The sequence below is a fragment of the Triticum urartu genome, chromosome 2A (genome assembly GCF_056163025.1).
Source record: "Triticum urartu cultivar PI428250 chromosome 2A, HENAU_Tu73, whole genome shotgun sequence".
Classification (NCBI taxonomy): domain Eukaryota; kingdom Viridiplantae; phylum Streptophyta; class Magnoliopsida; order Poales; family Poaceae; genus Triticum; species Triticum urartu.
This window is the reverse complement of record NC_141874.1, coordinates 82,026,782-82,098,870: the sequence shown is the minus strand read 5'-3', so window position 1 is coordinate 82,098,870 and position 72,089 is coordinate 82,026,782. Positions and strand designations below refer to the sequence as shown.

The 72,089-nt window shown below is 46.0% G+C and overlaps 2 protein-coding genes, 2 long non-coding RNA genes and 2 pseudogenes across 7 annotated transcripts; 3 read left to right on the top strand and 3 right to left on the bottom strand.

Annotated features, from left to right (window-relative positions):
* Positions 1-36,255: 36,255 nt before the first annotated feature.
* Positions 36,256-46,093, bottom strand: LOC125535816 (uncharacterized). Of its 4 annotated transcripts, XR_007294811.2 has the most exons (7): positions 45,735-46,082; positions 45,486-45,635; positions 44,931-45,185; positions 44,424-44,509; positions 44,254-44,319; positions 37,111-37,245; positions 36,267-36,793 (listed from the first exon to the last, which is right to left on the bottom strand). It is a non-coding gene; the product is annotated as an uncharacterized LOC125535816 (long non-coding RNA). The 4 variants fall into 4 exon arrangements; XR_015615767.1 differs by having other exon boundaries at positions 36,256-36,793; positions 44,424-45,185; positions 45,486-45,624; positions 45,735-46,093; XR_015615765.1 differs by having other exon boundaries at positions 36,258-36,793; positions 44,424-45,185; positions 45,735-46,092.
* LOC147983944 (disease resistance protein PIK6-NP-like) lies at positions 38,785-42,173 on the top strand (annotated as a pseudogene).
* Positions 42,197-43,937, top strand: LOC125535815 (uncharacterized). Its single transcript, XR_015615768.1, has 3 exons — positions 42,197-43,222; positions 43,591-43,714; positions 43,805-43,937. It is a non-coding gene; the product is annotated as an uncharacterized LOC125535815 (long non-coding RNA).
* A 1,662-nt stretch (positions 46,094-47,755) lies between the features above and the next one.
* On the top strand, positions 47,756-49,661 carry LOC125535814 (berberine bridge enzyme-like Cyn d 4). The gene has a single exon (XM_048698882.2). It carries the CDS (start codon positions 47,826-47,828, stop codon positions 49,569-49,571), a length of 1,746 nt encoding a protein of 581 aa, XP_048554839.2. The 5' UTR covers positions 47,756-47,825; the 3' UTR covers positions 49,572-49,661.
* Positions 49,662-65,789: 16,128 nt separating this feature from the next.
* Positions 65,790-68,077, bottom strand: LOC147983943 (uncharacterized; annotated as a pseudogene).
* Positions 68,078-69,900: 1,823 nt separating this feature from the next.
* On the bottom strand, positions 69,901-71,246 carry LOC125541066 (uncharacterized). The gene has a single exon (XM_048704555.2). It carries the CDS (start codon positions 71,170-71,172, stop codon positions 70,093-70,095), a length of 1,080 nt encoding a protein of 359 aa, XP_048560512.2. The 5' UTR covers positions 71,173-71,246; the 3' UTR covers positions 69,901-70,092.
* Between the last annotated feature and the right edge of the window lie 843 nt (positions 71,247-72,089).

The following is a 72,089-nucleotide window of genomic DNA, read 5'->3' as shown; positions in this document are numbered from 1 at the left end:
TCGTATATATATGGAGATCCGTAACTCCGATTGGCCTGAAACCTTCACCGTGATTTTTTTCCGAATATTATCTTTCTTGCGGCAAAAGAAGAGCGTCAACCACCTTACGGTGGGCTCACGAGGGTAGGGGCGCGCCCCCTGCCTCGTGACCACCTCGGGCACTGGTTCGCGTTGATTTTCCTTCCGAAATTTCCATATTTTCCAAAAATAAGCTTCGTCCGTTTTTATCCCATTTGGACTCCGTTTGATATGGATATTCTGTGAAACCAAAAACATGCAACAGACAGGAACTGGCACTGGGCACTGGATCAATATGTTAGTCCCAAAAATAATATAAAAAGTTGCCAAAAAGTATATGAAAGTTGAATAATATTGGCATGGAATAATCAAAAATTATAGATACGACGGAGACGTCTCAGCATTCGCAAGCTTGATTCCTGCTCGTCCTCGAGTAGGTAAATGATAAAAAAGATAATTTTTGATGTTGAATGCTACGTAGCATAATCTTGATCATATGTCTAATCATGGCATGAATATTAAGACACGAGTGATTCAAAGCAATAGTATATCCTTTGACATTAAGACAATAATACTTCAAGCATACTAATAAAGCAATCATGTATTTTCAAAATAACATGGCCAAAGAAAGTTATCCCTACAAAATCATATAGTCTGGCTATGCTCCATCTTCACCACACAAAATATTCAAATCATGCACAACCCTGATGACAAGCCAAGCAATTGTTTCATACTTTTGACGTTCTCAAACATTTTCAACTTTCACGCAATACATGAGCGTGAGCCATGGACATAGCACTATAGGTGGAATAGAATATGATGGTGGAGGAGACAAAAAGGAGAAGATAGTCTCACATCAACTAGGCGTATCAACGGGCTATGGAGATGCCCATCAATAGATATCAATGTGAGTGAGTAGGGATTGCCATGCAACAGATGCACTAGAGCTATAGGTGTATGAAAGCTCTAACTGAAACTAAGTGGGTGTGCATCCAACTTGCTTTCTCATGAAGACCTCGGGCATTTGAGGAAGCCCATCATCGGAATATACAAGCCAAGTTCTATAATAAAAATTCCCACTAGTATATGAAAGTGATAACTCAAGAGACTCTCTACATGAAGAACATGGTGCTACTCTGAAGCACAAGTGTGGTAAAAGGATAGTAACATTGCCCCTTCTCTCTTTTTCTCTCATTTTTTTTATTTTTTTATTTTTTTATTTTTATTTTTTTTATTTTTTTGGTGGGCTTCTTTGGCCTCTTTTTTTTGGGCTTCTTTGGCCTCTTTTATTTTTTTTGTAAAGTCCAGAGTCTCATCCCAACTTATGGGGGAATCATGGTCTCCATCATCCTTTCCTCACTGGGGCAATGCTCTAATAATGATGATCATCACACTTTTATTTACTTACAACTTGATATCTAGAACAAAGATATGACTCTATATGAATGCCTCCAGCGGTGTACCAGGATGTGCAATGATCTAGCGTAGCAATGACATCAAAAAAGGGACAAGCCATGAAAACATCATGCTAGCTATCTTACAATCATGCAAAGCAATATGACAATGAATGCTCAAGTCATGTATATGCTGATGATGGAAGTTGCATGGCAATATATCTCAGAATGGCTATGGAAATGCCATGATAGGTAGGTATGGCGGCTGTTTTGAGGAAGGTATATGGTGGGTTTATGGTACCGGCGAAAGTTGCGCGGTACTAGAGAGGCTAGCAATGGTGTAAGGGTGAGAGTGTGTATAATCCATGGACTCAACATTAGTCATAAAGAACTCACATACTTATTGCAAAAATCTATTAGTCATCAAAACAAAGTACTACGCGCATGCTCCTAGGGGGATAGATTGGTAGGAAAAGACCATCGCTCGTCCCCAACCGCCACTCATAAGGAAGACAATCAATAAATAAATCATGCTCCGACTTCATCACATAACGGTTCACCATACGTGGATGCTACGGGAATCACAAACTTCAACACAAGTATTTCTACAATCCACAACTACCCACTAGCATGACTCTAATATCACCATCTTTATATCGCAAAACTATTGCAAGGAATCAAACATATCATATTCAGTGATCTACAAGTTTTATGTAGGATTTTATGACTAACCATGTGAATGACCAATTCCTGTCATCTCTCTAAACAGATATAAGTGAAGCAAGAGAGTTTAATTCTTTCTACAAAAGATATGCCCACACTCTAACAAATATAAGTGAAGCAAAAGAGCATTCTACAAATGGCGGTTGTCTATGTAAAGAGAAACAGGCAATCCAAACTTCAAATGATATAAGTGAAGCACATGAAGCATTCTATAAAGCCATACTCAAAAGATATAAGTGAAGTGCAAAGAGCATTCTATAAATCAACCAAGGACTATCTCATACCAGCATGGTTCATAAAAGAAAAATGAAAACTAAATGCAAAAGACGCTCCAAGATTGCACATATCGCATGAACGAAACGAATCCGAAAACATACCTATATTTGTTGAAGAAAGAGGGGATGCCTTCCCAGCATCCCCAAGCTTAGACGCTTGAGTCTCCTTGAATATTTACTTGGGGTGCCTCGGGCATCCCCAATCTTGAGCTCTTGCCTCTCTTCCTTCTTCTCACATCGAAACCTTCTCAATGAACACTTCATCCACACAAAACTTCAACAGAAAACTCGGTAAGATCCGTTAGTATAATGAAGCAAATCACTACTCTAAGTACTGTTGAAAACCAATTCATATTTTGTTTTTTCATTGTGTCTACTATAATATAACTTTTTCATGGCTTAATCCACTAATATGAATCGATAGTTTCATCAAAACAAGCAAACTATGCATCAAAAACAGAATCTGTCTAAAACAGAACAGTCTGTAATAATCTGAACATTCACCATACTTCTGGTACTTGAAAAATTCTGCCAAAATTAGGAAAAATAAACAATTTGTATAGGAAGACAATGCAAAAATAATCAGAACCATTTGACGTTCCAGCAAAAAATGTAAAATCGCGCACTATAGACAAAGTTTCTGTCCTGCACCATACAAACCATCAAGCAAATGTAAACATCCTAAAGGCAAACCTTGGCACATTATTTTTATAATACAATGGAATTGTACAAGGGGATAATTATTTTTATTGAAAAGTTTCTGTAATCAAGATTCACAAAGTTTCCGTGAGCATGAACAAAGTTCAAGGCTAGCTCCCACTTCAACAATGCTTGTCTCTATCACTTTCACTTTCCTTTTTGAAAAAGTTTTGGGTTCCCCTCTTTATTTTTGTTGTTTTTAAACTACATAAAAGCACTCAACAGAAATAAATGACTCTCTAAAACTTCCGGGTTGTCTCCCTGGCAGCGCTTTCTTTAAAGCCATTAAGCTAGGCATATAGTGCTCAAGTAGTGAATCCACCCGGATCCCAAGGTATATCAAAGCCAATTTGAATCAACAATGATTTGTAATTTAGTAGTGAGCACAAAGCAACATATATCATGCAACAAAGAAGTCTAACTCTCTTCCTATGCATCGGCATGTCATAAAAGAACAATTCATGCACACATAGTAAAGGCCAATGCATAGTATAAACAGTTTCTTGCAATTTTACCATGTTGGAAACATAGAGAGGTGGAGATATAGTTCCTCTCTCATAATAATTGCAAGTAGGAGCAGCAAGCACATGCATATTATACTCATTAAAATCATCATGTGCAACAGTAAAAGGCAACCCATGAATGTAATCCTTAATAAAAGCAAACTTCTCTGATATAGTGTAATCGGGAGAATTCAAGAAAATAATAGGACTATCATGCATGGGTGCAATAGCAACAATTTCATGTTTAACATAAGGAACTATAGCAAGTTCATCTCCATAAGCATCATTCATATTGGCATCTTGGCCACAAGCATAGCAAGCATCATCAAAAAGGGATATTTCAAGATAATCAATGGGATCATAACAATCATCATAGCAATCATCCTTCGGTAAGCACGAAGGGGAATTAAACAATGTATGAGTTGAAGAGTTACTCTCATTAGAAGGTGGGCATGGGTGATCAATCCGCTCTTCCTCCTTTTGTTCTTCGCTCTCTTCCTCATCTTTTTCATCCAATGAGCTCATAGTTTCATCAATTTCTTCTTCCATAGACTCCTGCAAAATATTAGTCTCTTCTTGGACAGCGGAGACTTTCTCAATAAGCGCATTAATTTCATAATTGTATTCATAATTCTCATAACAATATTTCAGGATAGCTAAATTTTTAGGTCTATAAACAGCATCATCAAAATCTTCAAACTCTTTAAACATAGATTCAATTTCATAAGCACCCATAAAAGCAACAAATTCTTCTATTTGTTCCACATCATAGTAATCATATATACCATTAGCATAAGAAGCTAAGGTCTTATTATCATTAAGTTTGCATGAAAAGGGAAGGTGTGGAGCCTTCATCCTAGAGCAACAAGTATAATCATAACTCACGCATAATTGCCAAGCATACCACTTCAATATATGAATTTGATCCCATAATAGTTTCCCTTTTTGTGTCAAGCGATAATCCCTAAAGTATTCACGTTGATCCAACGTTACTCCCATTACATAATTAAATGGGGTTTTCTCAGGATTATTAAAGTAGTACATAATATCTTTCACATAACCAGCATCGAGGGTTTTAGGAGGTTCCCCATCTCCATGAGCAGAAAGTACACCTAATTTTTTTGGTATTTCGTGTTCCATATCCATAACTAAAGATAGAGAACAACTAAGAACAGCAAATGAAAATTACTTAGTGATAAAGCAAACAAGCACACACGAGAATATTCACCCCACGCTATTGCTCCCCGGCAACGGGGCCAGAAAAAGGTCTTGATAACCCACAAGTATAGGGTATCAATTGTAGCCTCTTTCGATAAGTAAGAGTGTCGAACCCAACGAGGAGCTAAAGGTAGAACAAATATTCCCTCAAGTTCTATCGACCACCGATACAACTCTACACACGCTTGACGTTCGCTTTACCTAGAACAAGTATGAAACAAGAAGTACTTTGTAGATGTTTTTGGGTAAGCTTGCAAGAAAGTAAAGAACACGAAAATAAAATCTAGGGGCTGTTTAGATAAAGACACAACTAAATTAGTTTTAGTAGAGAACTTTTGTCAACAAGAAAGTTATTTGTCCCTAGGCAATCGATAACTGGACCGGTAATCATTATTGCAATTTTATTTGAGGGAGAGGCATAAGCTAACATACTTTCTCTACTTGGATCATATGCACTTATGATTGGAACTCTAGCAAGCATCCGCAACTACTAAAGATTCATTAAGGTAAAACCCAACCATAGCATTAAAGTATCAAGTCCCCTTTATCCCATACGCAAACAACCTACTTACTCGGGTCTGTGCTTCTGTCACTCACGCCACCCACCATAAGCAAATCATGAACATATTGCAAACCCTACAGCAGGAATCCCTCACGCTTGTGCGACACGGAGAGCACCATAGGACAGCACCAATAATAAAACATACAACTCAAACCAATCATGATCATCAAATAGCCATTAGGACAAAACAGATCTACTCAAACATCATAGGATAGCCATACATCATTGGGAAATAATATATAGCATTGAGCACCATGTTTAAGTAGAGATTACAGCGGGTAAGAGAGAGGTTACACCGCTGCATAGAGGGGGAAAGAGTTGGTGATGATGGCGGTGAAGTTGTTGGTGAATATGGCGGTGATGATGATGGCCCCCGGTGGCACTCCGGCGCCACCGGAAGCGAGGGGGAGAGAGCCCCCCTTCTTCTTCTTCTTCCTTGACCTCCTCCCTAGATGGGAGAAGGGTTTCCCCTCTGGTCCTTGGCTCCCATGGCGTGGGAGGGGCGAGAGCCCCTCCGAGATTGGATCTATCTCTCTGTCTCTCTCTGTTTCTGCGTTCTGTTCTGGCTCTCTTTCACCATTTCGTATATATATGGAGATCCATAACTCCGGTTGGCCTGAAACCTTCGCCGTGATTTTTTACAAATATTAGCTTTCTTGCAGCAAAAGAAGAGCGTCAACCGCCTTACGGTGGGCTCACGAGGGTAGGGGCGCGCCCCCCTGCCTCGTGACCACCTTGGGCACTGGTTCGCGTTGATTTTCCTTCCGAATTTTCCATATTTTCCAAAAATAAGCTCCGTCCGTTTTTATCCCGTTTGGACTCCGTTTGATATGGATATTCTACGAAACCAAAAACATGCAACAGACAGGAACTGGCACTGGGCACTGGATCAATATGTTAGTCCCAAAAATAATATAAAAAGTTGCCAAAAAGTATATGAAAGTTGAATAATATTGGCATGGAACAATCAAAAATTATATATACGACGGAGACATATCAGTGGGCCCCTCGTGGCTCCACTGACCTACTTTTTCCTCCTATATATACCTACGTACCCCGAAAACATCCAGGAGCACAATGAAACCCTATTTCCACCTCTGCAACCTTCTGTACCCAAGATATCCCATCTTGGGGCTTTTTACGGAGCTCCGTCGGAGGGGGCATTGATCACGGAGGGCCTCTACATCAACTCCATGGCCCCTCCGATGATGTGTGAGTAGTTTACCTCAGACCTTCGGGTCCATAGCTAGTAGCTAGATGGCTTCTTCTCTCTCTTTGGATCTCAATACAAAGTTCTCCTCGATCTTCTTGGAGATCTATTGATGTAATCTTTTTTTGCGGTGTGTTTGTCGAGATCCGATGAATTGTGGGTTTGTGATCAAGTCTATCTATGAACAATATTTGAATCTTCTCTGAATTCTTTTATGTATGATTGGTTATCTTTGCAAGTCTCTTCGAATTATCAGTTTGGTTTGGCCTACTAGATTGATATTTCTTGCAATGGGAGAAGTGCTTAGCTTTGGGTTCAATCTTGCGGTGCTCAATCCCAGTGACAGAAAGGGAAACGACACGTATTGTATTGTTGCCATCGAGGATAAAAAGATGGGTTTTATATCATATTGCATGAGTTTATCCCTCTACATCATGTCATCTTGCTTAAAGTGTTACTCTGTTCTTATGAACTTAATACTCTAGATGCGTGCTGGATAGAGGTTGATGTGTGGAGTAATAGTAGTAGATGCAGGCAGGAGTCTGTCTACTTGTCACGGACATGATGCCTATATACATGATCATACCTAGATATTCTCATAATTATTCGCTTTTCTATCAATTGCTCGACAGTAATTTGTTCACCCACCGTAATACTTATGCTATCTTGAGAGAAACCACTAGTGAAACCTATGGCCCCCAGGTCTATTCTCCATCATACAAGTTTCCAATCTATTTTATTTTGCAATCTTTACTTTCAGTTTATATCATAAAAATACCAAAAATATTTATCTTATTATTATCATCTCTATCAGATCTCACTCTTGCAAGTGGCCGTGAAGGGATTGACAACCCCTTTATCGCGTTGGTTGCGAGGTTCTTATTTGTTTGTGTAGGTACGAGGTGACTCACGCGTGGTCTCCTACTGGATTGATACCTTGGTTCTTAAAAACTGAGGGAAATACTTACGCTGCTTTGTTGCATCACCCTTTCCTCTTCAAGGGAAAACCAACGCATGCTCAAGAGGTAGCACGCTCCCACTTAAGATACTCATTAGGTTCTAGAGTCCTATAGAAAGGAATCTCATGGTTGGTGTCGAGGTCGTAGTAGCTCGTGGAAGTCGCAGACTTGAGCTTGGGGAGCTTCTTTTGAAGTGTTTGTGGGCGGAGATGTCGTATGACTATAGGCGAAGATGCCTTGAAGTCGCTTGGCGAATATGCCAAGGGAGATGGTGAAGTCGTTGAGCGGTTGTTGGTGTTGAGCTCTTGACCTTCACGTCCTTGTTGGTGATGGTGTTGATGCCGATGTGATTTTGCCGGAGATGGTAGCTCGGAGGCATGTGCTCGTGAGTGTCTTCTCGAAGATGAGGAAGACCGCTTGTAGGACTTGATGAGGGCTTTGATCTCCATTTGAGCTTGCATCTTGGCGTCGTTGGAGTTGTTCGTGGCAATGAACTCGTCGTTGTTGTTGTAGACCGAAGATGAAATGCCTTGCCTATCCATCACAAGACTCTAGCAAATATGAGTGGGAGAAAGAGAAGAACTATATCAAATGTACCTTGACCGATGTTGAAGATGGATCAATGATCACTCAATAGTGTAACAAGGAAATAGCACAATTGGTACCGATCTTGTCGATTTCTCACACCTACACAAATAAGGCTTATGGTGGAGCTCGGTGAGGATAGTGGCACAAAAAATTTAATGCAAAGTGTTAGCAAGAGTCAATAAAGTTGAAATAGATTCACAAATTCGCAAGTGAAACAAGTAGACCAATAGCAATATGTGGCACACGGAAACACACACACGGATAGATAAATGGGGTCGTGCAACCAAGGAATGAGCTCAAAATGTGGAATCCACGGAAAATGCTCTTGATGCACAACTCTAGAGGGACGCTAGCACGATTGCTCAATAGGCGGATACGACACTTGTGCACAACCTATAGGAGACAAAAATGCAATGACTTCTATCCCAAGTATGCTATATATGTATGATGTTCCGGTGCTATGATCCAAGATGATCGGATATGACAATCTTATATGCAATGTGGTATGATGCTATGGCACTTAATTACAAGCTTCTTTGCTCTTTCTATTTTGCTTAAAAGCTTATTCTCTTCTTTTGTATATGGCCACAATACGAAATGCACAAACCAAGATAGCAATTGGGTATATACGGGAACAAACTTGTGGCACAAGGGATGATATGATACCAATATGATATGGTATGGTATGTATGCAATGGAAGGTGTAGACCACTAATGTGCACAAGTAACGTTGCCGGCAATACTCAAAGGCTAGTCTCGATAGGCAAGTGACGCAAAAATGGGCTAGGGGTTACCAATGCAATGGCAAGGGAATATACAATGGAGGGATACCACGATACCGAGATGATATGGAGGTTACCGTCCTTGGCGATGATGAGTGGCGGTGTTCTTGATGTAGATACCAAGATGATGGAGACTCGTCCCTAAGTAGCCAAAACACCTTAGGAAACGGAAACACCACGAACTCAAAATCTCAAATGTCAAATAGTGGTAACGGGAATGCGGTGGTGGTTGCGGAAGCTCAATGGGATTGCGAAAATGCAATGATGGGTTTTGAGATGCAATGCGGAAATGGAGTGTAAGGTGGTGGACTATACACGGTCCCTAAGTAGCCGAAACACCTTAGGAGACACAACTCACAACACAAACAAAATTGGGTTAAGTCGGGGTGGCGGAAGTGTAAGGTGGGTAAGCCTATGCGGTAGTGGTGGTGGTGGTTGGTTAAGAAGCAACCGTCCCTAAGTAGCCGAAACACCTTAGGAGACTCGAATCACTACTTAAGCAACCACATATGCAATGGGGAACAAAATTGGTTAGGTTGCGGAAGTCGGTCGTGGTGTAGCGGACAATGTGGTGGAAGCCCTAGGCAAAGCTGCCAAAGTTCCAAAATTTTGATGGAGTCAAATGATGTTGGTGGTATTTTTTTGGGAAGGGGGATGTCAAGAGCTTCAAAACGAGCTAAAGAACGTCAAAATCAGAGTTTGGATGAATTAGTTATGGCCGAAACAAGAATCAGTCGAAGTCAATATCTACAGGTTACGGACGTCCGTAAAAGGGCGGATGTTCGGGGGGCGGACGTCCGGGCGGGCTCGGAAATCCGTAAATTTGGCTCGGGTTAGGGGTTCCGGATGTCCAGAAAAGGTCGGACGTCCGGTGTTTCCTGGGGCTCCGCATGTCCGTAAAACGTCGGTCGTCTGGTGGGTCGGGGTCAACGCGAGATGCGAGTTTCGGGACGCAATTTTGGGGATTTTGGGGTCAAAATTGAGGAGATTTCGTGGATGAAAGATAGGGAAACTTGGGGAGATGCTAGATCCACTTGAAACCAAGAAAATCCATGGATCAAAATCAACAAAACTTCTTCAAACCAACAAATCACAAAAAAAATTGAGGCTATTTTTGTGGGGAATTTTCGAAATTGGGGAAGAACACAACAAAATTAGGCTAGAAAACAAAGAGGGGAGGCTCCGAAATCATGATCAACGTGGCTCATGATACCAAGATGATGTAGGGTGGAACCCTATGTGGCCGATCTTTCATGAAAGGAGCGGATCCCGCAAAGAACACGAAGAACATGAGGGGGAAAATGGGGAATCAGGAGGGGAAACACGAGAGAAACACTAAAACCAACAAGATACGGTCGCACATATGCTAGATCCTCGAAACACAAAGAGATGCACGATCCAAATCCAACAAGGGACGATACAAAGGGTAGCCGGTTCTTCTCCGTGACGAGGTCTTGAATCCGCGAGGGGATCTTCCCGTAAAAGGGTCTTGAATCCAAGGTGGATCTTCTCCGAAGAGGGGCCGCGGTCTCTCTCAAGGAGTAGATCTGATATGAATGACTGAAGCTCTCTATCTCACAAATGAGCTAACACAACGCTAACCCTAACTAGGAGGAGGTGGAGGAGTATATATAGTCTAGGTCCATGAAGGGGTAAGTGGGAGAGGGATACATGGGCCTCGGGCCCGATCTCTGTATGCAAACAGGTACCAGACGTCCGGTGGCTCATGGTCTTTCGGACGTCCGGTGGTCGCCAGACTTCCGCTCACTTTGGCTCGGTTGAGGTGGCACCCGACGTCCGGTAGCTGGCGGTCGTCCGGTCGCCGGTCGTCTGGTGTCGTCGATCTTCCGCTGAATTGGCTCGGGTGTAGATGTGTCGGTCGTCTGGTGGGGGCCGGACGTCCGCTCGCTGGGAGGGGCCGGTCGTCCGGTGTCGTCCGGACGTCCGCTCGCTGGAGCTTCTTCGGCAGATCTTCTTCTTGCATCTTCGTTTCCACACTTCCCTCGCGGATGGTGTAGTTGTACACTTGCGCTCGCACTCCTCCTCGTCGTCCGTAGCGTTCCGACAATACCTATGCATGCACACGAGTGGAGTGTCAAGTAGTATACCATCCTCGAAGGAGTCAAGTGAACAACGTAAAGGAGATGATTCATCTTTGTGTATGTGAAGTGGATATCGAACATGTCACTTGCCAAATGGACTCTTGACATGGTGATGTCCATAGGATGCTCCGCATCACTTTACATCTTAGTATGTGTCAACAAACACCAACCAAACTGCATATATAGATGTGAATAAGCATAGTTTAAATAGTTATGTTCTTTATAGTGGAATCAACTTATTTGAATTTAAGTTCTAGACTTGGCACACGACATTATTCTTTTAGTGGTATGAAGTGTTTATCTCTGAGTCTCGACTTCGACAATCTCAAGATCCACCTTTCAAATTTTCGGAAGTGTTTGTATGAATAGGGTGCGAGTATGTATTATGAGTGTATGCATCTGTTAGAGCAACTTTAGCAGACCCCGCATCCGGCGCGAACCCGCATAATTCCGGCGATTATACGGGCCCGGCTCATTATTCTGGCCAGACCAGAACCCGCATCAATGTCCGGCCCGTAAATATTTTTGCCGCAACCCGCAAACGCTACCCCCGAGCCAGTATAACTGCGGGTTTGGGGGCAGATGCAGGTCAAAATCCTATCCTCCCCCCCTCCGCAGCCGCGTTTGCCCCCAATTCCCCACCGCGCTGCTCGATTTGTCGCTGCCGTCGAGCCTTCGACCGCCATGGACGACTCGGGGGATGAGGCGGAGCGCCGCCGCGACACCAGATCTGACGGCGCGCGCAAGCGGGAGGCGCGTCGGTGGCTCAACCGCGGTACCCGATCGCCGCCGGCCTTCAACCGCCGCGAGCTCGAGGACTTCGATCTCGAGCTCGCCCGTCGTCGCCACGCCTCCTCCGACAACTGGTCCGCGGGGTGCTCATCCGGCCACTGGTCCGCGGGGTGCTCATTCGCGGGCGCATCGAGCTCGCGGCTCGTTCCGGTGAAGAGGGAGCCGGAGGAGGCGGTGAAGAGGGAGAGGAGGCCGTGCCCGATGCGCCGCCGCGCCGAGGCGTCATCGGGCCCGAGGACTACCTCCCCCGGGGCAGGAGGAGCTCCTAGAGCGCGTCGGCCTCGAGCGGGCGGCGAGGGAGCAGGAGGAGATGGAAGAGCGCATCCGGCGCGAGCTCGAATACGAGCGGTTCTTCTTCAAGACGGGCGTCACGGCATCGCAAGCGCGCGCCTCGAAGGAGGCTGACATGCGCGTGATGAAGGCGGAGCACGCGAAGCTCTACATCAACCTCGACTCCGACTCCTCCTACTCCGACTGATCACCGCCGGTGCGCAGCTACCGCAGGAGCTCCGGTGAGCTCAATTTTGTTATAGTGGTGCGGTAGCGTAGGCCTTGTCTAGCATCTCTGACCTTTAATATGTATGTATATGGAGTGTACGAACTTATGCGAAGAAGAATCATCTATGTGAGCGAGCTCCGGCGAGCTGCTGCTTAAATTTCTCGCGCGAAACAACTTTTTTAAAATATTACGGGTTTTTTTGCGGTTTCAGTTCTGCCGCCGCATTTTTCAGCCTGCATGAGCGCCCCCGTACGATCTGCAAACACAGTTTACAGTTCGGCAAAATACGAGGTCTACTAGAGTTGCTCTTACGTGTGTGTGTGTTTAAAAAAAATATGTGTATAAATCTCCTGGCACTCGACCAGTTTCCTGACGCTATAAGTATTTTTTTTCACGCATGTTGCCGCAACAAACGTGGATCGTTTGGTTAAAAATTATACAAATGGAAGACCCTTATACTTGGACCAAGGGGAAACGTGTATTCGCTTTTGTTACCGCCAGAAAAACGTGGATCGGTTTGGACGGCACATGCATATTCTAGAACATCTTTATAGCTTACCTACCATATTCGACCTACGGTTTGCTAGCAAGTAGTACTCCTACTACTAGTAGCTAGCGTGACTAGTCTGACCACTGACAAAAACCTCAGCCAGGTCAATCACCCCTAAACAAGAACATTTTACCCTCGGCAAGAAAAACAACGTGGCAATGGATCGATGGGCTCTAAGAAAAGATGAATCAGTGGCTAGGAGGAACTAGCAATGAGAGTGAAGGTTCCATCCCAGATCGGCTAGACCAAACTAATCCGTGGTGCGCCTACCTCACAGGCTTTTAATAAACGCTAACACACATAAAAGAAAATAACATAATGGACGTGCGGCCACTGAAGGAACCAAGTCACTTCGGGCAAAATAAATAAATAGAGAATAGAACAAAGTCACGTCATCGTTTAGGAGAGAAAAGTACTCAACGCGAGTAGAATCACAGACCTTGTATAAAATTGTAGATGCCACATTCCTAACTTTGTCGTGGGGCAGACACTACAAGCTTATAAATGTAGTACACCCTCCGGCGCGAATTAACTGACGCAAATTTTCCCACAACGATGACAGTTTTATGTTGGGAACAACTTGGACAAGGACTTGTTGAAGTGCTGAAACCAGATTTCATAGTTTTGTTCCAGAAAATATCAGTAAGAAACACCATGGTATGCTCATCACCTTTCGTACAATACATCACATTGTCATGTACTTCCTCCGTTTAGAAATACTTGTTATCAAAATAAATAAAAGGGGATGTATCTAGATGTACATTAGTTCTAGATACATTCATTTTTATCCATTTTGATGACAAGTATTTTCGGACGGAAAGAGTAATAAACTATGTGTCATCATCTGCTAATAGAACTGGTCATTGTATTGCCCCACTTGTAGGTCTAACTTACTAGGAGAAAAGTATGACTGACTAGGTTGATACATTATGTTGACCTAAGACAGATTGTCTACGTTCTATCCTTTGGAATGTGATAGTCTCGCCTGTGTCATTGCCATTCCCCTGACTGGAGAATATGCAAGTAAAAGAAACTGTTACAGTCTATTCTCATGATCTCATTGGACTTAGTATAGTGCCTCCCTGTTAGAGAGTGGCGATGGTATGGATGGGCTCGCGCGCTCCTGATAGCTGGACGAACGATTGAACGACGCGTTGCAGGCTCTATTCAATGTGAGGATATGGAAACAGGCCGAGTACGCCCGTGAAAATGGTGGAGTTATCGGCGGAGGCGTGTAAAATAACGTGCAACTAACGACTGACGATTATGCTGTTCCATTGGCACTGGTTTATTCGCACGGTACAGAGCAGTGTCTGTCAGCTGCGCCACTGTTGATTAGATTATGCCACAGCTCTCTAGTTGTTCACCTGGATGACTGGTCAACCTTGTGTTTGCTTCTATTATTGGTACAGGGAGATTTTTTTTCAAACAACCAAATAATTCAAAAGGTATATTTATATGTTCTCCGTCTCATGCAAATGCTATCTACCAATTTGTAGGGGAAAAGACAAAACATTTTTTGTGGAAAAAAACAAAAAAACAAAAAGAACACCAACGGTCACCACAAAATGTCACACTAAATTTGTTCGAGATAAGTATAGTTTTCGTCCCTCAACTTTTGGTGAAGTCTAGATTTAGTCCCTCAACTTCAAAACCGGGCAACTTGCACCCTCAACTACCGAAACCGGACAAGATTCGTCCCTGGACTCGGTTTTGACCGGTTTTGGTGTTGACTCATCCCGGTTTTGGCCCGTGCTCACTCATATTCTTGTAAAGTTTCTTATATCCGTGAACTTTTTGAAATTCACATACACTTTTCAACTCCGCATAATTTTTTAAAGGTCGCGTATTTTTTTACAAAAATAATCATACTTTTTTCAAATCAGCAAACTATTCTGAAATTCACGTACTTTTTCAAATCCATCATTTTTTAACATTTACGTACTTTTTTCTAAATCCCTGTATTTTCCCAAGTTTATGTAATTTTATCAAATCCAAGTTTTTTTCAAAGCCGTGAACTGTTTTTGAAATCCGCATACTTATTTCAAATCCACATGTTTCCAAAGTCCGCATTTTTTTCAAATCCGTGTTCCTTTTATAATCCATGAACTTTGTTTGAAATTCACGTACTTGTTTCAAGTTGAAATAATTTTTGAAATCCACATATTTTTGCATAAAAGAAGTCCATATCCACGTACTTTTTTCAAGTCCGCATAAAATTTTCAAATTCATGAACTCTTTCAAAAAAGTGTAATCGAATATGAAAAGCTACATCAATTTTTTAAAATTAAATGAACTTGAAAAAACTAAATGAACTTGGAAAAAATACGCATATTTGAAAAAGTACGTGAACTTGGAAAAAGTACGCAGATTTAAAAAAATTACACAAAATTTTAAAAGGTTCACGTATTTGCAAAAAGTAACCGAATTTGAAAATATTACGTGGACTTGGAAAAGGTAGGCAAATTTGAATCGGAACGGTCAAAACTAGGGTGGGACAGCACGAAAACCGGTCAACACCGTGAGCAGGGATGAATCTTGTACGGTTTCAGAAGTTAATGGTGCAAGTTGTCCGATTTTGGAGTTAAGGGACCAAGTCTAGACTCCGCCAAAAATTGAGGGACAAAAAGTATGCTTTTTTTAATTTGTTTTCTTCACCACGAAACACTGCTGCTCCATTTTGCATGAAAAAATTTGTGGATGCTTGCACCACTAATGCGGAATTTATTGAAACCATTCAGACCATTTTTTAAACCCTTAACACGTGAGCCAAAACGCCATAAGGAAGGGATTTGCTGGGTCAGTGCCGCTGCGTTGTCACGTTCTTATAGAAACACTTACGGCCGCCTTGTAATCTCTTTTTACCCGTGTTTTTTTTTGCAAAGTAAAGGAGCTTTATTACTCAGAAGAAGTGTTACAATCCAGAGGCCATAGGTCCTCGATACATGGTGGAGCCGAGGTCAACCACACCGCAGTTGTGCTCTCGGTGCGGCTATAATTGGCCAAACGATCTACAACACTGTTTTGGCTACGGTGAATTCTCTGAGGATAAAACTCCCTACTGACTAACAACTCTTTGATCTCTCTAACTATATGACCATAAGCAGAGCGCTCAAGACCCTAATTCCGTAAAGACGAGAGCGCCTCCGATGAGTCCGACTGTACAATAACCGGGAGCGAGGAATGTTGGATAGCCAATGCCATCCCTTGCATGATCGCATGTAGTTCAACTTCCAAAGGGTCATTGCAATAGAAGATCACGCGGTACGCCGAGAAGATAATATGACCATTGTGATCACGTAATACCATACCTGCTGCCGCTGATCCGTCGGTACCACTAAAAGAACCATCAACCTAGAGTGCTACCCGGCCTTGTGGTGGTTTGGGCCGCGGTGCTGCTGCTGGCGCCGTCTTCACTGCCTTGCTTGGGAGAGCCGAAGATGGCATCTTCCCCTTGAGAATTTCCTCTGTAGTATACCGGCCTGCCAGGCACACCGATCTGTAGTAGCTATCCAAAAATTCGACCGTCACATGAACTGGAAGGGTTTCCATGCCATGAGTGAGGTCGTTCCTTAGCTGCCAGATACGCCAGCATAACATAATAATCGTGTCACGAACAGCATCAGAACAGCTCGATAACAGATGTAGGATCCACTCCTTGCCATTATCCACCAGCAACTTGTCATCTGGGAGAGGCCATCTCTCCCTCATACTGGTCCACACCATTCTAGCATGAGAGCACGCCACCAGGGCATGGTATGAACCTTCCTCCTCTCGGCCACATACTGGGCATGTTGATCTGGTCGCCAGATGCCTGAGCATCTTGTAACTCTGTGTTGGAAGGGCTCCAGTAGCAGCTTTCCACATTGTAATCTTCATTTTTTGAGGGACCGAGGACTTCCAGACGCAATTCCACAAGCTACGTCGCCCACCCGGGGCCGCACTGGAAGCCCCGCCGCTAACACCAGCGACATGATCACATGTTGCGAGGGTGTAGGCACTTCTCACTGTAAAAATCCCGCTCTTTTCTGGTGCCCATGCGACAAAATCAGCACGCTGCCTTGGAGATGTGCATATCCTCAAAATATGTTGTATATCCATCGGCCAAAAATGCTCTCTCAATCTGTCCAGCCTCCAGGCGCCATTTTCATCTAAAAAATCAGCAACTCTGTTAAACCGGCAATTGCACTTGGGAGTTATAGGCTGGTAAGAGTAAGGACGTGGTATCCAGGGGTCTCTCCAGGTTCGGATGAGGGTTCCACTCCCCACCCGTCATATTATACCCTTTTTGAGCAGCTCCAGCCCGTGTAATATGCCCTTCCATACCGCCGACCCATTGCCTGAAAATACAGTATCAAGTATATTACCTGAAGCGTAGTATTTAGCCTTCAACAATCTAGCACACAGGCTGTTAGGTGTATCAATTAGTCGCCACGCCTGCTTGGCAAGGAGTGCCTGGTTGAAGGCACGCATGTCCTTAAATCCCATGCCACCCATAGCTTTTGGTAATTTCATCTTATCCCAACTGAGCCATGCCATTTTCCTTTTCCCTTTCTCCACCCCCCACCAATATTGACGTATCATACAAGTTAGCTCGTCACATACCGATGCAGGGAGTTTAAACACACTCATCACATAGGTCGGTATGGCTTGGGCTACTGACTTGATGAGTATCTCCTTGTTCCCAGTAGACATGTACTGTTCTCCCCAGTCCACCAGTCTCTTCCTAAGCCTCTCCTGGACCGTTTCAAACTTTCCTTTATGCATTCTTCCTTCCAGTACTGGTAAGCCCAGATATTTAGGTTCAAACGTCTCCTGTGTGATATCCAGAATACTTTTTACTTCCGCAATGACAGCCGGTGTGCAATGATCAGAAAAGAGAATGGAGCACTTTGATGGATTAATTAGTTGTCCCGTGGCCTCCGCATAAGTGTTCAACAAACCCTTCACTAACAAAGCTTGCTGCTGTGATGCTTGAAAGAATAGTAGAGAGTCATCCGCAAATAAGAGATGGGATATAACAGGAGCATCCCTACAGATTTTGATTCCCCTCAAACCTTCCTCGGCCATTGACCTATTGAATAGGGATGACAGGGCATCCGCGACAAAGAGAAATAAGAAGGGGGAAAGGGGGTCACCTTGCCGCAGCCCCCTCGATGGACTGAATGATTCTGTTAACTTGCCATTGAATTTCACCGAGTACTTTACTGAAGATACACATGCCATAACACGATCCACCCAGTATTGAGAGAATCCCCACTTGAGGAGGGCCTTTTCCAGGAACACCCAATCAACACGGTCATACGCCTTGGATAGATCAAGTTTATAAGCACAGAAAGCATCCGAGTTTGCCGCCAAATTTTGAATATGATGGATACACTCGAAAGCTATTATAGAATTATCTGTAATCAACCTTCTGGGGATGAAGGCGCTTTGGTTTTCAGATATTAACTCCGTGAGTAGAGGCCGTAACCTGTTTACCATACACTTCGACATGATCTTGTAAACTACGTTGCATAAACTGATGGGCCGAAAGTCCTTTAGTTCTTTGGGGTGTGGAACTTTGGGGATCAAAACTATGGCCGTGTCGTTGATCCCAACTGGCATGATACCCGTCTGAAAGAACTCCTGGACTGCTGCAACAACTTGTTCCTTAAACACCGCCCAATTGCGCTGATAGAAGCGGGCCGGAAAACCGTCCGTGCCCGGGGCCTTCAAGGGGCCGATTTGAAACAAAGCATCCGATATTTCCTGCTCGGAGTATGGTTTGCACAAAGATTCATTCATCTCATCTGTGACTTTAGTTGTAATGCACTCAAGAACCTCCCTGGACTCAAGGGCGGGATCTTTGGTGTACACTTCCTTAAAGTACGACGCTGCCATCCTTTCCATGTGTGTCGGAGAAGAGCACCAGGAGCCATCGGCCTTTAGAAGGCGCTGAACATGGTTCCGGCGAGCACGCCAGAATGCTCTCCTATGCAAGTAGCTCGTGTTCCTCTCTCCTTCCTTTAGCCAAGTAATGCGTGACCTCTGGAGCCACATCATCTCCTCTCTATATAAGAGTTCATCCAACTGGTTCATTTTGCGCCAGACCTGAGAGGCATCCGCCCCTCCAATTTGCAGTTCAGATAGTTGCGACCGGAGGGTCTCGATCTCTTTTAGAACATTACCAAAGTTATCTTTGCTCCAACTCTTTAGATCCTTCATCAACCCAGCCAGGGAAGACGCTATCGAGGGCTGCCCTTCGACCGGTTTATTGCACTCCCAAGCCTTGTTTATGACCTTTGAGAAGGATGGGTGTCTTTCCCACATAATCTCGTAACGTGGGCTTTTACACTTGGTCTGGCGACCCGGTGCCTCCTGCAATTGCACTAGCACCGGTGCATGATCCGAACAAGAAGTAGCCAGGTGGGAGACTTTTGCCGCTGGAAACAACTCTCTTCACCCTTCGTCTGCACAAGCACGATCAAGCCGGACCTGTACATTGCGATTACCATGCTGGCCGTTATTGTATGTAAACGGAACCCCGGAAAAACCCAAATCCTCCGGCTCACACACCATCAAGCAATCTCTGAAGGCTGTCATTTGCGTCTCTGATCGCAATGATCTCGAAAGATGTTCATGTTGCCACATTGCTTCATTATAATCTCCACATACGAGCCATGGATCTTGTGATATAGCTCGTAATCTGGACAGGTGATCCCACATGTGGTGCCTGTTCTCCACTCTAGGCTCCCCATAGACGAAAGTACCTATCCACAAGACCCCTGTGCCAGCATCGGTAACCTTGACATCGATGTACCGGTTGCAAGAGTCGAGTATTGTCACTGAGAGACACTCGTCCCAAAACAACGCTAAACCTCCACTTTTTCCATCACTATTAACACCATGGAAACCCTTCAGCCCTAGTCTCCATTTAAGTTTCTGAATTTTGTCTGAAGCTTGTCTTGTTTCACAAAAAAAAAGACAAGCTTGGGGACGTTGGCTTTGCAGAGTGCCAACACCTCACGAACTGTCCGGCGGTCCCCCCCCCCCCCCCCCCCCCCCCGGCAGTTCCATACTAAGATATTCATTGCGTCCGGCGGTCCTCCTGAAGGGAGGCCGCCGATATCTCATTATTGTCACTCCCCTTTTTACCCGTGTTGACATACTGTATCTGCTAAAAACAATCTTCCTGACTAAATTAAAAACATGGCCACTAATACGCTGGCAGTAGTTGATATACTATTTGAACTTCAACCAAACACTTCCTCAAACTGCCCCTGGTACGAGTATATAAAATAAAAAATAAAAATGATGTTCTCAAACCGGGAGCACATTAAGCCCAGCATTAGGCATGCCGTTGGTGGATCCCAAAACGTTTTCTTAAACTCTGATGTTCCCCTGATCACCCAGACCGTAGAATAGTCTATGCATGCCTCCGGGCTGGGCCGTTTCCATACTCCGGTACATATTGGTGCCAAACAGTGAACAACGGCCCGCAGGAAACACCGTTGTCATCGCTTAAACATCTGCAACCTCCATCGGTTCTCGGTTCTCACGGCGTCTCTTGCCGTCGCGTACGCGCATTAAATATCCCTTTGTACGCCAGGTGTACCATCACACATCCTATATCTATATGCGAACGAACGCCTCGCGATACCGTGAGCACGCGAGCTCGTCCACGCCAATGGATTTTCGCTCCCTGTTAGTTTCTTTAAGTTTTTGTATTGCCTCTCTGAGTTCTCGTTTCTTTGTCACTTTTAATCATTCAATTGATGTGTCGACGTGATACAATCGCATTGAGCGAATGTCTGGCATCTGCATAACATGATGCACACAATTGACACGTCTAACACAAAAAAGAATAAAATGTTATTTTACGACAATAATTAAAAAGGCCAACTTAAGATGTGGTAGAACCTATCCGACGAGTAAACTGCTATCTATGATGGGAGAAAACCTCTCTCATCGTATGCTCCAACCGGATAGACACCATCATCACGTATATGTATGAATAACCTACACAAGAGATGAAACATATTTTGTTGTGCTAAAAACACATCATTGCTAGTAAGCCATAGAGCCCAATATAAGGTTGCCGTCCCCGCAAGAATATGTGTAAAAAATTGTATGTCAATACGCGCAACCAATTATCAAGCATGTTATGTGCGCTATGAAGAGAGTAAAAATTTGAATCTACTTGAACCACGGCCCACACCACACGAGCAAAGTTACACTAAAAAATAGGTGTCTAATAGACTCGTTATGCTGCGAAAGACACAGGTCTTGCTACCTCGCCAGTTGCGACGTGTCAGGTTATCTCTAGTCAAGACTGCACCTCTGTTTAAAGACCAAAAGTATACTCAAAGAGGTATTTTGAGCTTTCATAGCTTTTTTTAATTATTAACAGGAACATCACCCGGGGCAGTCGTCTCATATAACAGCTTGACAGAAAACCTACCATTTTAATGCAAGTTCCATCAAAATTCGTCCAGTTTGTCCAACAGCTGAATGAGTTGCAGACGTACGAGCAATTCATTCCATGTTTAGATGCGAGACCATCATAGGTCTTTGTGAAAAGAAACATCGTGATATTTTCTTGACAAGACCTGCTTAATTGTGATGAATTTATGTCTAATAATCTGATATAAGATATTGTATCACATATAGGGTGACGTCCAGCGAGGTATCCTCTCAAAATCTAATCTCGGAAATGTCCACAATCAAGAAAAGTGCCAAAATGAAAACAGTATCCCAACCACACCGTGGAATACGACGCGTTTCATCGGTTCGTCGGGCATGCGAAAGGAACAGCACAGGGCCGGTGCTGGAGCGTGTTGCACACACGATGGAGCAAAGTTTGCGTCCATCCATCACGGATGCGCCCAATGTCTTGCACGTACGTTTGCGTGTGAGGTGGTGTGCCCGGCGACTTGACAATGGTTAACGATGGTTTGACACTTGGGAGGAAAACTGGTTTTCTTTCTGGGATCTGTCGGCCATCCATTGTTAAAAAGGTCTTGACGTGTACATGGAGGTTAAGGCGAAGATGAAGTGATGGCGGTCAATCACACGCTGTCTATGGGGTTGCCTCAAAAAACAATGCACTGTCTATGAGGAAAGATGGCCAGCCGGCCGTCGGGTGGAGCTCACGCGGAGACTTGGCCGTACGCCAGAGCGACGACTTTGTGGCATACGAGGAAATGCCACGACGACTTCGAATTCTAGGTCTGTGCACTTCAGAGTAGAGAAGTTGGAGAATTTATATTGGCTAAAGTGAAGAAGTGTGTGGAAGGGTGACGTGGTATCTAAATTGTTTGAAAATACGTCTCGAGTACTGTATATAGACATGCTATGTGCACCAGCGACAACTGGGTTGCTTAGGGCATCTCTCGCAAATTCTCTCCCGCATCCGTCCGTGGATAGAGGGACCAATCCATGAACATGGATATGGTAAGACGTCATCCAACCATAGCCGCGTATATTTTGACAACAACTCGAACCAATTGAACGAAATTCGTGCAAACATGGTCGGATTTCATATAAACATGACGGATTTTATTACATTTACATCAACTAAGCGGTGCTAGTCCGACTCTGGAGTGTAATAATACCAAATCTAGATGGTCGTCCGCGGATTCCTTTGTCTTCCTCGTGTCCAGCAGCCCGATCACCGGACTGCCGAGAGACCCGGATGTATATGTTTCAGCACAAAGAACAGCTTGCTTCCCCACCGCTCATCAGAGTGGAACCCCCGGCTGATGCTTCAGCAGAAGAGGAAGGGGGCGCCTCCGCTTCCGTGGAGCCCTTGCGGGGTTGACGAAGGTCCTCGTAAAAGAAGAACCGAGCAAGACGCCGGTTGTGTACGCCGGCCGTCGTCTCGGTGGTGGCCTTCATGGGACCCAGGCGGCGGCGGCCTGTCATGTTCTACTTCTCCTCGATGATGGTGACAGACGCGGAGGTGCTGGCCACCGACTCGTCGCTCTCCGCGCACCCTGCTTCTGTCTCTGCCTACATGGCGCAGCGGCATGCACGGGTGGTGCAGCCGCAGCCACGGGAGGCGCGGTCGCAGGCACGAGAGGCGTGGTATGAGGCGCTGTCGTCGACGACAGTGATGACGCACGTGTCGCCGTGCCGCCGTGGAGCAACTCACCACTCCTCATCGAGCAGGCCTGGAGTGGCGAGTTGCTGAACCACGCACCGTCTTCGGGCGGCAACCGGCTCCGTCGGGCTAGGCGAGGGATGTGGAGCAGCGAGTTGCCTCGCTCGTATCCGACGGGTTCGGCAGGCCACCCAGCCGATTTGTATGACGGAGAACTGCTCTTCGGAAGCCATCAGAAGAGTGGAGAAAATGGTGAAGGAGGAGATGGAGCGGCGGAGGGGTGCAATTCTTGCCTGGGGTCTGGCGTCATTTAAATAGAGGACGGACAGAAGGAACTTGGCTGGCGTTGCGTTTAATGTCGGACTGCTCATGAACGGACGTGTGGCCAGAGTAGATTTCTTGGCTTTCATGCGGGTTTAATGGATGTGTATGAATGCGGCGAGGAGGCGTGTTTAGCCGGACGTGCAGCGGGTGCGCCCGGCCGGCGCGCCGCTTCAATGGCGGAGGCAGTGAGAGGTTGCATCCGCCCTGAGCCGCTTTCAATGCATAGTTGCGCGCTCTACGGCATCATGAATGCGGGCAGCTGACGCCGGGCTGGAAGCGTGCACGGGGGGGGGGGGGGGGGGGGTGTTGGTGGGCCAGAGCAGTCAGAAGCGGACTTGGGATCGGTCCATACTCCCACAAACCTCCCCACTTTTTGTCTCTGATTTGCGGAAGAAAACGTATTCGGACCGTGCCGCAGATCGATATAGGATCACGTTGGATGGCTTTCGTGGTTCGGACAGTTGTAAGAGGTTTGAGAGTCGGTGTTGGAGACACCCTTACAGATATAGGAGTATATTTTAATCGGATGGCCTTGAGATTATAATGCATGTAATGGGGTAGCTGAAATCTTGCGATTGCTTTCAACTAGCTCAGATGATTAGTTCGGTTTCTTTTGCTCATTGCTAGAGAGGCAAACAAGGTGGCACATACACACTATAGCTAGAAAGCCTCTAGATTGACAATCCGTAACTTTTTGGGATGATGATCCTCTTATTTTCTCTTAGCTGAACTTGTTACAGATGTACTCCTACTAACTATTATCCGAGTTAAATGAAGGGTGCCACAACAAAAACGTGGATAGCTTTTGTTACCGACAAAAAAGAGTTGTGGGCCTTTGAATTTATTGTAACTTACCAACCATATTTGATCTATGAGTAGTAGTACAATATGACTAACTGTCCCTAAAAAACGCAGTATGACTAACTAATACTACTCTTTTCGTCGTTTTATATTATGAGATGGAGGGAGTAGGTTTGACCAATGACATAAACCTCATCAGCCAGATCAAACACCCCTAAACATGCATAATTGATTGATGAATTGTGCTAAGAACATTTTACCTTCGGCAAGAAAGTAAAGGAACAATGGACTTATAGGCCCTAACAAATGATGAATCAATGAATACGAAGAACTAACCAATGGTTCGAGCAATACAATGAGTGTGACGGTTCCATCCCAGGCCGGCTTCATCACAATCGCACGCGACAACTTCATCCCAAGGTGAGGTTTCTAACTTGATGTATGCAACTAAATTTCTGCGACAACTTCCTGTACTAACTGTGTATTTCACTCTAAAATTTAAGTTCTAATCATGTGTGCACAGGAAGAAATCGTGCACATGTATATTCCTTCGAATTCCCCTCCAATAAATTATTTCTTGTAAAGTATATTAAAAAGTCCTTATTTGATATACACGATCAACTTCATTTATGGATGAACACTTAAAAATTATAAATTCAAAGTACAACATATTTTTATAAGAGATATTTACAATTTGTGTTGATATTAAATTTGTGTTCATTTAAAAACTAAAGGACATATGGACCGTCCCCGCAATGAAAGAAAAAGGAAAAATGGGCACTTCATTGCCTCTATTCGGAGGTGGGTATAGTTTTGTTTGGTTTTTAGTTTTGCCTTTTTATATTTTTGTTGGTTTATTTTTTTGTTTCCTTTTATTTATTTATTTCGCTGCTGCTATTCTCTTTCCTTTTTTATTTCCCCCTCTTGTTTCTTTTTGCCTAAATTCAATGTTTTTTAAAAATACCAAACAGTTTTTTTATAAATACATGAACACATTTGTGAACAACATGGTCATATTTTACTAAAAATACGAACACTTTTTCCAAATTACATGTATACAATTTTAAAATAGGAGAACTCTTTCTGGAGAACACAAACATTTTCCAAAAGGATTGGACACTTTTCGAAAACACTAAACGTTTTCAAAGGCATGAATACATTTTTAAAAAACTTCATGATTTTAATATTAAATAGGAGAACACTTTTGAAATATACACAGGACTTTTCTAAAATAGCAGAGAACTTTTTTAACTACATGAATATCTCTTAAAAAATAAAAACGTTTTTGAATTACACAGACAAGTTTTTACCAGGCGTGAACACATTCTAAATATCATCAACAATTTTCTTACCATTAAAAGAATATCTAATGATAAGCTGTATAGATATCATTTGGGGATTTAATGGAAAGAGTAAGGAAATAACTGGTAATGGGCCGCGCCAAAACAGGTAGCTTCCGGTTTTCTATGCTTTTCGTTTTCTTTTGTTTTTTTGGTTGGTTTTCTTTTTTTCACTGTTTTCCTAAGTTTTTGTCTTTTTCATTTTACTTCAGGTTTCATTGGTTTTTGTTGATTTTTCTTTCTTTCTTTGTTATATTTATTTTTATTTGCTTCTTTCTTGGTTTTCTTCGGGGTTTTTTGCTTTTCATTTTATTTCTTTGTAGTTTTATCATTCTTTTAAACTGATCCCTACTTTTTCTCGGTATATAATGTACATTTACAGAGCACATGTGAAACATTTTTGCCGATATGTGAATACATTATTTAAAATACATGTTTTTGAATATTTTTCCAAATACACAATAACATATGCAAAAATACAAATTGTACAATTTTTTAGTGATAATAAACATTTTCTCAAACTAGCGTACTTTCTTTATACATTATATAAACATTTTTGAAAATTCCATGCACTCTTTTTTGGAAACACGATTACTTATCTAAAATGTCACATACATTTTGAATGGAAATAAATATAGTTTTTCAACCTACGCGGACATATTTTTACATTGTATATAACACTTTTTTTAACATCACAAACATTTTCTTGAAACACGGGAATATTTCCGTAGAATATCGCATACACTTGTTTATGGTACGAAACATTATTTACACTACATAAACATTTTTTGTTACTTCCTCCGTCCCAAAATAAGTGTCGCTGATTTAATACACATTTTTTTACTAAATCAATGACACTTATTTTAAAAACAGGGAGTACATTGTATACTCATTTTTTCTTAAAACTGCATTTATTTATTTTTTAAATGTGAAAAAATCTTTGTCACGAATATTTTTTCAAAGTTATTAACATTTTCTAAAAACTGCACGAATAAATATTTTTATAGTCTGTTAACATTTTCCAAATTCATGGTTTTAAATTTCTTGATTAATTTTCAGTTTTTGTAACATAATCACCTAAAAATATTAACAAATGTAAAAAAACAAAAAAAATCGTGTGATGGCAACATGACTTGCATCTCCTATGAGCCCCGGGAGGTGGGCTACACGGGTGGCTTCCCGGCAGGCTCCGTGGTGGCAGTGGTGACTTTACCTCTTTGTTGCGTGGGCGGCGAGGGGTGTAGTTGAGGGATGTCCTGGCTTGTCCTCTTTCTTTGGAAGTGACGGTGCCCAGATCTGGTGTGACTTGGTTGTACTTCGTCGTGATGCTGATCGAGGTGCCTCTTGGTGGTACAAACGAGTTCTCTAGCGAATGCTTCATACTTTGGCATCGGCGCCGGCGCCGGCATCACCCGTGGGTGCCGCTTTATTCTTGAAAACGTCGTCGTGGATTTCGTCCTTGTACTAGCTAGGATTCCGGATGAAAACCCTCGTTTGTCTACTCAAACTCGACAGCGGCAAACCTTCGCGCCATCACCCTTTTGAGGGCGTTGTCGTGGAGCTCAGGCGTCTTCGATTGGGCTTCGTCGAGGTGCTAGGCTAGTCCGATGCTTCTTGTTATATTTCTGAATCTGCTTTGTAAGAGAATCTTCTCATTACAATGTATCATTCAGCCGTGTACTTTGACGTGGTGCTTTATACATAAAGCGAGGCTCTGGATCTGCTTTGTAAGAGAATCTTTTCATTACAATGTATCGTTCGGCCGTGTACTTTGATGTGATGCTTTATATATAAAGCGAGGCGAAAGTCTATTTCAAGACGACCAGCTAGGCATTCTCTCACAGTCTAATCTTGGAAACGTCCACAGTCGAGAAAAGTGCCAAAATGAAAACAGTGTCCCAACCACACCGTGGAATATGACGCGCTTCATCGGTTCGTCGGGCATGCGAAAGGAACAGCACAGGGCCGGTGATGGAGCGTGTGCACACACGATGGAGCAAAGTTTGCGTCCATCCATCACGGATGCGCCGAATGTCTTGCACGTACGTTTACGTGTGGGGTGGTGTGGGTGGCGACTTGACAATGGTTAACGATGGTTTGACACTTGGGAGGAAAACTGATTTTCTTTCTGGGATCTGTCGGTCATCCATTTGGTAAAAAGGTCTTTGACGTGTACGTGGAGGTTAAGGGGTAGATGGACGGATCGATGGGCGTACGGTGCTGGCTAAGGTGCGGTCAAGGTCAATTACGCACTGTCTATAGGGAAAGATGGCCGGCCGCCGGGTACGCCAGAGCGACGACTTTGTGTCATACGAGGAAATGCCATGACGACTTGGAATTCTAGGCCTAGCAATGTCATATTTTACCATACAATGTTGCCAGCTTATATAAGGTTAGCTTTTTTTGAAATAAGAGTCATAAGTTGCAAGTCTAAGAAAATCTTGCCATACTTTATAAGTGTATATGATACGGGACCCGAATATGGCTTGTTTAAAATGGGGCTTGAATCAAACTTTCATCTAAGTTGGTCAAATTTGCCTACGGTTAGGTGTGGCAACATTAGACAAATTTAGTCTCAAACAAAATAGCCCCTAGGTCTGCACTTCTGAATAGAGAAGTTGGAGGATTTATATCGGCTAAACTGGAGAATTGTGCGGCAAGACAGGAAAGGTGACGTGATACCTCAATTGTTTGAAGATACGTCTGGGGTACTGTATATAGACATGGTATGTGCACCAGCGACAACCAAACTGAGTACTCCAGTTTCCTGGCGCTGGTCACTATGGAGTAAAGTTCATGCATGTGGCCGCAAAAAAACGTGGATCTAGAATTTATTGGTACAAAAGAATTGAAGACCTCGTGCTTGGACCAAGAAAGGCAAAGCTAGAAAGTCTTTTGATTCACAGTCTGTAATTTCTTGGGATGATGATTCTCTCCTGATTTTCTCTTAGCTGAACTTGTTAGAGATGTAATAACTGTTATCTGAGTTCAATAAAGTTTGCCACAAAGTTCAAAAACAAAGTGGATAGCTTTTGTTAGACCGTGGGTCAAACACCCCTAAACATGCATAATCGACTGATGAATTGGGCCAAAAACATTTTACCTTCGGCAAGAAAGTAAAGGGACAATGAATTTATAGGCCCTAACAAATGATGAATCAGTGACTAAGAAGAACTAGGTGACGGTTCCATCCCAGGCCGGCTTCGTAATAATCGCACGTGACAACTTCATCCCAAGGTGAGATTTCTAACTTGATGTATGCAACTGATTTTTTAAAGACGACTTCTTGTACCAACCGTGTAATTCACTCTAAAATCTTGTACTCCCTCCGTTCCTAAATATAAGTCTTTTTAAAGATTCTAAGAAGTGACTACATACGGAACAAAATGAATGAATCTTCACTCTAAAATATGTCTACATACATCTGCATGTTGTAGGCCATTTGAAATGTTTAAAAAGACTTATATTTAGGAACGGGGGGAGTAATTTCTAATCATTTGTGCATGGGGAGACATCGTGCACATGTATGTTCCATCGAATTCTTCTCCAAATACATGACCAAGTTCATATATGGATGAACACTTAACAAAAAGCACAACATATTGTTAGAGATATTTACAACTTAATTTTTTGATATTAAATTTCTGTTCATTTCAAAACTAAAGGACATATGGACCATTCCCATAAGGAAAGAAAAAAGAAAAATGGACACTTCGTTGCCTCCACGCGGAGGTGGGTTTTCTGTCTAGTTGCACCCTCTTAAGCCCTCGATTTGAGATGATGGAATCCATCACTATATTTGTCTTACTGCAAGCTATATATAGCGCTCGCCTATCCCCGATGAGGAATTCCCAGTGGAGGGTGCGTGGGAGTGACCGGTTTTCATCCTGCCTTTAGACTAGTCACAATGGGAGTAATTTAAATAGTAACATCACACATTTCAATACAAGATTGCTTATGTGGCAGCTAATTAATAAGGAGAGAGGGGTTTGTGGTAACTTAGCTAGTTACTGTAACATCACACATTTCAAGGCATAATGAGTCTATAGCCTAATAAATGAACTCTTTCATGATATCAGTCATATGTTACTACCCACTATAGAGGTAATAACATAGATTAGTAACATCAACAAGTTACTACTCTATGTTACTCCCCACTGTGAGCAGTCTTATGTCGTTTGCGCTAAATTCCCCCGATGTCACTTTCTCATGTTTTTACTAGAAACAATTTCGTTCGGTTTTTAGCTTTGACTTCATTTATCTGTATTTATTTTCACTACTGCTATTCTCTTTCCTTTTTTTATTTACCCCTCTAGTTTCTTTCTCCTAAAATAGTTTTCATTTGAAAAATACCAAACATTTTTTTTTATGAAGACATGAACACATTTGTGAACAAAGATTTAATTTTTTTAACTAAAAATCTGAATACTTTTTTCAAATTACATGTACATTTTAAAAAAGATGCGAACTCTTTTTTAACGAAATGAACTACATGGATTGGGCACTTTTCAAAAAACACATAGACATTTTCAAAGGCGTGAATACGTTTTTAAAAACTACATGGTTTTTATATTAAATAGGTGAGCACTTTCTAATAGTACATGAAAAATTTCTAAAATAGCAGAGCACTTTTTTAACTAGATAAATATATTTTAATAAATGAAAACTTTTTAAAATTACACAAACAAGTATTCACGAGGCGTGAACACTCTCTAAAAAGCATCAACAACTTTCTTACAATTAAAAATATATATAATAATAAGCAGAATAAATATTCTTTCGGGATTTATTGAAAAGAGAATGGAAATTACTAGTAAATGGGCCTCGCCAAAAGATAGGTCCAAGTACCATTCGCTCTTCGCCGTTTTTCATTTTGATAGTTTTTTCTAAATCACTGTTTTCTTAGATTTATTTTCTTCTTTTTACTTTGGGTTTCTTTGCTTTTCTCATTGTTTTTTCTTGATTTTCATTTCTTTCTTCATTATACTTGTTTCCTTTGCTTCTTTCTCAGTTTTCTTTGGGGTTTTTTCTTCTTTTTTATCTTTGTGGTTTATTTGAGTTTTTTTTCTGAACTCATGTCTAGTTTTTTGTTGGTATACAATGTACACTTTTGAAAGCACACGGGAAACATTTATCTGATACATATTTTTTTTCAAATACGTGATTACATTTTTAAAAAAATACATGTTTTTTACAGTTTTTCAAATACTCAATAGCAGTTGCCAAAATATATATTGTACATTTTTTATTGGCAACACGCATTTTTTAAAACTATGTAAACATTCCTTATATATTATATAAACATTTCTGAAATTTTCACGGACATTTTCTGGAAACAGGTGATTTTTTAAAATGTCACATACATTTTCAGTGGAAGAAAACATATTTCTACATTGTATATTTCTAATATATGTAAATTTTTTTTGAAATTCGTGACTTTAATTTTTTTAGGTAAATTTCTAATATATGTATTTAAGATATAAATAAAAGTAAAAAATAAATAAAGAAAATAGTGTGATGTCAGCATGACGTGCAACTCCTACTGGGCCGGGCTACCATCGCCCCCCTGCAAGTTCGCTCTGCTCTGGTTTTCTCCTGGTTTTTATCTTTCTTTCTTTTCGATAGATTGTTTTTGCAGTGGTTCCCTTTGTGTTTTCACCGATTTCCTCTGGTTTTCTTTTTTCCTAGATTGTAACTTCTTTTTCCTTTATGTTTCATTAGTTTTCTGTGTTTTGTTGGTTTCCTTGGTTTCTTTCTTTCTTTTTTCTTGGTTTTCACTGGTTCTCTTCATTTATCTTTATTTATGATCGGGTTTCCTCTGTTTTCTTTGGGGCTGTTTCTTTCTTTATTTTTATGTGTTTTTCTCTGTGATTTCCATCGATTTTTCTTAGGTTTTAGACATTTTTTATTGTCTTTTTTTTCTATGTGTCGTTTGTATCATTTTCCCTGGGTTTTGTTTGTGCATTTTACATGTACATGTGAACATTATTTGTATACATATTAGTTTTGTAAATACATAATTAACATTTTTCGTGGGTTTTGTATGTGCATTTTCCGTATATATCAAAGACATTTTTTACTTAGAGGATCTTTTTAAATTCGTGAACATTTTTAGAAATTATTATTGTTAAATTTTTAAATTTTGTATTTTGTTTAAAAGCCATGAACATTTTGAAGTAGTTTTTCATAATTAATATAAACTCTAAAAATATTTTTTTAAGTTTGTTAACGTTTCTTAAAATTCATGAACATTTTTCAAATTAGTAAACATTATTTAAAGACAAAGCTAAAATCCGGTCGTTCGATCGTCATTCGTTTTGGATCCAACGTGATTCGGTTGAGAGGCGGTTTTAATGTGAACGAACCCGGCGTCACGCCCGCCTGTCCGTAGCCGCTGGACGCGATTCTATCAACGACATACGGGTGCAGGTTGAACCACCCCGCTCGCCAAATACGCACGATCTCCACTTGCTCACCTCCTTCACCCTCATTCAATTATATCGCCAGTTACTGATAACCGCAACATTGCTCTCCCTCTCCCTGCCTATCCTCCCGTCGTCTTCTCCACCTGTGGTGGTAACCACGACATTGCTCTCCCTCTCCCTGCCTATCCTCCCATCGTCTTCTCCACCTGTGGTGGTTTTGGGCGGCAGCGAGGTCAGTTTCTCAACGGACGACGACCGATTTGCCGGTGAGGTTCCCATTCCCCATGTTTGCGTAGTGTTTCCCCTTTTATTCTGCCGTGGATTTTTGTGGTTGTTGCCTATGTTTCGACCAGTAGTTCATGGGATTAAGGTTGTTCAGCGGTGCGAGAATTTTACGTGTAATGTTTGCTACTAGATGGATGTACGGATTTGGTTGATTCCGTGTGAATTAAAAAAATGACACATGTTAAAGAAAATGAGTGACATTTCAAAGAATTTTTATACAATGTAAAAAATATATATATGTAATAAAAAAATATTTTGTCCATTCAGAATGTTTTTTATGTTACACTTAAGAAAGTGTTCACGAGTTTACAAAACTAGATAATACCCCACGCGTTCCTGCGGGAATTTGTGGCACCATATAGGAGAAGGATTATGCAGTAAAAATAGTATACCGTGAAAATAAATATAAAGATATGTTTATTTCAACCTTTGGTCACAGAATATGAAAATTAGTATATTGTAGACTATTTCCAGATTTGCATAATTAGTATTTGTTACTGTTTTCATCTCAAAAAGTATGGGTCAATTTTTTTGCAGGGAAATTTAAAGACATTACTAACATGAAACAATGAACATATAGTTTGATTTTTTATTTTGAGGCAATGAACATATAGTTTGATGATAATTTCGGTGAAATCAAAGCCCAAGCAAGTCTCAACACAAAAGCCCGGAAGTCTGAATGCTGGCTTGAGGCCCGTAAAACCACTAAGGTGAATGCTTGTTGAGTACAATATGCTTATCAGTACTAGACAACGAAGGGAAGCCTGGCTTGAGAATACAGCGGGATCTTCGTCCTTTGATAGTGAATCCGGTTCATGGAAGAAACTATGGAATACCCAAGTGCCGGCCAAGATTCGAATGTTTTTGTGACGCTTGGCGCAACAATCACTGCCTACAAATGACATGAGAGCACACAGGCACATGTCGGATTCAAGCGCTTGCGGTCTATGTGGAGCGGAAGACTCGTGGAGACACTCGCTTCTAAATTGTACAATGACCAGATGTATTTGGGTGCTAGTGGATGGAGAACTAGCTGAACAGTTAAGAGAGATCAGTGAACCGGGTGCCAAACAATGGATATTCTCAATGATCCAAGTTTTATCTCATGACGCATTCACCAAGCTCTCCGTCACCTTACGGGCAATCTGGTCGGCGAGGAGGAAGGCAATCCATAAAGGTGTTTTCCAAAGCCCTCAAGCTACACATGAATTCATCAAAAGATTCATGGCTGACCTGGAAATCATCAAGGAAAATCAGCCGGGGGCTGGGAGGGGGCCGCTGCAACAGCCGGCAACTGAGAGCACGAGGCCAAAAGCCCCACCAGCGGGGTATGCAAAAATTCATGTAGATGCCGGGGTGTCCAACTCCCATCCGCGCGGTACAGCTGAGCAGTGGCAAGGGATCAGTTTGGGAACTATCTTGGCAGCTCGTCTCTTGTGATCGAAGGATTGCACGATCCATCAGCCTTGGAGGCAATAGCCTGCCGTGAGGGACTCTCACTCGCTGAAGATTTGGTTATTCAGAGCTGCGTCATTGCATGTGATGCTAAGCAAGTCATTCAAGACATTCGGAGTACAAGTAGAGGGCGGTATGGTCAGATCATCACCGAGATTAATGCTAGAGCTGCAAATATCAATTGTAATTTTGTTTTCGAAGGCCGGTCGGCTAACATAGATGCTCATAGATTAGCTAAGTTTTCACTTCGCCTAGAAAAGGGTCGCCATCTGTGGCTCATCCAACCATATATATAACCAAACTTGTATCTCACTCTCTGTGGAATTTGCTTGAATAAAGTTTGGTTGACCCTCAAAAAAAAAATCTGTCTTTCAAAGGCGAAAGCACGAGATATATATAAATATCTCAGCAACGCATCCATACATCATAGAATTTCTACATGACCACGAGCCTCATACCAACGCCAGAAGGAGAAAAAAGAACGTGCATACAGTAACACATAACAACACAGATGCATGTCTTCAACTGAAGAAGAACACATGTATCTCCAGGGGAACAACGCTGAGGTGCAAAAAAACGCAGACGTGGAGATCTGAACAGATAACTAAATGACATAAACGACCAGAGGGACCTAATCTTCCTGCTCCTCTACCTTGCCAGCAAAGGCGCTACTTCGATTGAGATTGCCCACGCTCCGCACCGGCATGGCTCCATCAGCGCCGCCAAACTACGCTTAGGGGCCGGTGGCCCTTCCCAGCTACTCCGGCTCGAACAGAGGAAGGAGAGCTCCCACCGTGGCGCATGTGAGGTCAAAGGAGGACGCGGAGTGGCAGAGATGGTTCGCCGAGAGGCCAGGTCGACGTGTGTGCGTATGGCTTGGGCCTGTTAGAAATTTAGGGTTTGCGGTTTACCCCATAATTTCTCTGCGCTTATCCATGATGCCGCTCGCAATTCGTATATCTGAGACTAGGGGGTAGGGACCTTCTTATATTGTCTTTTGAAAGAGTCCACCTCTTATACAGATATAAGATTCCTAGTCTTTTCCACTAGTTTTCGGGATAAAGTCCAGATCAAATTACCAACCACGATCATATTTGTCTGTTTAACGGATTCTACTCGTTTTGTCCCCGGAGCACGCGCTTGTGAGCAACGCGTCATAATAGAGTGTAAATTCCTCTAATTATGTAGATCAACATTAGAGCTGTAATCTAACTATACGATCTAGCTCCTTCCAATCATCAGTGTACCCGGGTAGTCTTTCCAATATAAATAGTATATTGTATTCCATTGATAATCGACCAGCTTCCTTAAGCATATGTTACTTAAGTACATTCCAACAAGTGATAATTTTCCATGCTAAACATGTAAAACAATTCCATGTACAAATACATGTATAATTCCATAATGAGGTATTCCGAATATTTAACAATTCCAAGTAATTTGAATATAGTTGCAGGACACATAATTCCAACAGGGCCAGCATAGCCCCGCTGGAGGCAATCACGAGGCTTTGCAACAGCGTCAGCGCGCAGGTCTATTGCGGCGACAGTCGTTGACGGCGGTGGTGCCTTATGAAGTGTGTTGTGTGTTGTGTGTTAAATAAAGGAGGCCCCGTGGGCAGGGAACGTGGGCAGGGAACTGGATCGATATCCAAACCTTTAGTGAGTGGAAGGAGGAAAAATGAAGAGGTAGGGAACTGGATAGTCTTCCTCACTTCTGTCGTTTCGTTGAAAGCCATAAAGAAGAGAAACTAAACAAGAGTAAGAAAGGAGTCGTTGGTTGACTGCTGCAAACATAATATGTGAGTGGAGAATTGATGAGGTGGATTGATGCTAACTTGGATAGGCTGTATATTTAGATAAATATGTTAGTGTGGATGGATCTCTTAGGTATGTAGGATATAGGATTTGTTGGGGACATTTCAAAAATAGTGAAAGTGTCAAAAAAATGTTTGCATAATTTAAAACATAGTCTGCGCCATTAGAAAAATGTATGTGAAATTTAAAGAAAAATTACCGTGATTAAAAAAGTTCACCGCATTTTAAAAATGTTCATAAATTGTAAAAATTAACCCATAGTTTAACTAAATGTTTATTTCCGTTAGATTAATTTATGTGACATTTTAAAAAAATATTCACATGTGTCCCAAAAATGTCTGTGAAAGTTATCAAAATATTTCAACAATGTGAAAAAATGTTTGTGTACTTTTTAAAAATGGTTATTGTCAATAAGAAAATATACAATGTGTTTTTGGAAAATGTTACTGTGTATTAAAAAAGGTCTTCATAACACATATTCTTCTATACATAACGTATTTGAAAAATGTCCAAAGTGTATCAATCTTTTATATGTGCGCTAAAACTGTACATTGTGTACTGAGAAAAAATGGATATGTGTTAAAAATGGTAAATAAAGAAAAATAGGAAAAAATGGATATGTGTTAAAAAATGGTAAATAAAGAAAAATAAAATAAAAACCGAATAATACAAAAGAATTCAAGAAAAAAACAAAGTAAAACCAAAAGCATAACGAAGAAAAAGTTCAAAGAAAATTAGTGAAAAAAACGAGCTATAACTAAGGAGACAAGAAAAATCAACAAAAACCGATGAAAAAACATAGAAAAACAAAGGGGAAAACAAAAAAAAACCGGAGCAGAGCGAGCGAGCCTACATCTTCGCTCGAGCGGCACGAGCAACAGCCCTGATGGGCTGGCCCGGTTCGCTCGCGCGTTGGTGATTCTAGTTGGAATCGATACGGGTGAGATATAGACTTGAGGGATGAATTGGATGCATCGTTTTATTCAAATACAAACCATAACAAACTAGACCTATAGTTTTTTATGCTGTAAATTGCAACAATGGTTGTATCTAAAAAAGAAAAATGACCTCACATTTGTTTTCCCCACCAGTAGGAAAAGAGATCTCTGTAATAGAAATGAAATGTTCTCACGAATCAACTCAGCATATTGTCCAAAATGACTAGCAAGAACTATTGCTTTAAAAAAACTCAGCATATGTACAAATTTGAGGTTCCAGTTAGGTGCGTTTCCATGTAACTGATTTCCTTTTTAGCGATGATTCCTATAGAGCTTGTCAGTAAGGGAAGGGGCACCCGGCCTTATAAAATAAAGCCCCGAATGGCTGGGTCAAACATAGTCTCACATGTAACCTAGTAAAATACTAGTACTCCCTCCGTTTTTATTACCCTGCATATTAGAGTTGACTGAAGTCAAACTTCATAAACTTTGATCAAGTTTATAAAAAAGAATATAAATATTTACCATAACAAATCTATATGATGCGAAAGTACATTCAATAATGAATCTAATGATATTGTTTTGTTATTATACATGTTAATATTTTTGTCTATAAATTTTGTCAAAGTTTACAAAGCTTGATTTTGACCAAAACTAATATGCGGAGTAAATAAAAACGGAGGGAGTACAAAAGAGAGCAATGATGGGCATAGCAGTTCACGACACATGGTCAAACGACGAGCACGCAGACTTGCGCAACCACATACCGGAGCCTAGTTAGCAGTATCAACCGTCGGCATGAATATCTTTAAGCTCCCTTAACGCTTCCACCGACGCTGCTTTGTCCTTGGTTTTCCCCAGGGGAACCCAAAGCCGTCCATGTGAAGTACGTAGAATTTGACCTGTAAATTTACGGGACAAGAAAGTTCTGTGGTACAGTTTGTGTGCACAAGAAGTCTTTGAACACAAATGTATACAATTAGGTCAGAATGGATTAAAACTAAGATGACTTGATGACTTGAGATGCCTAGAATATCACTCAATTGGTGGATCGAGGTCTGACCAAGGTTTACGATTTTGAAATAGGGTGCATTGCCTAAAAGAATGCTAACACCACTAGTTGTGTTATACCCTTTAGTAGCCATCATAATTTCTTCAAGAAATAATGACTTAATCACTCTTGCGTACAAAATTGCTCTGTGACCACTAGAATAAAGAACGAATCCAGCTCCGTTAATCATATCTTCCACCGAATGTCAACTCTAAGCAGATCATATCTTCCACCGAATGTCAACTCTAAGCAGTAGGTAGGTCAATCATAAGCAGTATATAGATCAAGTTGATATTATTCACTACGGTAGCTCCTCGGCCAGCGTATTTCCTCCCATGTGATGTGCCATCTGGCCCCTCTTAAATCGACACTAATTAATACACAATGTGCAACTCCTGATCAACAAGATTAACTGTATAGGTGGATGGACTAAGCAAAAAAAAACTGTAAAGATTTTTCAGGTTTAAAAAAACAGTTTTGCTAGAACTCATCTAGATGAGATATAATTTGGTCTCATTCACTTTTTATAGCCATTGGATGTGATGCTATGAGATGCGTGTGTGCTGACGTGGGTTGTATCTATTCTTGTTTTCAAAGTGAATGAGACCAAATTATATCTCATCTAGATGAGTTCTAGGTACTCCCTTAAAAAAAGCAGGGTTGGCATCAGACATGAGCATTTTAAAAAGGTGATGTATCCCGCCAATTATATGAGCCCTGAAAGTCGTCTTTCAAAAACTAGCTAGTTTTAGCATTCTTTTAGATAATGCACCCTATTTCGTAGTAAGCACAATTCTTTGCAGTGAGTAAATTACCATTTCACTAGCTGTGCATTTTATATAAACAGAAGTAATTTTGCAAAAGGCCGATAATTACCAAATATAAGAAGTAATTTGATTCATCAACACAAAGGCCGATAATTACCAAAATGACACGAAGGCTTGATTGAAATGCATGCACGCAATACACGACCTCACACAAATTAAGGATCAGGGGTTATATATATCCAAAGTAGGAATGTACATATCATATGGCTCCACCAATTGCAATCAAATGGCACCGATCAAGCACATGCAACAGCTCCTCGCATGCAAGCATGTGCTGCACTACCACCCCGAAGACTATGCTAATTAAATTGACTTGACTTGATTAAAACTATATGAGGTCTCGACCATCCGTTGTCATCTTCTAGATGTTGCTGTAGAAAATAGACTGGTATAGATAGATACTCCATTGTTTGTCCACCACATCATAAAATTCCTATTGTGTCTCATCGCCTGTATCAGGCTAGGTACGATACCCACAAGGTCAGAATTCACATACACGCACGCTCATTCGCATGCTAAGCTAAACCAGCGCCACACCAGTGGAGACCGATCGAGTTCCAGCCATGGCTGAGCTCGCCGGGGGTGCTGTCCGCTCGCTGTTGGGCGTCATCCGCGACGAGGCTAAGCTGCTGGGGGGTGTCGGTGGTGATGTGCAGTTCATAAAAGAGGAGATGGAGAGCATGAACAGCTTCCTCCTGCACCTCGCCAGGAAGACACCCCGCAACGGAGAGCACGATGTGCAGGTCCGCACGTGGATGAAGCAGGTCCGTGACCTTGCTCACGACTGCAGCAACTGCATCGACGTCTACCTACAGCGCGGTGATCCGGCAGTCTATCGCGCCAGAGGAATCCTGCTGGGTTACGTGTGGTGGGTGCCTTGGTTCATCAAGAAGACAGTCGCTCAGCACCTTGCAGCCACCCAGCTGAGAGACCTCAAGGCCCGGGCGCGTGACGTTGGCGAGCGGAGGCTCAGGTACGGTGTTGAGGTCCCGGCCAAGGCAGACTCCGATAAGCTGGTGCTGCCGGAGGCAGCGGCGGAGTCATCACCGTCATTTCAAGCTGCTGCTGCGGGGATTGTAGCTGAAGGAGACTATGACTTGGAAGAAGACTACTACTGGGCGACAAGTGATGATCCACGAAGGGAGCAAGCCTTTTCCGAGCCTCGCATTGTTTTCAAGTGCACCAAAGAGCTAATGCACTGGCTCAAACACCAACACATGGGTGACCCATTCAAAGCCATCGCCATTGCAGCACCAGATGAAGAGGATGGAAGGGATATTATTAATCAAGCATTGCTTCATAATTCCATCAAGGAAAAGTTCGACTACATCTTCTTTTTAAACGAGAAGATGTTTATTTTTGAAGCAGCAACACCTACTGCGGGGGAGAAGACGTCTTACACTTGCCTACAAGAACCCTGGGATTTTCTTGGTGACATCCTGAAGGAGCTGGAAGGGGAAGCCGACGAATCGGTGGAAGAATTTGGCGAGGAAGAAGTCAACGAGAAGATTGGGAAGATCGAAGAGTACCTGGAAAAAGCTGGTAATAAAGGTTACCGGGTTGAACCCTTAGGAGTACTCTGTGGCATCTTGCGGGTGCTGCTCCAGGACGCCACTGCTGGTGAGGATCCAAATCAAACCGAGGAACAGATCCTTAACGAGACAGCGGATAAGATGAAAAACTATCTTGAATCAGGGGGTGCAATGGATTCCTGCAGGATCGGCGTTGAGCATTCCCAATACATAGCCATCCTGCAGGAGCTGCTTCCGAATCAGGCCACCACACTGGCAAAGGCAGCCACAAATAAACTGGATGGCGAGGATTATATCGTGAAGAATATTAAAGACATCACGCTGAAAATTCAAGTGCATATCACGCCGGAGCTCCTGCCAGTGTCACTTCACCAGCAAGATAAATCAGTGGAAGAATCAGGCCAAGACCACCTGTCGCTGCCATGGGGCGAGGAGGACTGCAGGAAGAGGATTGAACAAGTCCTAGAGAAGATCAAAGAGCATCTGTTGATTCAAGAAACCGTGGGGAGGGTTAGAGAGTATCTGAAGGATACAAGGACGCTGGTCATTCTCCACGATGCCTCTGGCTACAAATGGGATGAGACCGCAGAGGCCTTGCAAAATTTGGGTTGCAGTTCAATGGCAGTGATAGTTACCACAAAATACATGCAGGGCTCCAAGGACTTCTGCTATGGGACGGAACCCATCGTGTACTCTTCTATTGAATACTACCACAAAACAGTGCTCCAACTTACAAATCGGCGTGTGAATGACGACGAGAAGTACAGTGCTGAAATCTTCCATGAGATCTTGGAGAAATGTAGGGTGGATGAGTTCAGCCTGAATATGTTCATCCATGCTCTATTTGCCAATCCAATGAGGAGCAGAGAAGAACTGGGCAAGCTGAGCAACAGCCTCGTGTTTGGAGGTTCTGCGAAAACTAGTACGAATGGCTACAAGATGATCAAGTTCTCCTACAGCGATCTGCCTAGGGAATACAAGACATGTTTGCTATATCTAGCCATCTTCCATGAAGGTGAGAAGATAAACCGTACAAGGTTAATTGGGCGGTGGGTTGCGGAAGGACTGATAACTAGACAAGACTGGTCCAGTTCAGTAAGCCAGGCTGAGCATTGTTTGGAGGTACTTGCCGATCTATGGCTTGTTTGTCCTTGTGATGTTGGTGCTGCAGGGAAGGTCAAGAGCATTACAGTGCATCAACAAGTGTACAACTTCATCACCATGATGGCCAGGAAAGTACACATTCTGGACACACGCCTGTCTCGGCACCTGGCTCGCCACTTCTCCATTCTCAGCAACATCAGGCTCCGTCCCTCAGATAGCATCCTCGACTTCTTGAAGCAACCATCCCGTGCATCATCTCAGTTGAAGCTCGTCAAGGTCCTGGATCTGGAAGGATGTGCATCCCTGGGAGATAACCAACGCTGGCTCAAGAACATCTGCACCTCGTTAATACTGCTCAAGTATCTGAGCCTAAGGAACACAGATGTCACTCAGCTGCCCAAGGAGATCAACATGCTCCAGCAGCTGGAGGTGTTGGACATCCGGGACACTCCAATAAATGCCTCCGCCATAAAACACCTCATGCTGCTGAAGCTGAAGCGTCTGCTGGCTGGTCACACTGGTGATGCTAGCATACTTTCCACTGTCCAGATGCCTCACAAGGTCAGAAAAATGACAGACCTGGAAGTGCTGTCCCATGTACAGGCTTCAAAACATCATGCTACAGAGCTGAGAGAGATTGGCCAGCTATGGCAGCTGAGGGTGCTTGGTGTGGTCATTTATGATTGGAAACCTCAACTTGAGAACTTACTCCAAGGGATCAGCAATCTGAATGAGTGCCTTAAGTCATTGTCCATCGAGATCAGGCCTCCGCCTGCCAGCCAGGGTGCTACTCCTCCTGACGTACCTGCAACCAATGCTATGAGCGCACACTGTAAGAACACACCCAAGCTTCTTGAAAGCCTGAGCATCAGTGGAGTCACAAAGTATGGGCGTCTTCACCCATTGTTCACCAGAGGCTGCCACAAACTTGCCAAGGTAACTCTTCATAACACCTTCTTGGACCAGGATGATATGGAATCCCTCGCACATTTGCCCAACCTACGCGGCCTCAGGCTCCGGCACATTAATTTACACACTGAGGGCAAGCTTATAATCCAGACCAATGGGTTCCAAAATCTCAAATATCTTACTATTGAGGGGGGTGGCATCACAGACATCAACTTCGAACAAGGAGAAGTTCCTAAGCTTGAAAAGATCGTCTGGCTCATCGATGTGATAGAGTCTCTCTCAGGAATCAACAACCTTCCCAAGTTGAAGGAAATGGTGTTCAGTGGTGCGGTCAGGCTACCAAATCAGGTGAAACAAGCTATAGAAGCACATCCAAACTCCATCGCAATAATGGAATATGGCATTGAGGCCAAACAGGCAAGTGCATCCACGGTTCCTTGATTGTGCCTGCCATTAAGTTTAACTATGCATATGTATACACATCAGTTTCTCTTTTCCGTTTCAACCCACATGCACAATATTCCAGTATCTTTTGCATGACGAGACTGCCACTTCATTATTCTTGTTACATTTAACAAAACCAAACTATTAATGCCAGATTGTTTTTAATCCTCTATAGTTTTACAATTCCCAATTTAAGATCAGTACTGCATCGAACTGAAACCTATATTCCATTGGTTTCCAAAAAATATCCATCTAAAGGGCTCATGGTTCATATACACTCATAGTGATGCATATGTCTTGCTTAGCTATTTACTAAACCAGTCTTAATATTTTTTTCAGGCCCTTTATTTACAGGATGGTGGTACTTTGATGCCTTCTACAATCTTGTTACCAGTTGAAAGGAAGTACTGATGGGCTTAATTCATCTACGGAAGAGAGGCAAACAAATGGTTATTTGTTTTTTCAGCAATACAGAACAAATTAAAAAAAGTCATTTTCTTGCATTGTAGCGTTAGTGGTTTGTTCCTTGAATCAATGTGTTTGAAAATCCAAGAAAAGTTGTAAAATGGAGAAAGAAGCGTTCGTATAATGCATTGCCTTTTCTTAGTCTTTGATAAACAAAAAAAAAGTGTACAACAAAGCCTTTAGTCCCAGACAAAAAAATGTGTGTTTGACTTTATTTTATTTCTCCTTTTTTGGGGTGGAGGATGGGGCTGCAGGCGTTAGCTATTTTTTTCTTACATACTCTTCTCTTTTTTTGTGTGTTTATGTGGGTCGGGGATGGGGGGTGGAACTCCGCCTATGCCATTTTAAGATAACACTTATAATTGCATAGCCGGTCCCAAGCCCGGAAAAAGGAGGAGGGACCAACCATGTGTTCATAGAGGGTAAAGTGTGGTGTTGACTCAGTCATTTTGTAGTAAAATGAAAAAGCGTTCTATTTGCAAAGAAGGAAAAATCCTCCAAAATTCAAGCCAAAGAGGATTTTCGATTTGGCCACAGCTTCAAAAAAGTGAGTATCGACACAAACTCATTTCAATCACCATTTGAGCCTTCCTAAATCGTTTCTTTCAACCATTATATAACCTATATGTTCGTCAGACTTTACATAATGTTTCCTGTACATGGGCCTAGAGCATTCATGTACTGAATCGTGTGTCCATGGTATGGTCAGTGGCCTGAAGCCTATATGTCTACTTGTCTTGTGTCCTCGCCCATTTTACGAGCATTTTCGCCTGATTAACCATCGTGATACATGCTTGTACTTAATTTACACTGCTGGTCCATGTGAAGTGTACAACTCTAGCTGGTCACAAGTATTTATCCATATATGGATGTTGTGTTTGCAAAAAGAGACTTATGATCTGTTGATTTCTGCAGGTGGCGGTGATGAGACTATTTGCAGCAGCTAGCAACGGAAATAACAGAAGTCCACCTTGTTGCTTGAAAATGCTGGCCAAGTGATCTCCCAAGGCATTTCCAAAGAAGACACCTCCGTGTGCAGGTCCTTTCTATTACTGATGCCATTGGTGCATTCCTTATCTGAAGCTTCCATTCATGTGCTGAATTTTCGATTCACTTACCTTTCCCGCAGCGAACGGCAACACCTGGGACTCTGAATCCCTTGTTTTCATTCAGCCTCAGCACCAACACCTACAGGCAGGTTGGTGCCGGCACAATATAGGCAGGAGGACCAAGCTACTTGTTCGCGCAAGCCTTGGGATGACAATGAGCAAAATAAAGTCTGGGATGTAGCATCCTGTGTTGTGTTTCTTATTATTAACATTTTACAAGTGTGTCCATCTGAATTGGGTGGGCATGACATTATTTACAAAGTACCAAATGGACTAACAAGGCAAGTAGCTAGTGCAAAATTCTGATGTTAGTGCAGGGATATAGTTTTTTTTTTCTGTGTCCCAAAAGCTAAAGCATTATGGGAACTTAAGGTACAGCACTACACGTTAAGATGAATTCATATTCATATCCCGGATGGACATACTTTTCATTATTGTTGAAAGAGATAGAGAGATTGGACGGTCTTACCACTGGAGAATCTCTTGGCAGCATCCATCGTCTATAGGATTCGCGGTCCCATGAGCTGAGCTCCGCCTGAACAAGTGGATGTAGGCAGCTCCTAATTAGGGTTTAATCCCGCGACAAAGAAGAGAGGGGAAATTAAATTGGAAGGGGAAGAGAAGGAGAAGAGCTCACACCTGTGAAATTGGGAGGCGGAGCAATCAATCGGTCGGTGGCCGCCGCCGGGGACAGGCGCCTCAGGTCGCCGGCGCCGCTTCTTTCTCTGTCGTTGCAGTGGAGGAACCGAACAGGGTGAAGTTATTTTTTAGGCAAAACAGGGTGAAGTGAAAGGAGGCCTCCCCTCGCCTAGCCGGGCGATGAAGGTCTATTCCAAGCCCGTAAAGCCTAAGATATCTTTCTGGCATGGAACAAACATGTATGCATTGCATTCTCTACTCTAAAAATACTAGTAATTTTGCACGTGCAATGCACGTGTTGACAAACATAACATTGCTAGACACAAAAAATACTACTCCCTCTGATCCATATTAATTGACGCACACTTAGTACAACTTTGTGCTAAAGTTGTACTAAGGATGCGTCAATTAATTTGGATAGGAATTCAGTTTCAAGGGAACCTACTGAGCTTCTAAATGTCGTTATGATTTTTCACCCTTTCTGTATCAACTGCAGGTGATGCTTACAGCTTTAGGATCACTCTGCTGGAGCCTGGAGGTGTTCACAGGGAGAGCACTAACTGATGATATGTTCAGAAGAGGGTTGAGTCTGCACTTGTTTGCTGAGATGGCATGTCCTGACAAGATATACACATGCAGCCATATGATGATGATGATGCTGAATTGGCTTGCTTAGCTTCTGTTATTAGAATCGACATCCTGTGCAGCACCATTTCATCACATATCTAACACAGCTCTTCGATAGCCGTAAGCAGCCTGAATCTGTCAAGCAAAAAGTGACACCATCAGGCAACCAAGGGAGATGGGCAATTTCATGCAGATGTGAGATATAAATTTATCTTGTACTCCCTGTGAACACCATGCAGTATATAACAGTATGGTACCACATTATAATCAATTAATTTACAGCAGAGATGTACAAATCGTTCATTGTTGCTTCCCATAAAACAAAGGGCTTCAACCTTCCAAATAGAGGATCAGAACTGTTTTTCTTTCACACAACATGCAGGACAATATTTTGTGATTTTAGTTTCGCGGCTGGGCAGCGATGTAGGACCTCACCGTGCCATCTCAAAGGTACAATCCGGCCGCACTGCTGAGGAGGAACAAGAGCTCACGCCGCAGCTGCCGACGACCAAGAGCCGGCGCCGGCGCCGGAGACCAAGAAATCGTGAGCGCCGCCCGCGTACAACTAAGCGATCTGGAAAATAACTTCAGAACAGATAGCGTTAGTGACTCTGAAATGACACGACAGAGATACAGAAGGTACATGCCGGATCTTGAAAAGGAAGAAGACTTATGCCCACATACCTCGGGTCTCCCGGCAGCTCCAGCTCAAGCAGCTTGAGCTTGTGCTCCAGATTTGGCCGCGGCGGAGACAACCTCCTATCCTCAGAGTCACAGAGGACCGGTATCCTTTCCCCCAAACCCCGTGCTCCGGCGACGCCCAAACCCCTGCCAGGCCCCGAACTCCTCGAAAGGCACCGGCGGCGGCGCGTGCGGGAACGGGTGCATCGGCATGGGCGCATGCGATGGCGGCATGAAGCAATCGGGGGCGAAGAACATGTCGGGGCCGAAATCCCCGTGGGGGCCGCAGGGAAAGACCTCAAACTCGCGGCGCGCCTCCTCCTCGATGAACCGCCGATTTAGAGCATCACCAGCATAAAAATGTGTCATGGATTTTTTCTTAAAAAAAGTGTATAAACTATGTAAAAACGTTCGCATAATGTAAAAACTGATTCGTGCCATTAGAAAAATGTATGTGACATTTTAAAGAAAAAAAAAGTGATTCAAAAAATGTTCATGACATTTAAAAATGTTTACACTGTAAAGAATTCCCCCCATCGGTTAATTAAATGTTTACTTCCGTTAAAAAAATATGTGACATTTTAAAGATATATTCATGTGTGTCCAAGAAATGTCTGTGGAATTTTAAAAATATTTAAACAATGTGAAAAAATGTTTTGTAGTTTTAGAAAATGTTTATTGTCAACAAGAAAATATACAATGTGTTTTGGGAAAATGTTCGGTGTATTCAAAAAGGTCTTCATAACACGTGTTGTTTCGGAGTACATAATGTATTTGAAAAATGTCCAAAGTCTATCAATTTTTTATGTATGAGCTAAAACTATAAAGGTGTACTGAGAAAATGTATATATATGTTAAAAAAAACCGATAAAGAAACAAGAATAAAATAAAAAACCGAACAATACAAAAAATTCAAGAAAAAAGGAAATAAAAAAAGCATAACAAAGAAAAAAGTTCAAAGAAAACTAGTGAAAGAAACAAAATATAACGAAGGAAAAAGGAACATTCGACGAAAACCAATGAAAAACATAGAAAAACCAAAGGGACGAGAAAGAAAAAACGGAGCAGAGCAGCGAGCCTACATCTTCGCACGAGCGGCGCCAGCACCTGCGCTGATGGGCCAGCCTGGTTCGCTCGCGGGTCGGTGATTCCAATTGGAATTGGCACAGGCGAGAACAACTAGTTAGCGAGCGCTTTCGTCTCAAAAAAAGTTAACGAGCGCTTTTTCGGAAGCCTCGCAACGATCAGCGTCACTTGGCGTGCTCTCAGCCATTCGTCACGTGTCGCGCGTTGGGCGCTCCCTCCGGATTTTTTTTCTGCACGCGTTTTTGGCTTTTTAAACATTTTTTTGTGTTTTTTTGACGTTTTGGTTTTTCACCGATCTTCCTTATTTTTTCAATAAAAAATTTTATGTGAAAAAATAAGTTTTTTTTCATCAAAGCCACGATTTTGCTTCCATGAGAGGCACAGTTTTATTTTCACAAGAGTCACGGTCATGCTTCTCGAAAACGAAAAAAAACATCTGGATGGACAGATAGAGAACCATGTAGCATGACAAAACTCGTGTCCGCGGTCTAGACAGACGTGGACGGATTGAAGGTTTAGAGATGCCTACGGTGCGATAGAGTGTTATAGTTGTGCTGTGAGCAGCAGGAAAAAGAGAGAAAGAGGAGCGACATGAGATAAAGTGGGTTGTTGGCCTTTACGCTGCTATATTTGCATGCGCTCGGATCTCTAGTGCAGGAGAATGAGAATCTCTTTCCACTTGCAAGTTGCAACTGTGAAGCTCACTGACGCACGAGGCACGACCTTGGGAGTCAACAAAAACAGTAAGCTGCATGTGCACCCTATATGCCATCCAGATCAAGATCGCCATAACTGGAGTAGTTAATGACTCTACATGTCCTCGCCGAGTCACGATCCATCGATATCATCAGATTGGATCCATGGAGATGGAGAGAGGCGCTACTACCTAACCATTTTTAATTACCCAACAGGTGGTAGTAGTAGTATAATAACCCGGCTCCAACTTTATTTAACCGCGCGTTGCGAGGCCAGCAGAATATCAGTTGCCCTTTCATCACGAGCCCAAGCATGCGGAGCTCCATGGCCTGCTGGTCGCCAACCATGGCGCCGCTGGCAATGCTGCTCGTCTCTGCTCTATTCTTCGTCACCTCCCATGCTTCCCTTCCTATCCCTATCCAAGCTGCCGCCGACGACTTCCTCCGGTGCATGTCGGCGTCCGTCCCAGGCAACCTTCTCTTTCCCCGCAGCTCGCCGTCGTTCGCGTCGGTCCTTGCGTCGTCCGTCCGGAACCCGCGGTTCCTCGGGCCGGCCGTGGTGCGTCCGCTCTGCATCGTCACGGCGACCAATGCGTCCCACGTCCAGGCCGCCGTCGTGTGCGGCCGCCGGCACGGCGTGCGCCTCCGCGTGCGCAGCGGCGGGCACGACTACGAGGGCCTCTCGTTCCGGTCCGCGCGCCAGGAGGACTTCGCCGTCGTGGACCTCGCCGCCCTCCGCTCCGTGCGCGTCACCGTGCGGGAGCCGGCCGAGGCGTGGGTGGAGTCCGGCGCCACGCTCGGGGAGCTGTACCACGCCATCGGGAGGGCGACCGACCGGCACGCGTTCCCGGGGGGCCTCTGCCCGACGGTGGGCGTCGGGGGCCACCTGAGCGGCGGCGGCTTCGGCATGCTGCTGCGCAAGTACGGCCTCGCCTCCGACCACGTCATCAACGCCGTGATGGTGGACGCGGAGGGGCGGCTGCTGGACAAGCAGGCCATGGGGCGCGACGTGTTCTGGGCCATCCGCGGCGGCGGCGGCGGGAGCTTCGGGATCGTGCTGTCGTGGAAGGTGAGGCTGGTGGCCGTGCCGCCGAGGGTGACGGTGTTCACCGTCGTGAAGACGGCCCGGGAGGGCGCGGCGGACCTCCTCGCCAAGTGGCAGGAGGTCGCCCCTGCTCTCCCCGACGACCTGCTGGTGAGGGTGGTCGTCCAGGGGGACAAGGCGAGGTTCCAGGCCCTGTACCTGGGCGCCCGCGACGCGCTGCTGCCGGTGATGGGCAGCCGGTTCCCGGAGCTGGGAGTGAACCCGACGCACTGCAAGGAGATGTCGTGGATCCAGTCGGTGCCCTACATCTACATCGGCGAGGCAGCCAGCGTGGACGACATCCTGAACCGGACCGTCGCGAGGGACTCCTCCCCGAGCAAGTCGACGTCCGACTACGTGCGGCGGGCCATCCCGAGGGACGTGTGGGCGCGGATCTTCTCCGACTGGCTGGCGAGGCGGGACGCGGGGCTGATGATCCTGGACCCCTACGGCGGGAGCATCGCGGGCGTGGCGGAGTCGGCGACGCCCTTCTCGCACCGGGCCGGCGTGCTGTACAACGTGCAGTACATGAACTTCTGGGGCGTGGGCGGCGACGGCGCGGCAAACACGAGGTGGATCAGGGACATGTACGCGTTCATGGAGCCGCACGTGAGCAAGAACCCGCGGGAGGCGTACGTGAACTACAGGGACCTGGACCTCGGGCAGAACGTGGTGGGCGCCGGCGACGTCTCGAGCTTCGAGGCCGGTAGGGTGTGGGGGGAGAAGTACTACTCCAAGGCCAACTTCCGGAGGCTCGCCATGGCCAAGGGGCAGATCGATCCCCGCGACTACTTCAGGAGCGAGCAGAGCATCCCGCCGCTTGTTGGCTCGCAGCTGGAGCTGACCTCCGCCAGGAACGCGCCGCACGTTGATGGCGTGAATCCTCCTGGTTGGTGGGCAGTGGGGTGTGGGACAGGCAGTCCGTGTTCAGTCCTTAGCTCTGTCTTGGCTAAACTGATGCCTAGTTTCTTTTAGACATAGCTCATTCTGTTTTAGCACGTAGTACTTGTTGGTCTTATTGTCAATGGTGTTTGCTAGCGGAAATAAAGTCTGAAATTATGGTTAGTGTTTGAATAAAACGGAGCGGGATGCGTCCAATCATGGGAGGAGACAAACAAGGTAGAGACGAGCAGCATTGCCAATGCCAGCGCCATGGTTGGCGACCTGCAGGCCATGGAGCTCCGCATGCTTGAGCTCGTGATGAAGTGCAACTGATATTTTGCTGGCCTCGCAACGTGCGATTAAATAAAGCTGGAGCTGGGTTATTAGAGCAACTCCAACGACCCAAACGGACGATGATTTCGTCCGCTTTTTATTCGTTTGGTCGGCCAGACGGACACGAATGTTCGCTTCCGCATTTGGGTCATCGCATGCGCTCAACGCTGGTCTGAGACCCATTTTGACGTCGCCAAAAAAAATGAACGCATGCATATTAAAAAAAACAGCATTAATTAAACATTAAAGCCGGCCACAAAGGCCGGCGAGAGTCCACGCGTCCACATTTGCATTTAAAAAGAAAGAAAACAGACTAAATTACGAGGCGGCGCGCTGCCCTAGGTGTCATCGTCGTCCTCGGGGTCCGTGAGGTTGATGAGCGTCGGCACCGGCCCAGCCCAGGCGAACGCCGTGTTCCAGAGCGCCGTCATGTCGGGCAGTGCCGTCACGGGGGGTTGTGCGGCCGCCTGTGCAGCCGCGGCCTGGCGCGCCTCCTCCTCGGCCTCGCGCCGCTCCTCCTTGAGGTCGCGCTCGAGCATCTCGAGGTACTCGCCGTCGCGGCGCTCCTCGGCCACCCTGATGCTGCGCTTGTGCTCGAGGTACGCCTGCTCCTGCGCCGGCGTCGCTCCCATCCAAACCAGCGGCGCGCGTACCCTTTGGCGCACTACTCCCGTCCAGGAGTAGCGCTCGTGGGGACGGCTCGGGCTCCGCCTCCGGCTTGATGGGGGACGGCGGGACCACCAGCGGCAGCACGTTGTCGCCCGCCGCGGAGAGGACAAGGGCCTGCGCCATTGCCGCCTCGTACCGAGCCTCTTCTTCCGCCTTCGCCCTGCGCCGCTCGTCCTCCTCGCTCTCCCGAAAGACGGCCGCAAGTGCCGCCTGGTCCTCCTCACGGGCGACGAGCGCCGGCGGCGGCAACCTCCAGTCGACCTCGCGCACGCCCCATCGCCTCGCCTCCTCGTGCTCGAAGGCGAACCACCTCGCTCAGTTGGGTGAGTCGGTTGCGTAGGCGGCCTCGCGGCGCTGCTTCGGCGTCAGCATCGCCCGCCGGCGCCGCACCTCCTCCCGTGAGCACGAGCCGACTGCGGCGCCGCCGGCACTGGGATCCTCTTTGGATCCAGATGCCAGCCGTGCGACAGCGTCACGTCGGGATACGGCAGAGGCTGGCGGTGCTGCCAGTGCCACTCCGCCTGGTGCACTGGCACGTTCACGCGCTGCCTCTGCCGGCGAGGCGCCGGCGCCGGCGGAGGCGGGAGGAAAGGGGTGGCGGGGGACTTGCCCTTGGCCTTGCTGCTGCTGGCGCCGGAGAAGAGGCCCATCTCTGCTGTGGTTGTGGTGGCTAGAGTTTGCCGGCAACGAGGGAGCAAAGGATGGCAGATGTGGACGACGAGTTTGGATGAGAACGGCCCCGCTGCACGGTCGGCTTAAAAAAGGACGAGCGCCGTCGCTGACGCGTGGGCCCGTCGTTATAAATGAAACTGACCGCGTGGACAGCGGGTAGTTGAACGGATGCCATGTGGGGACACGGCGGACAGCGAAAAGGCGCACGAAGCGTCCGTTCAACGTCCGCGCCGACGCATTTGAGGCGCAAATTTGCGTCACAAATGCGTCAGCGCGGACGCAACGCGAACGTGATTTGGATTTGGGTCGGCGCGTTGGGCCGCCACTTTTGTCCGTGTCGACCTAAACGAACGCAGACGGATGAAATGGATCGGCCCTTTGAAGTTGCTCTTATACTGCAGGTTGGGTAATTAAAATGGGTAGGTACGCAGCGCCTTTCTCCATCTCCATCGATCCGATCTGATGATATGGATCATGACTCGGCGAGGACATGTAGAGTCGTTAAGTATAGTTATGGCGATCTTGATCTGGAGGGCATATGGTGCACATGCAACTTACTGTTTTTGTTGACTCCCACGGTCACTCGTGCCTCGTGCGTCGGTGAGCTTGCAAGAGAAAAGAGATTCTCCTGCACTAGAGATCCGAGCGCATGCAAATATAGCAGCGCAGGCCATCAATCCACTTTATGTCATGGCGCTCCTTTTCCTGCTCACAACAGTACAGGTCCTGTGCATGGTCGAAAGTCTTCTCTCGTGCTAGAAGGTGAATGATATTATTTTTTCTGTTAGGTATTTACTAGGTTTTCTGTTTTCTTTTGGGCATTTTTTGTTATTATGTTTCTTTTTTTCTTCTCATTTTCCCTTTTAAAATCGGGAAATTTCAAAAAAGAAAAATGTTCAATCGTTATTTTGTTTTCGTTATGTCATGTCATGTTTGCATTTCGCAGAAAAATGTTCTACATTTCATAAATTCTTCAACATTTTCAAAACAATGTGTTTAAAAAAATGTACCTGTTTCTAAACAATGTTCACAAACATGAAAACTGTATGAATCTTTCAAAAAATGTTTACCTTTTTCCAGAACTTGTTCGACAAGTTCGAACCGGTTGCTACAATGATCATTCGCTATATAGTAAACCCGATCTATAGTGAACCACGCTATCTGTGTGTCGTGCTGCTATTGAATGCAATGGGGAGCTACCTTACGCGCCCGAAGAATTCACTGGCGCTCATGCGTCCCCGTTCTTGGGCCGTCACAAGAAGAAGGGAAGCACCCGACTAGTTTCCCTGGTCGCTCGATCAAGTTAGACCGGTCGCGGTTGACCAGTTGACCGGTTAATCATTGATTGTGGAAACAAATTAGTATAAAAAAAATCATGAATTCAAATAAATTCATGGATTTCGAAAAATAGTTCATAAAGTCACGAATTTGAAAAAAATCCTCATTGAATTTAAAAAAAGTTCAGAATTTTTTGAAAAGTTTATCAATCTTTTTAGGAGTCTATTGAATTTAAACAAAGATCATCAAATTCTAAAACGTTCTTCTATTATGAAATAAATTCCATTGAATTTGAAACATGTTCATTGATTTTGAAATTTCTTTATCAAAATTTTAAAAGAGTATAGCAAATTTGAAAAAAGTTCACTGATTTCGAAAAAAGTGCACCAAATTTGAAAAAGTGCGTGCATTGTGAAAAATAGATAAAAATAAAATAATGTAGATAGAAAAAAATCAAACAAAAACCGGTCCCCAAAAAATTCAAAAAGGAAAGAAACGTCTGGGAAGCTTCTTTAAACCGGGAGAGGTGAGCTTCCTGGGTGCGATTGTGGGCGGGGGTGCGCCAGATTGCAGAAAAAAAGAAGTAACGGCCGCATAAGGCTCCGTATAGGAAATGCCGACGCAATGGGCATCCAACAGGAGCTCCCCTATTCAGCGGTTAAGGCGGTAAATTGATGGTAAAACACACACTAGGCCGAAGCCCATGTAACACTTTACTCTCTTCATGCAAGTTGGTGTTTTTCTCTTACAGTTGGATTTTCAGCCATTTTTTCATATTCGGTTGGTCTTTTATTTAGAATGCCGTTTTTGGAAAAATAAAATCTGAATTTTACATATATTATAAAATGGTAATGGTTTTTCAAGAAACATAGATTAGTTTTATAAAAAAACATGAATTAAAAATTAACGTGAATTTTAATAATGCTTATAAATTTAAAATATGTTAATAAACCTTTTAAAAAATTGAAAAATTAATAAATATATTTGAATATTATAAAGTTCACAAATGTTTCAAGTATTCAAGAGTTAATTTTTTTTCAAAATAAAAAAATGCCCATGAATAAAAAAAAAAGTAAAGGGAAAAACTGAAAATAAGAAACCAGTAGAAAATACTGGTAAAAAACCTGCAAAAAATAGAAAAAAACTGGACCAGGATCTTCCCAAAAACCGACTCTCTGCATTCTTTTACATGGTTAGGTTTATACGTTTTTGTAGATTGTACGGTATTAGTACTTCAGTAAATACAATATGAAATTAAGATACGGTTCGGTTTATACGAAATTATTTCGGTGTATACCATAATAACCAAAGTTGAAGCGAATTTGAAAATGACCGTAATAATTTACAAATTTATGACTCAAAACACATAATTTTTTATAGAAACAACATATAGAAGTATACATAAGTATATTGCATGCATGGATCCATTCATTGATGGTTACGAACGTGCTTAGTATTTTTTAAGAGAAAAATAACTATGTTACACGAAAATTGGACGTGCTTAGGAGGGAATCTGGATCATGTACAAGAAAAATGACTACTTGTATGGTTGTTCGCCTCGAAAAATAAAAGAAATTACTTCGTTATTCGGTTGACCATTTGGTTTTTCAGTATATACCATAAAAACCAAAATTGAAAACAGTAAGAAAAGTTCATACCATATAGAAACCACAAACCATAAAATTGGGTCGGTTCAGTTTATTTTTGGTTCAGTTTTCAAATGCATAGAGTGGGCCGGCCCATAACATCGGGAGGTGTGTGTGTTTCCTACGAGCAACACTTTAGTCAGCTCCTTAGGAAGAAGAACACGATCAGGGCTCTGATGAATTCTTTAGGGATACAGATTGGTGATCCAGCGGAGCTTAAATCAATGGTAACGGAATTTTATAAAACTCTTTACACCTCGGAGGGTGTGAATGATATGGAGGCAGTGCTCAACCATGTACCCAGGAAAGTTACCAGGGAGACGAATGCAAGTTTATGTGCAGATTATATAGAGGAAGAGGTGAAAACAACGTTGTTTCAGATGTTCCCAACTAAATCACCTGGGCCAGATGGCTTTCCTGCGCATTTTTATTAGAGGCACTGGGATGTATGTGGTGAAGAGGTGACAAAGGGTGTTCTGCGTATTGTTAGAGGGGAGGAAAGTGCAAAATGTATCAATGAAACTTTTCTAGTACTTATTCCAAAGGTAATGAGCCCATCTTTGTTATCTCAATTCCGCCCCATTAGTTTGTGCAATGTTTTGTACAAAATTGCCTCCAAGGTTTTGGCAAACAGGTTGAAGCAGATTTTACTAGACATAATTTCAGAAGAACAGTCAACCTTTGTGCCAGGGAGACTGATAACTGACAACATTATTACTGCTTATGAGTGTCTGCACTTTATGAAGAGGAGCAAGTCAAAGAATAACAACCATTGTGCTTTAAAACTTGATATGATGAAGACCTACGACAGGATTGAATGGACTATCTTCAGGCAATGATGGTAAAGCTTGGCTTTGCACAACAATGGGTAAATGTGGTTATGAATATGATCAAGTCAGTCTCATTTTCAGTTCTTTTCGATGGAGAGCAATTGGAGCAATTTAAACCCACTAGAGGTATTCGGCAGGGAGACTCGATCTCCCCTTATCTATTTTTGATTGCAGCGGAGGGCCTTTCGTGCCTACTAAAATCCGTTCCTCAGTCGTCAGCTTTTGAGTTCAGGTGGTGCCGACAGCTCCGGTTGTCAAGCACTTGCTTTTTGCTGATGATAGCCTGCTGCTATTCAAGGCCAGTATAGAAGGGGTAGCTTTGGTGTCAAACTTGTTGAATATATATTGCAATGCTTCGGGACAAAGAGTGGACAATGACAAATCCTCTATTTTTTCAGTAAGGGCTGTCCTCAAGCAACTCGTGATGGTATTAAAAACTCTCTGCAGGTGCATGATGAACAGTTAAGCGACATGTACCTAGGGATGCCTACTGATGTGTGACATTCAAAGAATGGCACCTTCAGGTATTTGACAAATAGGGTATGGGAGAAGATCAAAATATGGATGGAGAAGTGGTTATCTTATGCTAGGAAGGAAGTGCTTATCAAGGCAGTAGCTCAAGCAATTCCAGTTTGTTCTATGGCTTGTTTCAGGTTGCCAATAGGAATTTGCGAAAGTATTACATTTATGATCAGACAATTTTGGTGGGTTAGCAAGAGGGGGAAGAGAAAGCCTTGCTGGATTTCTTGGGATGTATGCACAAGACCCAAATACTTGGGAGGGCTCGGATTTCGGGATATTGAGTTATGTAATTTATCCCTACTTGCTAGACAGGCATGGTGTATCATTCAAGCTCCAAATATGCTAAGTGCGAGAATTTTACAAGCTAAGTATTTTCCGGGCACTTATATCCTAGATGCTGAGTTGGGACACAGCCCATCTCAGATTTGGAGGGGTATTCGGGATGGGAGAGATGCCCTTGCTAGAGGAATAATACGAAGAATTGGTACAGGAGAAAGCACATTGGTTTGGGAGCATAATTGGATACCTCGATCGGGATTGATGAAACCGGTGTTATGTCTGGTGACGGAGAGGCCGACTTGGGTTTCGGAGTTGATTGATATCTTGTCGGTGATTTGGCGCGAGGATAAGGTGTGAGCGGTATTTCTGCCAATGGATGCTGATAATATTTTGAAAATCGCACTTTGTACTAGGGGATTTGATGATTTCTGGGCTTGGGGAGAAGATGGCAGAGGCATTTTTTCAGTTAAACCTGTTTACAAATTTTTGCTCACTATGAAGCTGCAGAATGAAGCATTGTTACAGCCGGTTGGAGGACATTCGAACGCTGTCATGGAAGAGAGGGCATTGATGTCATTATGGAAGATCAAGATACCTTCGACAATCAAGGTTTTCTTGTGGAGACTTTGCCATGAAACCACTCCAACGGCAGCTGTATTACATCACAGAAATATGTCGACCACATCTGTGTGTGCTTTCTATGCCGTGCAAGATGACTGGAAACATGCTTTGATTGATTGCATTATGGCGAGGAGCGTGTGGTCTCTCTGCTCAGAGGAAATTGTGGAAGCTATCGTTGATAATCTGATAATGGATGCAAAAAATTGGTTATTTACTATGCATGAGACATTGTCACACGAGCAGTTCACCCGAATGGTGGTGACCTTATGGGCCATTTGGCGATCAAGGAGGAAAGCCATCCATGAAGATATTTTTTAAAGCCCTTTTGCATTCTTTTGTCAACTTTTTTCTCAGAGATCTACAAATAGTTGAAAGGCAAACTCGGACGCAGATACAAATGCCGAAAGCACGACCAACAACTTGGTTGGCACCTCCGGAGGGTTGCAAAGGTTAATGTTGATGCAGCGGTCTCTGTTGAAGGAAGTTTTGGAGCTGTGGTGGCAGTCTGTCAGGATCAGAGAGGAAAATTTCTTGGGGCTTCAGCTGTCATTTTCAAACACATAATTGATCCTAACATGCTGGAAGCATTGGGAGTACGTGAAGGGCAATCTTTAGCTGACGATCTTTACGAGAACCGGATTCAATATTGCTTCAGATAGCAAGATGGTGGTGAATGACATCAAGGTGAACTCGGCAGCAGGGTATGGAGCCATTCTACATGAAATAAAAGACCGATCTAGGAATTTCTTTTGCTGTAATATAGTTCATGAGTTTAGGAGCTCGAATTTCGAGGCTCACACTCTCTCTAGACATGCTTTAGGACTCGGTTTTGGTCGCCATGTTTGGTTAGGCCGACCGGGGGAGCTTCCCTTTCGTAAACATTTTGGAGATTGAATAAAGCTAAGCGAGATTGTCTCAAAAAAGTCAGCTCCTTAAGCGTTAAGTAGGATATTCCTGTGTAATGTACTAATTTAATTGTTGGTGTCAATAGTCGTTGGTTGAATTTAAATCACATCACACAAAAATTATACTACTTGCTAGCTACGATTTATCCCGGAGATTCCAACATGAAGCAAGAAGGAATTCAAGCGAGATAATATGCATTTTGATGAAAGAAAGGGTCCGACCTCCTCCTAAGTTGTCATTTAATTAAATTGGCGGCTTGACATCATGACCGACAAGTCTAAATTTCATGAAAAACAGGGGAAGCATCTTTTACGGATGGTTTGGATTCCAGAATTGGATCCTAGCTGAGCATTAGGAAATTCTATCACTAGCATTTTGAAGGCAAAACTCCATCATGATACAATGTATCCAACACAAAATATGGTTAATTATCACCATAAGATTTGGATTTTTTTGCTAAGCTTGAAGGCCCTTCTCCTTAGAACATTGTATGTGCTCTTTAAACCTTGTTAATACATTGCTTATAGGAGCATGTACCTAATCACATTTAGTGTAAACATCAAAATCTTGCTTAGTTTGTCATTAATCATGAGAACCCACTTAGCTCCAACATTTCCAGTAAAAAAATCCTATAATATGTTTCTTACGGGTGTCCATACAATTTAGAGGAAGTTCTCAGCCGAGGTCTTTTGCCAGTTCCCATAAAACCTTTCCCTAAAGGTGGTTTTGGTGGTGGTGCGATCGTGACGACGAACTCTGGCGGAGGATGGCGATGGGTGGCAGCACCAGGCAGGCGGGCAGCGCAGTAGCGATGATCAACAATGGCGGCACGATAGTCAGGGGTGGCGGGGCAACGGCGTTGTGGATTCTGGTGGCGGTTAGCTGACGTGGCACTTTTACAGGAAGGGCCATCTTCCCATAGATTGAGGAGAAGTTTTAGAGATTACATGGGTTCCCATAAATTTTTTAGGCATTCATGGGAACTGTTGGAGAGCTTTTTTTGCCCAGGAGGAACAATATGCAATTAAACTTCTACTCCATTGAGTCCATCCCCATCGCCTCATCCTTACTCTTGTCCTTTATAGGACTCTCCTTTGGATGGAAGTTAGAGAGCCTGCTACCATGCTAGAGTTTGATTCGAGCTTGACATGGGACTTTTTGGTGTCGTTCAGCCTAGAGAAGATGGTGCCAGGGAGTGGATGATCTAGCTCGCCAAATCCTTTGAAATAGGGCTCCAGTGCACCGAATCATCATCGGTGAGACCAATGCAAATAGGACGATGTCTCAGGTGTTGAAGAACATAGGTCGTTAGAAAGTTTGAGAATATTAGTGTTGCATAGGTCGTTTCAATGTAGTGCAGTCATGTTTTTTTTGTTGTATACATGGTCAGCGTGTTAGTAGTAGCGATTTCTTGATGTATGTTGCAAAGGGATGTTTTACATGTTACAGTGGATTTTTGTCGTTTCCTCATACATTGGTATGTTTATCTGGGTATGTTGCAAACCAGTTTTTAACGGTTTGATCCAATGAATATGAATTTATGGTATCCATGGAACTTTTTTTGTTGCATACACCACTAGTGCAGAACCGGGCTTTAGCGCCGGCTCGTAAGGACCTTTAGTGCCGGTTACAACCGGCACTAAAGAGTGGAGACTAAAGGCCCCCCTTTACTACCGGTTCGGCACGAACCGACGCTAAAGGGCCACCACGCGGCACGAGTCAGCGCCGGGGGAGGGGAGCCCTTTAGTACCGATTGGTAACACCAACTGGTACTAAAGGATTTCTTTTGATTTTTTTTGAAATAAAGAAAAAACAGCCCACCTACTGGGCCGGCACAGCTTGCATACGACTAGAAACCCAACCTCTAGTTGGGCCAGGATGCAGGCCCGTATGGCCCAATAGGCCCCACAGGCCCACAAAGGCCTGCTTAGAGAGGATCTCGACACGGTAGCCGCGGCGGGGCTTATAAACCGGTGCGAGCTCCTCTCAACTAGCGAGGTGGGACTAAACATTGTGCACGGCGGGTGGCAGCGCACCCCTTTAGTACCGGTTGGTGGCACGAACCCGTACTAAAGGGGGGGGGGTTCTTTAGTACCGGTTGGAGCCACCAACCCGTACTAAAGGCCACCACCTCTTTAGTACCGGTTCGTGGCACGAACCGGTACTAAAGGTTCGCCATGAACCGGTACTAATGAGCGCCGCCCAGCTAGCCGTTGGAACCGGCACTAATGGACACATTAGTGCCGGCTCAAAATCAAACCGGCACTAATGTGCTTCACATTTGATCCTTTTTCTACTAGTGCACGGTTAATGTTGTAACCTTTTTAATGGTTTAAAAGTATGGTGGAAACTATGTAACTATGTGTCATGAAATAATGTGCAAGAACTAGGTTTTCTTGTTGCAAAGTGGGGATGTCTCATATCAACACACTTACATGCGATTGGATGGTAGAGTTGACATCAATTTGTCTCTCCACGCATCATGCAGAAGCCTAATGCATTCCTATAAAATAAGCTCAACACATGTCCTTTTAATTAGTGCAAAGTTTCCCTAAGTATGTAGAGGAATAGTTACTCATAGATGCTTGTTAGTTTCATACCATCATTGGATGAACCATGTGGGCATGAGGCCCAATCAAAAAATTATGCATTCCAAAGTGTTGCACCAGGTTTAGTCCCGTGGCTAAAGTAAGGAGGTGGGTACTTAAATCGCATGTAGCCTCCAAGTGTGTTTTTGGTAGTTAATACAATTCCTATAGACTCATTGAATTATGTATGAATAACATTAGATGGATGAATTTTACATGGTACATGAAGGATATTGGAGAAATTTTATATAAATCAAGATATAAATAGAGATCATTGTGTACAATAGATGAATGTATTATGATAAGAAGTGAGGGAGCTTCGAGCCATCAAGATTGAGTTTGATAAGCACATGGTCACTGGCACTAGGGGTGGAAGCTTAAGGTAGGTGCGATGCGTCGATGATGCCGAGGTGTGAGCATGGGGTGATGCTGCTAACTAGATGTCGCCGATGAGCTATGTATTTATTTATTTCCATGGTGTAGTATCACCGACGAATAGGGAATGCACATTAGTGGATGTTGTGTTACTACTAATGAGCAAGGGTTGCTCATTAGTGGTATGTTTTGGTTCCACTAAGAATTAGTTTCTAATGTGTAACCAACCCGTGAGTGTTCAAGGTTTCTAGTCCAACGATGTTTTAACTAATTAATGTTGTTGTAGAAACAACAAAGAAGTCACTCGGGGACCCAACAACTGCTAAGTAGGGCAAATCCTAGGAGTAGCAATAACAACCATCCATCCTCAAATCCATCCAATATTATTCATGCATTAACTATGGAATATTCCTCCATGCACATCTCAATGAAAATATTGGTCCATAAGGATTTTTTTAATAATTACCAGAAACAAACTTGGGGCTACATCAACTTCCATTGAATTATATATGTACCTATTTGAATTCGCGAATAGTGTCCTAGGTCAATGGTGTTTAGCTAGGAAGTATTGGATATGGGTAACTCCTAGTTACAATACCAGAAGTGAAGTAGAAGTATTGTATTTAGCACAACACATTTTTAAAAGAAAAATGTTGGTTGACATATGTAGGTTGCCAGTAAGCTTCTCTATTCGCATGTAAGAGAATAGGTGACTTTACGATGTGCTACTCCTTCCTACATAAGCTTATCATGTATAATTGACACCGTTAGATGTGGTCTTACAATCTAATAGTTATCATTTTTGGTGCACTAACTTGAAATAATTGAACATACAATTTTTTTTCCAACTTGTCCGTGCAAATTTGAGATACTATACAACTTGATGTTGAATCATTCTTTTCTCTATGGGACAGTCATTCTTTTCCAACTTTATATCTCCCAATTAGGCTCGGCATTGATTTCCAAACTAACATGCTTTATTTAGTTCCTCCTATTTCTCTATGGGGCAAACATTCTTTTCAACGTGCAGTGTTTTTTTGTTTTTTGTTCCTTTTGGTTTATGTGCATTGTCCTTCCTGAGTTTGTGTTTCCTTGATTCATACATTTGTATTTATAGTTAGTTGTATCTAACTATGCTCAAAACTCCATTAGCTTGGTTCATGGTTTTTATAACATCTTATTTGCAATTTGCACACTCATGTATGCAAAATGGTAACAATGGTATTAGGAAAAAGTCCCCATAAAAGCTTGTTTAGTACAGATTATGCCAAATTGCAGATTGTCGTATTCATTATAAATTGAAATATCTCATCATAGATTTAGTGACTCTTTAACACATTTGCATAATGCTGTTTGGAAAAGCGGAGATACAAATGTTTTGAAATCTTGGGAAGCATGGGGGACATATATCGCAAAAAAGAGATTTCAGTGGTTCAATCAGTGATACTTCTCCCAATTAGAGTTTATACCGCGCTAAAACACAAGAGGAAAATAAATTCTAAAGAAGCTAGTAGTGTAGAGTTAGGCAAATTTACACAAATCTTCTCTTGCTATGTAGGTTTTCTGCGTGCCGAATTGCTAATTGATTATAATCACAAGGTTCTCGACATATAAATGAAACTTTATGAGTTATGTTGCAAAGGATGTGCCAAAGGGGACTAATGGGCTGAGCTTTTTTTTACTGAAAAAGGCTTTCGCCCCACTTTATAAATAAAGCAATCCGCCAGGAGCACATACAAGACCAGTTCAACACACACATCCAAGTCGCACAAATAAGGTCCAGAGGTTCCGCTGAGGGCACAACTCAACAAGCCCAAAAACGCAACACAACATAAAAAGACAGCTCAGCCAGGGCCAAGGCCATAGCCGGAGCTGGATAGCAACACACGACTAATCAGGCTCATGAGGAGGCGGCGGAGGGAGCGGCGACAGACGGACGGCCATCGAGCAGAGGTCGGCGATGAAGGCGGAGATGGCGTCCCGGTCCCGAGGGCGGCTAAGCGGCCGCCAGAGCTGCAAGTAACCAGACAATTTGTAGAGGGCGTCAGTAGAGCATCGGAGAGGGGAGCGCTGAATCACAAGTTTATTGCGAATGGTCCAAAGCGTCCACGCGAGAACCCCAATCTCAAGCCACCTAATGTGGCGAGATGGAAGCGGGGAGGCCTGTAGTTCGGCGAAGAGGTCGGGGAAGTTGGAGTGGCACCAATTCCCGCCAATTGCCTCCTAAAGCAGCTCCATACGAACTGCGCAGACACATAGGAGAAGAAAATGTGGTTCGAGTCTTCGGGGGAATCACAGAGGGGGCAGAGGCCAGAGCCTGGGCCATTGCGCTTGCGGACCTCAACACCTGACGGAAGCTGACCGCGGATCCACTGCCACATGAAGATCCGGATTTTAAGGGGCAGTCGAATGGACCAAACCGCCTGAAGGGGGGAAGGGGCGGAGGAGGGGGCGATAGCCGCATAGAGGGACTTGGTGGAGAATTGTCCCGAAGGCTCAAGGTGCCACCGAACCTCATCCGGGCCAACATCGACAGTCGGTTCATGGAGCGCAATACAATCAAGCAACTCATGCCAGGCGGCCACTTCCGGAGGCCCAAATGGCCTCCGAAACGCGAGGCGCCCTAAGTCAATAAGGGCCTACTGAACTGAGAATGTAGGGGCGACAGCGATGGAGAAGAGGTCGGGAAAGCGGGCAGTGAAGGGGGCGTCCCCAGCCCAGCGGTCAAACCAGAACAAGGTCGCGGCTCCGGAACCAACCGATATGGAGGTCCCAATGCGGAGGACGGGAAGCAGCTAGATGACCGACTGCCAGAACTGGGACCCTCCCGACCGCTGGCAGAAGGCCAAGGGTTGACCACGCAGGTATTTGTTCCGGATGATGTCTAACCACAGACCGCCATGTCCCTGAGAGATGCGCCAGAGCTAGCGGGAAAGGAGGGAAATGTTCATGCGCTTAGAGCACATGATGCCAAGGCCTCCCTGGTCCTGAGGCTTGCAGATGTCGGGCCAACTAACCATATGATACTTCTGCCTGTTATTGTCTCCCGCCCAATAGAAGCGAGATTGAATTTTAGCAATCTCGTGATGGAGGGTCTCGTGGAGACTGTAGAAGCTCATAAGGAATATGAGGAGACTAGAGAGCGAGGAGTTGATGAGGATTGTCCGGGCCGCCTTCGAGAGCCATCAACCTTGCCACGGCTCCATTCGCGCTTGCAACTTGGAGACCGTAGGGCGAAGGTCCGCCACAGTGAGCCGGGAGTCACTAATGGGCGTTCCCAAGTATGTCGTTGGGAAGGAGCCCAGGCGGCAGTTGAGGCGGTTGGCAATGCCGAGGGCCTCAGCCGGAGAGTAGCCCATCACCATCACATCGCTTTTGTCGAAGTTGATCTTGAGACCAGACATTTGCTGGAAGCAGAGGAGGAGGAATTTCAGGCTAGCGATGTCCGCATCCGAGCCTTCGACCATGATGATGGTGTCGTCAGCGTACTAGAGCAGGGAGATGCCAGTGCCACCGGTCAGGTGAGGGGTGATCCCACGAATATGACCAGTAGCCTTGGCCTTGTCCAGGATGGCCGCAAGAGCATCAACCACCATATTAAACAAGAACGGGGAAAAAGGGTCACCCTGTCTCACCCCACAGAATGTGGGGAAGTAGGGACCAATCTCCCCGTTGATGTTAACAGCCGTGCGCCCACACGAAACCATCTGCATCACCCGAGTTACCCAACGGTCATCGAAGCCTTTTCGCAGAAGAACTTCCCGAAGGAAGGGCCAACTAACAGTGTCATAGGCCTTATGGAAGTCGATCTTCACAAAGACCGCTTTGAGGTGCTTGGAGCGGACTTCATGGAGGATTTCGTGGAGGACCAACACCCCATCCAGAATATACCGGCCTTGGATGAAAGCCGATTGGTTTGGGTGGGTAATACGGTCGGCAAGCAGGGTCACCCTATTGGCATACCCTTTAGCAAGAATCTGGAAGATCACGTTAATCATCGTGATAGGGCGGAACTGGCGGATGTCAGAAGCACCAGGAACCTTGGGGATGAGCGAGATCGTCCCGTAGTTCAGGCGTCCGAGATCGATGGACTCGACGTAGAACTCGTCAAAGATAGCCATGATCTCCGGCTTAATCACATTCCAGAAGCTCTGGAAGAACTTAACTGGAAGACCATCCGGGCCAGGGGCCGAGGATGGGTTCATGCCCTTGATGGTCGCCCAGACTTCGTCCTCAGAGAAGGGGGCCGTAAGGGCCGTGTTCTCAGATGCGGAGACAAGATGGCGACCAGACCAACAGTCCTGGGCAAGGGATAAGCCGCTCCGAGGAGCGGTGGTGAACAAGGACCTATAGAAGCCGTTGACGTGGGACCTAATGTCCCGCGGGGATTGCAGGAGAACCGAGCCATCCCAAAGAAGGGGGATGGTTTTGCGCCTGCGACGACCATTCGCGATGGCTTGGAAGTAAGCCGTATTCGCGTCACCCTTCAGGACCCATTTCTGAGCACTGCGCAACCGCCAGTAAGCCTCTTCATCCGTGTAGATGATAGAAAGCTGGTCCTCCAAGTCGTAGCGGGAAAGCCACTCCTCGGGGGAGAGGCCGTGCGCGTCGGCCCGAAGATCCAGGGCTTGGATCACGGACAGAAGAGCCTTCTTACACTCGCGGAGGTCGCACCCCAGGTTGGCGCCCCATCCTTTCATGAACCGTCGGCCCCGTTTGGCGCAGCTGTGCCAGGAGTCGACAGTAGAAGGAGGGCGAGCAGGGGACAGGGAGAGAGCCCGAGTCTCCACCCACCGGGCACCGACCGCGTCAATGAAGCCAGGTTGGGACAGCCAAAAACTCTCAAACCGGAAGCGGGGGGGGGGGGGAACCAGGGGGGGGCGTCCATCAGCATAAGAGAGAAGGAGGGGGACGTGGTCAAATCCAATCCGGGTGATGGCCCGGAGGGATGCGAGGGAGCAGCGGAGGTCCCATTCCGGGGAAACTAGGACCCGGTCCAGAACGGACTGGGCCGGGGCAGCCTGACGGTTGGTCCAAGTGAACTTGGCCCCAACCCGGTCGATCTCACGGAGGCCAAGATCAGCAATGCAGTCGTTGAACATTTGCATAAGGCCGAAGTTGACGTTGGCATTGCTCTTGTCCTCCGCGCACCTAAGGAGGTTAAAATCACCCCCTACGACAACAGGCAGCGATGCCGTCGACACCTTCTGATGAAGCTCCTCGAGGAAGGAAGTGGATCGGCTGTGATCGACAGGACGTAGACAATAATGACCTCCCACTTGAAGTTCAGGGAGCGCTCGAAAAGCTCCATGCTAACGAAGAACTGGCCCTGGTCCATACTACCCACCTCGAATGTGGCATCCTTCACACCTAACAGGATGCCACCAGAATGGCCCGCGGTCCCACTAGACGGGAGCCAATGCCAGGCGAAAAGGTGGGAGCTCAGGCGGTCAAGCTCCGTAAGGGAGAACTCCATACACATGGTCTCTTGGATGGCCACAATGTCAATGTGTTCATCACGAATGTACTCGATGAGTTGGCGGCGGCGGCCATCATGGCCGAAACCGCGGATGTTCCAGAAGATGGCACGCATCACGCAGCCATTGAGGGGCTGCTTGACCCCAGGACACGAGATGCGCTTTGCGCGCGAAGAGCAGCCGTCCGAGATCGGGTACGACCCCGAAGCTCGGTAACGGACAGGGGGGGATTCCACCGATCCGACGAGGAGGAGGCGGTCTCGGGTCCACTGACTCGGGCGACGAGTCAGGGGGCAGGAGTAGGGCTGCTCTAGCTGCAGCCAGCCTACCATCGAGGATCTCGCGGGCCCTAATGGCCTCGATCTGGGCTAAGGGGGAGCCGACCTCCCCCCTAAATATGACCGCGGAGTCAGTCGCGATCTTCACAAGGTTCCCAAGAGGGATTGACTCGAGAGCAGAGAAAGAACAAGTAGCTGCCGAGGGAGGGACTAAGGGGGTACCTGGCTCCAGGTTCCGTGCAGCGGCACGAAGCTCAGCCTGCTCGCGGATGGGCAGCACCGGGCAACCCTCCGGGCGCGCCGCGTCCAGCCGAGCACTCCGACGAGAGGCAGTCGCCGGAGAGGAGGCTGAACGGGGGCGCCGAGAGAAGGCCACGGCGCGAGGAGGCGGAGGGGGAGCAGCCAGGGGGGTGAACAACTGGGACTCCTGATCCAAGCCAGAGCCCGCAGCGGGGAGAGTCTGAAGAGCCGGGGACGGAGAAGAAGAAGACGATGGCATCAGTGTCGGGGAAGACGGAGGTGAGGCCGAGTCGATGACGAGATCCGTCCGGGCCCTAAGAGGGGTCGGGGACGACCGGGGCGCCGTGGCCGGAGATGGCGAGGCGGCCGGCTGGGCGACAGCGGGGGTGGCGTCGGTGGGGAGGTCAGAGACAGCCCCCCCGCCACCGCTGAGCGGGGAGGGCGGGTCCAGGGACACCGACCCAGAAGGGGCGATGCCCATGTCCAGGACCGGCCCGGCGGGGGTGGCGGAGACCGGGGAGCGCGGCGAGGAAGCGGGGCAGACGACCAGGCCCTCACTGGAAGCGTCGCTGGCGGCAGGAGACACGGCCACCGGGTCGAGGGGGGGCCTGAGGGAGGGGGCCGTCACGACCTGGCGTCCATGCCCCCCGTCGGCCGTGGGTGAAGGCGATCGGGACTGCGACCTGGAGGCCGAGTCATCCGAGCCCTTACCATCCTCGGACCTGCGGGAGCGGGGGTGGTGTCTGCCGTGATAGTCCCTCCCGGCACCCGGGTGACCGCCAGGAGGCCCATCGTCGATGAAGCAAGGACGACCGACGTGGTTGGGAGTCTCGGGGGCGATGCGGAGGTCGTAGCCCAGGTCGTTGAAGAAAACACGGACGGTGACATGGAGCTTGGAGGAGTCTAGACACTTGACCTTGACCCGGACCTCTTCCTCCTTGCGGAGGGAGAGCTCGTCGACCACCACCACCTTGCCCAGGATCCGGGACATCTGGCGGATGACGAGCTCGGACCAGGCGATGTCAGGGAGGCCACCCATGATGAGCCAAGCGGTGTCCAGGACAGCCACCGAGGGGGCGTCGAGGACCGGCTCGGTGATGTCGACGACGAGATGGTTGAGGGCGAGGGTGATCCGGCCACTACGAGTGGCGTAGCCGTAACTGATGGTGTTGGGGAAGATGACGGTGAAGATGTGGCCAGCAGTGGGAGTGACCGCCCAGTCCCACTGGCGACGGTAGAGGTGGTTGAGCTCAGCCTCGATCATCTCCGGGGATGCCACCCCGTCGACCACTGTAACGATCGCCTGAAGGGAGGGGGTGGGCGGGGGGAGATCCGGGACCTCGAGATGGAAGAACTCAAGCCCCTCGATGCCGTGGCCGTACATCATGAGCTCAGACGTCACCGGGCGGTCTGGGCGCAGGAGAGCCGGATGACCAGGATCCGAGCAAATGTAGCAGCACTGGGGGTTGACGCAGTTGACTTGCGAGTGACCCGGCACCCCGCAGTTGAAACACGGGGGGCGAGGAAGGTTGGAGACGGGACCCGGGGCGGCGGAGGTGCCCGGAGCCGAGGCCGGAGGGGCAGCCGGGTTGCCACGGCCCTGGCCTCGATGCTTCTTTTTCTTGGCAGGGCCTTGGCGGCCGCGAGCGGGAGCGCCGCCCGAGGTGGCAGCCGAGGCAGGAGCCGAAGGGCCGGCGGCGTGAGGTGGCACGTACTTCCGGGAGGCTGACGCGAGGGCCGAGGCTTGGGCGCGGGGGGACGGGGGGCGCGCAGCGTGAGACGGAGATGGGCTGCAGCCCCGACGAGGAAGCGGGGAGGGCGAACGGCGACGCGGGCGCCAGTCCCCCGAGGTGGCTGGACGAGGGGAGCGTGAGCGCCCCCGCATCTCGCGGCGAGCGGGGGAACGGCGGTCGTCCTGGCGACCTTAGCGGAGCTCGTGCCGGAGCTCCTCCCCGCGGCGGAGGGCGTCGGGGGAGGGACGGGGAGGGTCGCGACGGTCATCCGAGCGACGCATGGGGCGGGGCGCCCCGTCCTCCCAGTCACGCGGCATGGCTGGGCGCAGAGAGGGAGGGGGAGACGCAGAGGAGGGGGGGAGGGACGGCCGCCGGAGAGCTCGAGGTCGGGGCGAGCAGCAACCGACGAGGCGGCGGGGGGAGGGAATGAGGAGCACGGGCGACCTCCTGGGATCCAGATCGACCGCCCTAGGGGAGTGGGCCTAGGGCACGGGCGTGGCCCAGGAGGGGTCAGCCGGCCCAGCTAGGGGGCGCGGGCCCAGGAGAGGGGAAGACCGGTTGGGCCGGCGCGCGGCCCAAGATGCCAAGGCCCAACGGGCCACAGCCCAGCAGGCGGGCGGCAGGCGCGACCCGTAGGGTTTCCCCCTGGGGCGCGGCGCCCACCATCGCCGCCGCCGGCGTGACCGAGGAGGGGGGCAGGGGCGCAATCCGACGGGAGAAGCCGACGCGGAGGCACAGAGCGGAGGAGCCAAACGAGGCTATGAAGGGGCGGAACGACTTCGAGCGGGCGGGCGGGGCCGCGGAAGGCAGGTCGCGACGCGCCACGGGCAGCAACGGGGACAACTCCGGCGGGCCGCAATCGGCCGGACGATGCCAGGACGAACCTGCGCCGCCCCGCTCGGAGCGGCCGACCACACCCCAAGACCGGAGGCGCCGACGGCGAGCTCCACTAGCCCCCAAGGACGCTCATTGCAGCCCGGACGCCTGAGACGAGCTCGAGGGCGAGGTCTGCGCATGCGGCGGCCGCGAGCCGGCGACCGAACCCCGCACGCGGGGGGCTGGGTTACCGGCCCGGCAGGACCGCGCAGCGCGACGGGGCATGGAGGCCAGGGGAGGGGAGGCGTCGACCGGGGGGGGGGGGGAAGGTGGCTCGTCGGCGCAGTCCGCCCAACGGAAGCTCGGAGTCGCAGCCGGGGCGGGTGAGGGGGACCACGGGGCGGGGGCATCGCCAGGGGTCATCGGGGCGGGAAGGCCCGGCGAGGCGGCGGGGGATGCGGGCGACGGGGCAGCCCCGGAGCAGCGGGAGGGGGGGGGGGGGGTGGCGGCGGCCACCAGCGTGGGGAGGGGCGGGGCGCCAGCGCCATCACCAGAGCCCGAGAGCGTCGTCATCAACAGCCTACACCAGCCGATCCGTGATGATCACTCGGCTGAGCTTTTCAGTTTTAAAATGTTGCAAGACACTTGCAGGTTTGGAATTATCATAAGGAACTCCTTTATAGTATGGATGGTGGCATAGTGACTTTTTCTTCTTCAGAACCATATAATATGTGCTTCTTATGTGTTCTACATATTATGACAGTGTACTCAAAATTAGGTCATTTGAATTAGTGATAAGGGTAGGAGTTGCTTATTTTGAGTTTGTGGGGATCAGGATCTAGAATCTCTATTCGAATGTTTGAATTATGTGGTTGTCCCTGCAGAAGAAGATGTTTGCTATGTGCTAGTAATAGTCAAAAGAATTTGATATTACAAATATTTGAAGAAACACCAATAGCCACAAATTTTTCGAAATGAATACTAGTTAACAGCCCCGTGCGTTGCAACAGGCTACACATATTCTGATGATTTATGGTCACACCCTCTAGCGGCGGCGACTAGAGTTCCCTCCCGCTGCTTGTGGGTGTGATGTTGGAGGAAAGAGTGGAGCGGGTCGTCTATAGATGAGGAATTGCTCAAAGTAAAGGCTGCAATAGACTAGAGAACAAAATGTCAAATTATACAATTTGATTTTATCAAATTGTATTGACTTTGATACAATTGTAGTACACAAATTACATAATTAACAAGTAATAGATGCATATATCACAGCTTCACAACTCCTTAAGAAACACGATTGCATTGCATTATAGATGTTGCCCGCGCTTTCGCCATTGATTCGTCTTCCTGATCAGAAACCCACGGCAATGGCACCGACCAAAACCACGGTTCCAATCGCTGCCAGACGGCCCCCACGGCTGCCCTTGTAGGCTCCGCTGTCGTACGGGCTGTTGTCCACCAGCGGCTGGCTGCCGAACGCTGCCGCTCCGGCCACACCGCCCGCAGCCCCCGCCGCCGTCGCGGCTTCACCCTGTCCGCCCATGTCCCCGGTACCATCGAAGGCTCCTGTCCCGGCGCCCGGTGCAATCCCGTAGCCGTCACCCAAGGGTCCTGCCCCCGCGGCACCCTCTCCGCCGCCTCCCGCCGTTGGTGCAATGCCGTAGCCGTACCCGTCGCCCAAGCCGCCTGCTCCCGGGGCAACTCCTCCTACGCCGGCAAAGGCTCCGGCCCCTGGAGCAACCCCGTCCCCGAGCTGCGCCGCCTGCGGCAGCTCGGCCGCGTGGCCGTTGCCGCCCTCCACCTGGCCGAAGGGCAGGTTGCTGCTGTGCGCGCCAATGGGCTCGGCGAAGGGCGGCAGCGCGGCCGCGAGGCCCGGGGACCCCGGCGCGCCGCAGTGCTGCGCGTGGCGGGGCTCGTCGCTGGCGCGCCACGCGAGCTCGCCGTCCTTGTCGCGGACGCGCATGTCGCCGTCGTCGACGAGCTCGAGCGTCTGGAGGAAGTTGGTCCCGTCGGTGTTGGTCTCGCCGTGCCACACCTCCTCGGCCCCGTCGAACACCTCCAGCCCGTGCCACGAGAAGAGCAGGGTGCACGTGTTCACCGTGCTCACCGGCCGGCACTCCGACTCCCACGCGCTCGCGCGGGCAGCGCTGCCGCCGCCTTCGCCCTCACCACCGGCCATCACCTCGACGTAGCAGAAGTCGGCGCCGAGCCCGCCGGCGCCAGGCGCGGTGTGGGTGCGCACGAAGTAGGCCGCGTACTTGCCGGACGGAGACGTGAGGAACAGCACGGGCGGGCTGGCGTGCCCTCCTGGTGGGATGCTCGCCAGGATCTGCTGCTTGGACACGCGCTCGATCGTGCCGGCCGGCGCCGTCGCCGCCGTGAGCGAGCAGGAGAGGAGTAGGAGCACGGCTATGTATGACATGGCCTCCATGGCTGGCTGGCAGCTTCTCGATCGTGTTTCTTGCTTGTGTGCTTGCTGCTCTGTGGCTGTGGTTGTGGATGGTGTAGCATGATGAAGCGTGCGTGTGCTTATGTAGTTGAGGTGGTGATGGAGTAGGAGATGTCGAGTGGTTAGCTCAGGAGCTGGAGTCAGTACATCACCCGTTCCAATACTGCATGCACGAGTAGGGGAGTGGTTCTGTGTTCCAATACTAAAAAGCTTTCCTTTTTTTAGAACTACTAAAAGGCTTTCCTGAAGAATAAATATAGTGAATGATACCAATGAGACTCTAAATTCTGAAACAGACAGATGATGACTATGAATCAGACGTGACAATGTAACACCTGAAGTGAAGCTCGGAGCCTAGGAAGATCTAAATTCATGGCCATAAATCGCAATACAGGAACATCGATTTTATCGCAGTAGGTGTCGGTGGATGCAGCCAAATACTCCTAATATGCAGCGGGAAGCAAATAACTCTTTTTCTCTACCATTATTAGACCATGATTGGAGGGGAAGTTCTGTTCATGTGTGATGTAGGAATGTAGCAATATAATTGTCAAAAGAGAAAAATTCACTACAGGTCCTCATGCTCGTCGCGTTGGCCGCATTTCTCCCTGTACTTGCAAATATCTGAAATACAGTCCTACAACTTGTCTTAGGGGTTCATCTACGGTCCAAAATACCATTTGCTCTATGTATCTGCTGATCTGGCTGTTGACTGGTGCGTCTACGCAGGCTTTGACCGCCGCCTCACCACCGTACGCCCTGAGCCGCTCGATTCGGGGGAATGCAGAGGGGGCGGGGGGGGGGGGGGGTTTGCAAAATCGCCGAATTTACGTTGTTCCCCCCGCCTGGTCAGACCGAGCGCAGCACACCACACCTGGTCGGGCCTACCGCACGACACC

Bases quoted from the DNA above. Each gene is read 5' to 3' on its own strand.
- LOC125535814 (XM_048698882.2), top strand. From the start codon at position 47,826: ATGCGGAGCTCCATGGCCTGCTGGTCGCCAACCATGGCGCCGCTGGCA.
- LOC125541066 (XM_048704555.2), bottom strand. From the start codon at position 71,172: ATGGAGGCCATGTCATACATAGCCGTGCTCCTACTCCTCTCCTGCTCG.